Source organism: Diachasma alloeum, unplaced genomic scaffold (assembly GCF_001412515.2).
Source record: "Diachasma alloeum isolate Michigan unplaced genomic scaffold, Dall2.0 Dall_scaffold_00187, whole genome shotgun sequence".
Classification (NCBI taxonomy): domain Eukaryota; kingdom Metazoa; phylum Arthropoda; class Insecta; order Hymenoptera; family Braconidae; genus Diachasma; species Diachasma alloeum.
In genome coordinates, this window is record NW_021680353.1 from 498852 (window position 1) to 570940 (window position 72089).

Consider the following 72089-nt stretch of genomic DNA (forward strand, 5'->3'; position numbering starts at 1 on the left):
ATAATAATTACAAAATACAATTTTTAAAAATCATTAAGAATTCGCAAAAAAAAGAAAGTTATAGTTATAAAAAAATATGATACAAAACGTAATTGAAAAATCGGAGAATATTTTATTTCCATTTTCTTCAAATGTCACATCACCAATAAACTCCTCCTCATCAGTAAATAAATTCTCCTCACTGCCTAACTCTTCATCACTATTAGGAATTATACCATTTTGGCTCATTTTATCTGCTTCGAAAATCACCTTTTCATTTTTCAGTCATTCCATGTATTCACTATTCGGAGGTTAGATTTCCTTCCTTGTTATTCTCTTTTAATAGGTGATGCGCATGCGCGTCATGCGTTATTTCGGGTTTCAGTTGACTATAGTCAACTGGAAAGTAGCGGGTTTCAAGCGCCTACCCACACTCAACTGTTAGAACAGTGGGTTTCAGATGAGTGTGGGTAGGCACTTGAAAGCCGCTACTTTCCAGTTGACTATAGTCAACTGAAACCCATACGAGGGGGCTACGCCCCCTGCTCGCTCCGCTCGCCAACCCCCATATGGCCCATATATGCCCCCCATATGAACCCCATCACCCTTATTCTGAACCTTGTGACTCTTAATCTGACCCTCGAGACCCTAATTTGGACCCATGTGACACAGTTTCTGGCCTTTCATTTTGGAGTCTTAATTTCAAGTACCAAATTTTCATCGCCAGAATTCGATTTGGATTTTTATAACAATAAAAAGAAGGTCATAAGGGTCAAGAGGGTCAAATACCTTATTTGACATTATTATGAAAGTTGATTTAATGTTACAAGGAGGGGTAACGGGGGTAAACCTTTGTAACCCTACTGACTCTTTAGGGTCACAAGGGCCATAAGGGCTTCAGGGTCCCGATAGATTACAAGGGTCAACATCCCTTAATTGTGATTGTTATGGGTCTTTGTTATTTTGACCCCCATGACCTTTATTTGAACCCTTATTCTGAACCGTGTGAGCCTTAATCTGCCCCTCGTGACCCTTATTTTGACCTTTGTGATTCTTAATTTCTATGACCCTTCATTTCTGACCCTTAATTTTGGAGTGTTAATTTCGAGTACCAAATTTTCATCACTAGAATTCGATTCGGATTTTTATTGTAATAAAGTCACAAGGGTCAAGAGGATCAAATCTCTTATTTGACATTGTTACGAAAGTTTATTTGATGGTACAAGGAGGGGTAACGGGGGTAAAACTTTGTGAGTCTGCTGACCTTTTCGGGTCATAAGGGCCATAAGGGCGCCAAGGTTTCTTATGATTATTATGAAAGTCTCTTGGGATTATTATAAAAGTCTTTTTCATTTTGTTCATTTTGAACCCCATGACCCTTATTTGGATCCTTATTCTGAACCGTGTGAACCATAATTTGTCCCTCGTTACCCTTATTTTGACCTTTATAATCCTTAGTTTCTGTGACCCTTTATTTCTGTTCCTTTTTTTAGAGTCTCAATTTTAAGTACTAAATAATCATCACCAGATGTCGATTTGGATTTTTTATAATATGGACAGATGGAGGAACGCGAATGAATAATGTATGTTTCGTACAAAATAATGTATTCTGCAATATTCAAAATTCCATTTTCCACTGATTAATGCATGATGCCCTCACCTTTTGGAATGACTACTCCACCTCATTTGCAGAAATAAATCCAATGATGAATGATTTACTCCACCAAAATGATTCTCATTAAATGTTCTTTGATTCAGAACTAACTTCATTATCGCTTCAAAGTTTTCATAACCCTTGAGATTTCATGCATGAGCCAAATCGTTAAAAGAATCATCAGAATCCGGGCTTGTCGTTCAGTCATAGTGCAAAGATTGCAATCCTTCTTTCGTCTTTAAAGAATGAAATTCATTACGTTGTTCCCATGCTTAGCCAGTAAATATATGTACACATAAGACAATTTTTTTCTCGTCGTTGGAGAGACGGGGAGAACAGGTTCATAAGTTTTTCAACTCAAATCGTAGATCTTATTTTGTTTTTTATTTCTTTGTTTGTACGGTCTTTTCCTTCATACAGATGAAAATATAGGAAATTTATAGAGGTAGCCTTTATCGAGTGAATCAAATTAATTCTGGAGCACTCCATTCCGTGCTGTTCTCCTTGATAATCATCAAACCCTGGGGAAAATTTCATTCAGACGTCCAGCGTAGTATTTTTGTTTTTTTTTTTCAATTACAGTTTTACATAAAAAAATCTCAGAGCTCTTCCTAATGAAGATCGTCTCCCATTCTCTTAATTATATTTTGCTTTCGGTGATTAAGTGACAAATACTTAGTCTGTGTCCTTCAATGTTGACATTGCATTACTCATGTGATATTTCAGTACCTTTTTTTATCTGTTTCTTGGATTTAAGGATATCAAGCACTCCGCCAATTTCTTTTATAAAATCTTTTGCAATATTTGTGGTTGAACACCGTAGCTTGCATCAAAAAGTCAATTTTACACTAGAAAATTTCGCTATTATTACATTGTTTCAACTTTTTTTAAATCTAAACTTGACGTTCAATTGAGTCTTTGCAGGAAACATTTAAAAGTCGGGAGAAAAATTAGGAAGCCTACTTTTTGGGGAAGACTTCTGAAATAATTGAAATGTTGATATGGAAAATTATTATTTTTTGAATAAATTAACTTAGTTCTTTAGACACTCAACGCTGTAACATAATTTTGGCTTAAATTCGGGATACAGTTCGGGAAAATTTTTACCCAGTGATAATTCCATTAGAATTTGAAGGAATCTCGTCACTAGAAATTTACAATTTGATGAAAAAGTTAATGAAAATTGTAAATTTCAAATTATCTATTCCATGAAAATTAACAGAAATCAGAAAAATTCAGGTGAATATATTCTTAAATTTGCAATATTCATCTTTTCAATAGTCATCTTTTGATTGCAAATTCTAGGAAGATACGGAATTCTTGTTTTGATGTGGCTCAACAACTTGAAAATCCATTATATTATCCCCCAAATCGGATGCAATGTCGCTCTAATAACAATTCCTTCTAAACTTGTCATGAAGTTTCAATTTTTTTCCAACAGTGAACTCGAATTCAATCTCCACGTCTTTATGTCCCATTCATTTCTATATCTCTCTTCCCATAATTCCAGAACTGAATATTGACAGAAATCAATTACAAACTAAGAAAATCAGTGTCGGTCGCTCACTCCCGCGATGGGGGTGACCCATTATGGAGATAACCAATAACGTCTCGATTTGTTGATTAGAAAAAAAGAGAAAATTTTGAAAGTTTCATCCAAAGAACTGAACAACCGCTGAGACGATTCCGCTCAACATCCAATAGTTAGAATCGAGTTATGTGAAGCCGCATCGATTATACTAAATTAATTATATCTTGTTCCGTTTGTTCAAGTTTTATGCGAATAACTATACAACCACTGAGGCGATCGTCTTCACAAACTAATCAGTCACTTTGTCAATGTGGAGTTATGTATACTTGGATAATATTGATAACATTCCGCACCTTTTGAGCCCAAATGATCCTCTAGGGTCTAAAATCACATCGCTGGAGAAGATGAAAAGAACAATTCAGAGAACTAATGCAGAAAATGTCATTCAAGTGACGCCGATTATGCCTGAACTACTTCAAAATTTCACTCAACTTGACAATTTGATTAAACGCATTGTAATATGTGGAGATATCCACGCGTTGATTTTGTTTTATTAAAATATTCTTTATGGAAATAATTCTAAAATGCTCAATAAACAGTCTCACGGTGTTACTTGAGTCCAGCTGGGGACATATGGTTGTATTAGTGACGCAAAATCGGGAGAATACTTACGCAGCATTTTAGGCTAGCGCCATTTTTCAGCCTCTGGAATAAGGAAGAGTACGGCAGGAGCCGAAGTTGGACGGATGTCCACTCCTAGCCAAAAATGTTGAGTAAATAGTTCCGCGCGCGATACCGAACCTAATTAGTTATCATTTGATTTTATAGTATCGATTCTATTGAACCAATATACTTCAATTATAATTAAATGGAGTTCGATTATTAAATAAACCCTTCTGGAATCCTATCTCAACATGGTCTAGAATTTGGACGAAGTTCGGGTCAATAAGGTGGCCCTAAACCACCAAGAAAAATAATAACGGACTTCAGTTTTCTTCCACGATATACAAATTGCTATCAATTTGTAGATAGTATCTGGATTACCTCAACCAAAAATACCGAAAAAGAGAAAACAAAAGTCATCAAATTGTCGAAGTATGGGAATATTGATATTCCAACTCTTATTTCTATTCGAACCAATTGAAAAACCCAAAAAAATAATTAAAAACAAAATTTGAGTGTGCCATACACTCCACATGAATAACGCAGGGTTTAAAAGCTCTAGCGGATTCCCCTTGGATTATCGTGACAAGACCCAACTCATTCGCAATGGAAAATGAATATCATCAAAACTTGTTTATATTTCCTCTACCATAAATTGGAAAAACTCAATTTTACTAAAATCCGATGCAGTAGCTTAAATTCAAATTTCTATGAAACACATTGCCATGGTTATCACAACATTGAGGGGATTAATATCATGAAAACTTTCGAAGAGTTTGCAGATCAATATTGCAAAATTTCACAATAACCACCGATACTTCTACCAAATAATGATAATAATAATGTACCATGTGCCATGTGCAAATACTATGATATAATTTTTGTACGATATCTCACGCAATTCAAAGCAAAGAGCTGGAATAATTTCAGACCCCTAATTTTCCGAATGAAAATTATAATCTCTGGTTACACATTAACATAGAAGCATGATCACAGTGCGTTATGACAAATTCACATGGGTTTTGTAGCCATGGTTCACCATCAATTTGTACTGCATAAGAATCGAGTAATTTAATCTGTAAAATAATATAAAATTAATAGTAGTTGATTAAAACAGTAAATCATCATCGGTTTGTCATTTCAATTATTCATGAAATGTTGGTGGTTTGGGGTGAAGAGGGAGAGAGGAAAAACAATTATTACCTTGACCGTTTTGGCTTGACCCAATCGATGAGGCTGCGAGAGACCAACTTGCAACTGGGCAATATGAAATGATGAATAAATCGCGCACACTTCTAGTTTTCCATCATTTATGCTCTGCATATCGAATCCTTCATTGCCTATCAATAAATGAGAAAATGTGACATTTCGGCGGGGAAAATTTTTGGAAGTATTACTTTGTTATTGCACTCACCCTCGAGTCGCAGCTCCCAGAGTTTTACTCCAGCTCCCCACGATGGGATATTCAGGATGACAATGCTCTCGGCCGATGGTAAATTTATTTGCTCACCGTCTAGGTAGACTTCAATTTTCTTGTCGAGGTCTTTGCATTCTCTCTCCACTACTTGTTGTGTACCAAAGCCCAGATACAATAACTGGGAATCAATAAATTGATGAATAATACAATAGTGAAGGAATGATACGAGATAGGAAAATTTTTTGCTGGGAGTTTATCTGCAGAATATTACGAATTGAAGGAAGATGGTGATGCTTCAAGCAATATTCTTTTGCCGTGGAGACAAATAAGAGCTTTAAAAAATTGTCGAAAAAATCAATCGGTTTGTCAGATTGAAAATCGTTTATTCGAAATGGACCTTCAAATTAACTCATTCGGACTTTGTTCGCCAAATTAAGATAAAACGTTCGAGAAAAATTTATGTCAAAACATGGCGTTTGCACTGAACAATTCTTTTGGATTTGTATTGAAAGTTTCATTCGTGTTTACCGTTTCTAATTGAAACATTTCACAGTTTTTCTCGACGTTTTTCAAGGTTTTCGCACTGCGTTTTTATTATTCTTTTATTTTAGAAATCAGGTGAAAAGAGGCATTTTTGTAGGAGCAATCTCAAAAGAAGAAGTTGTATAGAAAAAAAATGTCTTTACAAAATTGCGTTTTCTGATAATCAATATCCTTTTTCCGTGGAGACAAATAAGAGATTTATAAAATTCTCGAAAAAATCATTCTATGTTTACCAGATTCCCGGTCTGGACTATCCATTTTTTTCAGTAAAATTTTCTGGTTATTCATATTGAGAATAATCCCGATTCTCTTCCTACCTCATCCAAATCCCATGCAATTATTTCCTATGACGTCACAAAGATCTGGAACGCTATATAAATTCCTTTCTTTAATGTTTTTTCATCTTTTATTCAAAATGGACCCTCAAATTAACTCATTTCGGTTAAAACGTTCGAAAAAAAATTATTTCAAAACCTGGTGCTTTCGCTCAACAATTCGTTTGGACTTGTATTGAAAGTTTTATTCGTGTTCACCGTTTCTAATTGAAATATTTCACAGCTTTTCCGCACGTTTTCCGAGGATTTTTCACTGCTTTTTTGTCGTTCTTTTATTTTAGAATTCAGGCGAAAAGAGGTATTTTTATAGGAACAATGTCAAGAAAAGAAGTTCTACAGAAAAAAATATTTTGAAAAAAATTGCGTAGAAAAGTTTCGGAATTTTTTGATAGTCAATATCATTTTTCCGTGGTGGAAAATAAGAGCTTTAAAACATTCTTGAACAAAACATTTTATCTTCATCAGGCTGAAAATCTTTTATTTGAAACGAACCCTCAAATTAACTCATCCGGGCTTTCTTCGCGAAATCACTCATCAAGATAAAACGTTCGAGAAAAATTTAGATCAAAACCTGGCGTTTTCGCTGAACAATTCTTTTCAACCTGTATTGAAGATTTTATTGGTGTTTATCGTTCGTAATTGACAAATTTCACAGTTTTTTTATTGTTCTTTTATTTTAGATTTCACGCGAAAAAGGGAATTTTTATGAGAACAACTTCAAAAGAAAAAATGGTATGGGAAAAAATGTTTATTAAAAAAAATTGCGCAGAAAAGTTTCGGAATTTTTAAACAAATAGACGATCCAATAGAAGCTCAATAGATATTCAATAAAATTTTCAACGTATGCATTAGGTTTTTTTATAATAGCTTTTTCATATTAAACTTCAGTGAAGAAGTTCATTTAGCCCGGAAACCAATGATTTTATGGGAAAAATGTTGAGAAATCCTTATTATAACTGTTGGAAAATATAAAAAAAAGTATCTTAATTTTTCTTTTCGACAACACATATTGTCAGTATAATATCAATAGACAAGTCCGCTTATTTAAAAAAAATATGATTTAAGGACTCGAAAAATCTGCGAAGAATTGGAATCATCTATTTGTATTTGTATTTGTAAATAACTCATTATGAATTACCACTCCACAATCTGACGATATCTTCCCACTATTATAAATTGTTCTCCTTTTGTCCCAGACCTGAATTCATTGGAGCCATACCTTATTGAATATCCTGTGGCTGAAGAGATAAAATTTGCTCTCTCTCGTTCGATGGAAATTCAAAGCCACCTGAGCATCGACGCCCACACTCATATAATTATACATAAACATCCTCTGTGGTGTGCCACGAAAGCCGAGACTACGACTGTCGGATTTCATCGTCACCGCCCACCTGTGAGATTCAGTTACACATATATATCCATTCTTTTTCTTAGATTCAATAAATATCAATCATTTGATGAATTCAACGAGACAAAAAAAGGAATTCTGTAGTCGTATACCTGTCAAGTTTGACCGAATGGGCCGTCTGAATGCATTGCAAAATATCTGTCGGATCGAAATTTGAATCGTGCTCCTTTCCCCAGCCCATCACACGAGACAAGTCGTTTCCTGTGCCCAGTGGCAATATTGCTACGGATGGAATTGGCTGAAAGAATAATACGTGAGGAGTTATAATATCACGAAAAAATGATGCACACTTAAACTGATCTTTTCATTGTTTTTCCCCCCCAAAAAAAAAGGATTGAGGAAATTCGATTTTTCGAAATAGAATATTTCTATTCTATTATTACAGGGAAAAACTTTAGGGAAAATTATATGAGAAAATGTAAGTCATGCGAAATGCTCTTTCGGGAATTTTTGCGTAAAAACTCGCAAAAAATCTGAAGCGAAAAATAAATTTCCTCTCTTGAGTTCTGGAAAACTCCATGAAAATTCACGCGAATAACAGTGATTTCTGAGATGCTGCAGCGATACATCATAATTAGATCAAATTACGTCATTTTTACGTGATTTCTACAGTATTTCCAAGCAAAATTAGGAAATGTAAAATTGAAAGAATTCAACGCTTCCATTCGGACGCAAAAGTGATTTTTTGTAGAATATAATTTAAATAACACTGAGTACGATTGACAAGTTTGATGACCATCACTGTACAAAGTACTTTAAGGATATTCAAATACTTGGGCTCTTTTTGCTCCAACGAAATGCTTTTCTACTTTTGTAATCAAACAGAAGAGCTTTCATTTAAGCTCCATTTGAACCTAAGTTTCCAGACATTCTATACAATGATTTTATTATGTAAACTTTGCCAGTCTGAATGTGAATCTCGATATTGAACCGTTAGAAAACATTTGAAAAATCTGAAGAAAAATTAGAAAGTTTACTTTTGGAGAAAGATTGATGAAATAATTTAAAAAATTGCAATTTTTCAAAATTACGAGAATTTTTAAAAATAAGTCATATCAATTTTCCACCATATAAATCATTTGTTCGGAATCGTAAAAAATTTATTCATATTCAGCATTTTACCACAAATCGTTTTCATGCATAAAAAAATTAGGTTTCGGAAAGTTGAACAATTTTAATTATTTAATTATAAACAATAAATGCTTAGTTATAAACAAATAATAATTCTATGCAAAATGTAATTTGAATGACGCCGAATATTTACGTTTTTTTCAAATTTTATTCACGCAATTTAATTGACAAATTTAATGATTGAAAATGGTTTAATCTATAGTGTGGTCTGTATCAAACTGTAAAAGATACTTGGATATCCTTAAGTCGACTTTCCGATTAAAACAAATTGGAATCTTCAATTTTGAGTGCACGGAGACAATTTTGATTGACAAAATCAGATTAGTGAGGAAAAATCACGCGGAAAATACTATTTTTTAATTTATTCCCTCGAAAAACGAAAAAGTTTTTTATGTCATGCGTGCGTGTAAAGTGCAGGTTAACAGGGGCGTTTGGAGGTCGGTAAGTCGAATTTTACACACACCACCAATCGTTCTTCACTTAACAGACGTTCCCAGTTTTACACGCGTCCTATGCTATTTTACTGGTATTTTACACGTTCTCAATAACACCTAGCGACATCTTGCGGTACAAACATAACCCATTATCCCAACCATACACCGATCAGCTGACCATTAGACACTATTTAACGAAACAAATCGCAGTGCAAAAAGCTAAAAAATAAACTACATAATAATAAATAATTAACTCAAAAAGTGAAATATGAATACACAAGAAGATATGTTTAGTGAACACGATGAAATACTAACAGATAATATACTTCGAAACGCTCAGGAAGCAGAGAAATGCTATCAAGAAAAAGCCAACTTTGAAAGAAAAAAGAAAATGAGTATTTTTTCTAAATATTAGAGAATAATTTTTTTTGCGCGATTTTTCTNTTTTCTTCAGGGTGGGGGGGTGGAGAAAAATCACGCAAAACAAATTATTCTCTAATATTTAAAAAAAATACTCATTTTCTTTTTTCTTTCAAAGTTGGCTTTTTCTTGATAGCATTTCTCTGCTTCCTGAGCGTTTCGAAGTATATTATCTGTTAGTATTTCATCGTGTTCACTAAACATATCTTCTTGTGTATTCATATTTCACTTTTTGAGTTAATTATTTATTATTANGCACAACTCGTGAGGTAAGAGAAATGCGGCTCGTGCGGCTTCGCCGCACTCGCGTGTAAAGTCCGACTGGCCTCACTTGTTGTGTAAAATACCATTTCCTGGGGTGAATCTCCCCTTCAAGAAATCCACAAAAAAAAAGATGCAAAATTTCCATAGAAATCCAATAGCATTCCCCCACGAAAGCTCCAGATTATTCAATAAAATTTTCCCGCACGTGAGTGTATTGGATGTCTTCTTTCCCCTCATCTCATGATAATATTTAAATATAAGAATCACCTTCAATTTTAACTTATGGATAGCATTTAGAAGCCAAGCCACAGTTCCATCGCCTCCAGCCACTAGAACATTACATGGATTATCCCCCAGTAGTCGACACCACTCGAGTGCAGCCACCGGATCACGATCCGAGAGATCAACAACTTGTGCAGGATTAAGCAAACGCCGAAATAGAGAAAGTATCTCCGCCCCATCATTATTCCCAGATTTTCTATTGGCTGGAAAATTGGAAATTTACATCAAACGTGATATTATTCACTGTGTCGGCTGGGAAAGGGCAAAATTGAAGTATTGAATTATTCCAATGTCTATGGAGTTACCAACGACGATAAGAGGTTTCCAATTCGGCCAAACTGGTGGAATAATCGAACGTAATTGAAGGCGTTTCCGTACTGCTCTTCGTCTGTTAACAACTTCCAGGCTGTATGGTGGTATTATCATCAGTTTGAACTTTCCAAAATCACATATCTGTGGTGAAAATTGTTTATTACAGTAACAGGGACAGCGATTAACAAATCATTCATTCTTGGTATTATTTATTGTCAACGTACACACGTGTGAAGAATTTCACGCTCCGTTATACTTTCGGAAAGAGTAAGTATAATTCCAGTATTATTATTGTTCTCTCCAACTTTTATTTAATTTTCGTATGACATAGCGCCGTTTTTGACGTGGATACATCTATGGTTTCAATATGAGCGGTCATTTTGGGAAACGGTCTTTATGTGCAACGCCATCTATCGGAATTCTAGAAAATTCTAGAAATTTCGATGAAATTCGAGAAGTTTCTTGAAATTTCGAAAAAATTCAGGGAGTTTCTAGAAAATTCGAGAGAATGCAAGAAGTTTCTAGAAAATTCGAAAAAGAAGGAAAGACCATGGACGTATCCACGTACAATTACAGCCGTATCGAAGATACAGCCGCCCGCAATTTTTTCCAGGAAAAATGTGTTTTCCAGGAAAACTTTAAGACTCGAATTCGTTTTCACACCAAGTTTAATTATTGTATAGCCGGGATTAATTAGAGTTTACTCAGGAATTTGCTGGAGTTTAACCCTAGTATGGTTACCATACGCGCCCCTGCGATTCTGGTCAGCTCTGCGGGGATTCCCCGCCGGCGTGTTATTTAGGCTCTAACGTTGCTGAATTCACTTTACACTGCCCGAGCGCGTTTAGCGAGTTTTCGGCAACGTCGCGTAATGGGCAATTTCATTTAACATGGGAAAAAAAATTCATCTGTTCAAAATAATTTGCTTTCTTTAGGAATTTCGGGAAATATGCTGTTCAAAAAACTACTAGAATTTTTTAGACACTTCAACTGACAAATTCAATTTTTTTGAATTTTTCCTGTTAGCCAGTCAATTGTAATTAAAGAAAAACGACGCGCGGCGGTGTTCCCCTCATATGGTGACCAATCTAAGGTTAACCCAGGTTCTGTGAGAAGTTAGTGGGGACCGTGAATCAATTTGAATAAGTATTTATCGTGATAGACTGGTACCTGAGTTCAATACAGGTAGAAATTTTGATGTAAAAGGCTCATGTAGGTATTGTATAACTTGTTAAGCAATGATGCCGAGGGACTATTCACCGGCGTAATCGTGGTGTCACTCGCTGATGTAATCAATTGTAATCCCAGTGAAATCAATGTAATCATTGTAATCACATGATTACAATATTTGTTATCAAGTTTTTGTCATCATTTGTAATCACTGCAATCATTTGTAATCAGTATAATCTTTCGTAGTTGCTCCTAGTAAGACCGTGAATTTTGTTTTTGAATTTTCGAGCACGTCATTTCTACCAACGATAAATCTCAGAGATCCCTGGACCAATTTTTCTCGGAATCCCAGATGTTTATGGTTCAGAACCTGGCATAGCTAATGCGTTTTGCACAGAGCATTTGTCCGTAGAAAATTGAATTAAAAGAGTTAAAATTTCTTCTTACTCTGGAGAACCAATAACTGAATTATCTCCGAATTATCTGCTGGTAAGTTTCATTCTCCATCAATGGTAAATATTCAGTAAATTTATTTTGCTGATAGCACTTATAAATGCCCAAATTTTTAGATGGAGTGATGGAGACTGCATTCCGCTGTTCTAATCCCCGCCCCTCTTTCCTCATTTCTTTGCAGATTCTAATAATTAATTATTCCAGTAATTCATATTTAATAAGAGGCTATTTTTTAAGATTTCAATGATTACAGATGTTTGGTAATCACAGAATGTAATCGACGAAATCATTTGTAATCATGTAATCACATTCTGTGCTCTTGGTAATTACGGTTATCACATAGGCAATGGTAATCAGTGCGATCAGCCCCGTAATCCTGGGTAGCCGATTACATTTGTAATTGCGGTTTCACCCAATTCGCCTGTGAATAGCGCCTCAAATGATGCGGTTCTCATCATTCGTCAACTTGATTAAAAAGGTATTGAAATATACTTTTCAAGCCCTGATTCAATTGATATTGCTGCTGATTGTTTCAGTAATTATGAAAAAAAATATTTTCTCTTTCAAATCGCATAAACAATATGCTGTAACGAATTGTGCGGCCCCGATCATATTCTGATAGAATCAAGAGAGTAATGTTATAAATTTTTTGAATGATCGTAGAATAATAGATTTTTGTAATAATGTCAATTTTCCCGAATCTGTATAAAAAATTGAATTTTGATTGATGTTAATGAATAGAACTTATTGAAGTCTATATTCATGAAAAAATTCATGAAATTCGGTGGATGCCTTTCAAGAAAATTTCGGAAAAACTATGAAGGAAAAACACATACATACGGACACCATTTTCAATCGCATATTCGGACTTCTTAGACCATATTTAGTAACCCTAACACAAAAAATTGGAAACTTAAATTTGAGCGATTACAAAGCTGACATTCGGAAGCAAAAACTAATTCCAAGTTGAGAGTTACGATCTCAAGTTGAAATTTTTGAATGTCTCAAGTTGAGATTTGAAAATTTCAAGTTAAGATTTTCAGAAGACTAAAATAGAGATTTTCAAGTCGCAAATTAGGACTTTACCGACGTCGGTGGCCGAGTGGGCTAGACGCAAGTCTAGTGTGCGAAAGGTTGTGAGTTCGATTCCCCGTGGAACCGAATTTTTCAACGGAAAGCTCCAGCGAGCGGGAGGTTGCTAATAGAGTAACCGCCTGTACCGGCATGGCTTTCCTGTGGTTTCCCATGCTACTCCTATGTTCTATAGGAGTGCGAATGCGGTATAGTGTAGGATCCACAGCCGCATGCATCGGGTTGGATAGAGTGCCGAAATGGAACCCGAAAAGGAGACTCCAAATGCCGTAAAAAAAATTACGACTTTCGAAAGTCTCGCCTTGAAATTTTCAGATGGATGAAATAGAAATTTTTCAAATCTCAAATTGAGAATTTAAATCTCAAAGAAAGGATCTTTTGAAATCTCAAAATAAGGATTTTTTGCTCAGTGTTGAAATCATCGAGAATCCGAAAAATTACGCATAACCTGAGATTTCGGTCAATTCCGAAATTTTGAGTAACTCGCATTCATCAATTTCTTGAGATGATCGAGTACTTGACTCAAACTTGAGTTGTGAAACCTCGACTTGACTGTCCATCAAACAATTCGATTTTTTAATAATTGAAACTCATTCTATATTTCGATCTTATTCTTGTTGAATAACAATTGTGCGAATAGTGCGTTTGATTTGACACGAAGTATGATCCGACAAAAAGCAAACAATTTTTAAAGTAGCCACTTTTTGCCGAAGGCAATAATCACGAAAAAATCTACGCCTTCTTTTTCCGGAAGAATGCGGATTATTACAGTTAGGAAGTGGTCAAACGATAATTTATACCTTATCCTGCAAATATCTCTGGATGAATAATTCTCAGGAAATTCATGAGGAAAAATTTTTTATGAGAAATTTCAATTCATCTATTTCCACAGAGACTAGTCATGATTTTTTTTCTTTCTTTCTTTCGCATAGCCTTTTGACGATTTGTTCCCGTCCCACCCACCAACCCCCTGTACAGCATTCGTCGAAGGATAAGAGAAAACCTCATCTGAGGGCAAAACCTGCCCAGGTACAGTCGTCTTTTGCGAGCCGCCCGCTCGATAATGCAACCGTGAGACTTAGAATGTCACAAATTTTGACCCCCCAGCCGGAGATCGAACCCGGGTCACCCCCATGTCAATCCTACACTCTAACCACACAGTCACCGCCGTCGATAGATTTCTCCATAATTTATCACAAATTTCTTCATTCCCGAGATACTCACGAAATGAGTTGCACGTCCATTTCCAGCACATGTCAGTCCACGAGATTCTCTTACTTTCAGAAGAAATTCATATACAGTTTACTCTGTAAATATCTCTGAAATGAATGGTCTGAAGAGAATTTATCAAGAGACTTTTCTTACAGAAAATTCCTGTTGCGATGCAAACAGATTTTTCAATTTTCGTATGAAATTCACTCATTAAATATTATTCTTCATTATACCATTCGTCGACAGAATATAAACTTAAAAGCATACCTTATGTCTCATAACTATTTAATTTCATTACGTACAAAATTTTCAGGCAAAATCCGAAATTCAACTCGAAATGATTCAAAATATATTTTCTATCGAACAAGAACTTTATTTAACTCAAACAAAAATGTACCAGTTTACTTCGCTGTAGTCGGGTCCTTCAGACCTCGTGAAATATTATGACAAACACATGTTGGAAAAATGCACGGACTCATGGGTCTTCGCAATCACTGCGAAGTATCCCTTCTCCTACGTTTTTACTCCATCCCTGGCAGACAATGAAGAATGGGCAAGAATTGTCCGAGGAAGGCCCAACGCATGTCCAGTATGGATGAAATTCAGTCAATCTTGACCCATTCCAAACCAGAGATTTTCTCCTTTCCTCCCTCTCTGACATACATTTTTCGATAATAGTGTCTTTTCAACATGTACCAAAAATAAAAAATAAAAACCTGTATTCAGTGATGAAAAATGTTGACTAGAAGAAGTCAGTAACCAAGCAATCGCGAGGTTGAACAGTATACTACGACTTTCGAAACTCTAACAGAATAGTATATTTCGATACGAGTACCTACGCTTTACTGACGCTACCCTCTCACGGGTCAAAGAACACTTCCCACGAGTGTAGGACACTATTTTTTATGACACTGCATATTAAGCGGGATTTTACGTAAGCTAAGCATGTGCAAAATGTCACTTTACACACAGCGCGATGAAGATGTTATTTTTAAGAAAAATAATTAATCCCTAAGTGTATTCTTTGATCAGTGAGTTGATGAACAATTTGGTATTAGCCTGTGCGATCAGCAGCAGACTTGAAGATGGAATGAAATAAAACAACAAGAGTCCAATTATGTTGAGACTAAGCCCGACGTTTCGGTCCCGCTATGCAGGGCCATCCTCAGGGGCATCAGTTATTGAGATATAACTATAATGAGTTATTAGATTTATCACAAACCCAGACGTCAGTGGGCCCATGTTCGTGGGCAGGTTGGAACCTGTCACTACGAACACCGACACTTGACTGTACAAAGTCAAGTCAAAAACATGATATCAAGTGAAAAATAATTAATAAATAATACTAGGGCGCTACGCCCCCTACTCGCTCCGCTCACCAACCCACATATAACCCCCATATGATCCCCATGACATTTTAGTGGACCCTTATTCTGACCCTTAATTTCGGAGTCTTAATTTCGGATACTAAATTTTCATCACCAGAAGCCGATTTGGACTTTTATAATATAGAGAGATATCAATAGAATCAATTAGTGTTTATATCACAAAACTTATCCAATTATTGTTTTTTTGATAAAAAATAATAAATAGATAATGTAATAAAAATAGTGATGAAAATGTACAAATATTCTACATCAAAAATATAAATAAAATAGTCAAGTAAATATAAATCAATGACTCAAATTTCTTAATTATTAAAACTTTCTTTCATATCAAGCTTATTATGATTTGAGAAATTTTAGAATGAACAATTCCCAATGGTGAATAAAGAGTCTGTTAAAAAATTTTCAAGAATCGGTCAATACTCCGGATGTTCTCGAAATAACCTGCACGTGAATTCCCCTTCACAACTTCATTACACACTGTATGAATGAAATTCGTTCGAAACTTCATCAATTCCCCAACCGGAAATCCTCAATTGAAAAAATCATCAAGTAAATGTGAAGCATTCTCTCATAGCATAATTGATGTAATCAAATGCAGAGGAGTCCCGTTATAGTCGCTCTCCTTATAGTCGCGTTTCCGCTCAACTGAATTTTTCGTCACTCGAACACTTTCCCCACTCTATTATACGGACAGAATATAAAATGGAAAATAACTATGTAAACATAGTAATCCAGGACCACACCGGAAAAACTTTAAAATCTAATCTATTTTAACGGAATTTTTGCAATGTGAAATTTCTTTTTTACTATTTTACATAGTAATTTTGAATAAAAGAAACAGTATAAAATGCGCGCACGATAAAATTATATTCAAGAGCGTCTTAAACGCTTTTCTTTAAAGGTATTTTTACTATTGAATCAACGAAAAATTACTCAAATCGTATGAATTTTTACTGTTACATCGTAATTTCTTTTACGTTTTAAAATTTTGATTTATACTTTCGCACCTCTAACATTTCACTCTACGAAACAGCAGAAATTACTATGTTGACTAGTGAAAACTGTAGCGGGTATTTGAATCGTCGATCGTTTGAATTTCTTGGAATTCCCTTCCTTCGTTGATGGGTGGTGAGTGAGCGCCCTACGTAAACGTGACGGAAAAAAATGAAATTCCTCCTGCTTCCATAGGCAATTGTTATGCGGTTTCTAACATCCAGCACCTTTTATCTAAAGTTAATCAACTTTTTATCACTGTGTGGTGCTTGAAAAATAACGCTCTCCCTTCTCCTCTTCCACGAATATTCGTTTTGAAAGAGGAGGAATTTTTTTTTCACGAAAGTAAAAAATCATGTTTATTCTCATAAACTTTACTAGTGAGAAATGAAATTTCACCTTCTGGGCTATCACTTTCTACTATACCAACTCGCAGTTTTTCCTATGTTCCGCAGTAATTTTTTTTATAGACTCCATCATATTCTCATTCGGTCACCAGTATTTTTTCATCCGCCGCGTTTTTTCATCGTAATTTTTCATTTGTCCTCAAAATTACTATGTTAAAGAGTAAATTTTAATGTTTGGCGAATATGATCTTACATCTAATGTCTCATATTCAAAATTACTATGTCCCCACAGTAAAAACTACTTTTATATTCTTTCCGTGTACACCGTGTTTTTTGGTGAAATACTTTCTATGAACTTTCATTCAAAATTGATCGGCAGATTATTTTTACTAATTCCGATACTCAATTGAGGTTTTTCATTACTGGGCTTGGTGGAACCAGGCCATATCATTTATTTAATTCATAAGCCGGATTGCACTAAGCCCAGTTGAGAAAGTCCTCAGTTAAGTATCGGATTAAATCAAAATAATCTGGCGATCAATTTTGATCGAAAGTTCATCGATGGTATTTCACCAAAAAATGTGGTGTATCGATGTGTCATTACTATTTCCCAAGCATACCACTAATTATGAAGTATTTAGTCGACATTCACGGGCTCACGGCTGAATGGAAACATTCCACGATGGATTCATTAAATTGTCTAACTGTGGATTAAGTTTACTTCAGACATCCATTTAGTCTGATGATTTATTTGACTAACAGGACTTGATCCAACCAGCCCATAGTCAAATGAAAATTTAAATTAAATTAGATTTCAAATTTCAGTGACGATAAGTAAACGTTAATTATTTTAAGGTGTAAGTTCTCTCAATATTAATAATATATTGACTGATGCCGACCCCTGACTTATGCTACCACAAATTATGCAATGATCGTGAATAATTTTTCAATATCGCATAATCATTTACATAATTATAAGAATTTTTCTGTGATGGCAAACAATTTTCTTCATCCATCGCGATATGTTACACTGAGAAAAACTACGGATTTTGAAGTACGTTTTTACTGATATCAAGAAACTCGTGGTTTGAAAATTTTTAAGAGCAAAATATTTTACATTAAAAAAACGTACGCCAAGGAATTTTGTACTTGTCCTAAAGGTGAGGACAATTTCTTGATGGCAAGAAAGTAATTCTCATGCCAAGCAAAATTAAATTTATTAATTTAATAGTTTTTAGCCTCAATTCTAAAATATTTTCATGCAAAAGATGCATAAATTGATTTGAGAACTCGTTTTCTTAATATGTACCAATTCTCCTCATCTGTCGGACAAATATGAAATTTCTTGGCGTAGGATTTTTTTTTCTTAGTATGAGATATTGTGCGCTTGGTAATTTTCGAGCTATGAATTCCTTGATACAAGTAAAGACAAACTTCTCAAAAACTCTTGTCTTCTCAGTGTAAAATTTCACTTTCGTACGTCCCCATGTCCTTCACATAAGTGCCAGGAAAAAATACTCTACCGTTACAGGAGATTTTACAGTATAGGAAGGATAATGTTTGCATCCATACATGTGTTTTTTACCGAACGAATTGTAAAATATCCTCCGCAAAAAGCATTTTTTATTTAACTACAATTTCGCTCCTCGATTACCTTTCGTACACAGAGAGAAAAATTCAATAAAAATTATCAGAAAAAAACGTAAAAAATACGTTTCGAAACATAACCGCGAGCGAAGTAAAATTGAATAAAAAGTGTGAGTCGGAACTGACATTGTACAAATCGTCACAAAAATTCTATGATTTGTTCCGTAAAAGTAAACTACCCGTCTAATGATTCACTGCTGGGACAACAAGTCGTTCCGTAATTTTTCCCAACGATTGAGAAATTTTACGGAACGGAACGTAGAAATAACTCACCAGCTTCATAAAAATTATTAAACGTTCAAGAATTTATTATTTTAGAGGCACAAGTCGGGAAGTTTCTGCAAGATTTTACTTCTTCGAAAAATTACGTGACAATTTCGTTCTTTGTTCGGTGATGCACTTGAAAATTCACTGAACGCTTCAGATTTCTTCTCTTCCACTCCTATAAAAATTGCGCGAAAACGATTCCCCATTGCGGATTACATGAATCGTCGCATAATTTTTACTGAATATTTCTCTCTGTGTATGATAAAATTTGCCGCGATTTCCTACATAATTTCTATTTAACGTTTCTCTCCGAGTACTGCGATTGGAACTGGAATCTGTGGAATACAATTACCTCTTCGATTCTTGCTTTGCAATTTTCATGAGCATATCTTTGACACCAACAGCAGGACCAATCAATCAATCCAGGCTCCGCACTGCACTCCTCATGACAAATTTCGCATATCGCAAGAGCCGGAAGATTTCCTTATGAAATTCAAACAATAATTTAATTAATCTCATGAATGATCAAGCACGTTAATCTCATATACACGTGTTTACATACAAAATGAAAAATAGTTGTACCCTTAATCCAGTGGTGTAACATCGGCTGATCGTTAGGTAACGTAATCGCCTTGCACTTTAGCCTCTTATCAGCTAATTTTATGCACCCCCGCTCAGCACAGACTCCGCAAGAGTCGCAGAGAATGCCATCCATATTAATAAGCAGTGATTCGCAGATGCTGCAGTAATATGCCTTTGAATAATATGTCGTGTAAGATATCTTTCAAGGGGAATTTACTGCTGTAAGTATTTTTGTGGAAATTGTATATGAACACATCCACGCTAAATCAGCAGGCTAAAAAAGTCGATGCTGAGGATTTTCGTCTCAATTATTTTCTGAAAAAATGGCTATTAGCCCGTCAACTACGACGTTCATGCCACATCACTAAGAGAAAACAGCAGACTTCTCAAACCAGTCTTACTTGTGTGAAAAAAATCGTTCGTTAACCATTATCAAACAAGGATTATTTGTGCCAAACAAGCAAAGCGTGCGCCGAGATTGAAAATTTTGATTGAAAAAATAGATTTAGTCTCTTCAAAAAAATGTTATTCTCCGTGCAAGCCGTATTCGTATTCGAATTAACGGGAGGCCATCGGCCGATGAGGGGTTAGACACCAATTTTGGAAAAGAAAGTTGAAAAATATTGATAGTTAAGGGAGTTATTATTTTTTATTAATTTCGAGTTCTTTCAGCAATTTTTGTTTGTTCCAAATTGGCCCCAATATCGCTCTTTGACACACTCAAAGAACATGAAAATTGTAAACAAACCAATCGATATAAATTCATAATTAAGAGGAAATAAATAAAGCCCACATGCGCCCGAATCCTCAATAAATAAAATATACTAAGAATAATAACCACAATCAAACGGATAGTACATTTTAGGTTTCGAAATAGTATAATTTGATACGATCGCGGGAAAGTGTTTTTGGGCTCGTGGGAGGTTTATAGCACGAGCCGAAGGCGAGTGATATAATCCCAAGAGTCTAATAGTATATTGTGTGCCTAGCCGAGAAAAGTGCCGTTTTAAGGGACGGCGTGATAACACGTCCCTTGAACGGCACTTTTCTCGGCGTGGCTCACATACTATTTTTCCGGACGTGGGGGGCTTGAATTTTTCCTCAATACAATGTTCAGAAGATAATCTCTCTATATAAATAAAAAAATAAGGCGAAAAATTCAGGGGACACTCAAATTCAGGGGACGCTTAAATTCAGGGGACGCTCAAATTCAGGGGACGCTGGGTGCCTATACGAGGAAGTACGTGTATTTATAAGGGATGTCTATATGAGGGGGTGGTCATAAAGGGGATATCGATATTTATGGAGGATTACTATATTAGGGGGTGCTGATATGGAAGATGTTTATGGGTATGGTCACACTGCTGCGGTCACACGGACGGGGGGGGGAACGAGCGAAGCGAGTGGGGGGGGGGGGCAAAGCCCCCCGGGTTGGCGAGCGGAGCGAGCAGGGGGCGAAGCCCCCTAGTCTCTCTATATAATAAAAAAAATAGTTTCGTAGGACACTGAAAATTTTCAGTGCTGAGCGGTTTCAGTACTCAGAAGGGTCAGAAGGGTCAGAGGCCATATAAATTAAGACCTGAAAATTTTCAAGGTTCACAAGGGTCACGAAGTTCTGAAAGGTCTAGAGGGTCTGAAGGGTCTTGAGACTTATAAGGGCTCTAAGGGTCATAAGGCTCATAGGGATGTTAAGAGTCATAAGGGTCATAGAGGGGCTAAGCGTCATAAGGGTCACGATAGTCATAGAGGTGCCAAAGGTCATAATGGTCACTAGGGTCATAGAGGTGCCAAGGGTCATAGGGGTGTTAAGGGTCATAAAGGTTATGGAGAGGCTAAGGGTCGTAAGGGTCACGAGGGTCTCAAGGGTCTCAAGAGTCAAGGGTCATAGGGGTGCTAGGGGTCATATGGGTCACAGAAGGGCTAAGAGTAATGAGGACCACGAGGGTCATAGATGTAATAAGGGTCTTAAGGGTCACGAAGGTCATATAGGTGCTGAGGGTCATAAGGGTCATAGAGCAGCTAAGGATCATAAGGGTCACGAGGGTCATAGAGGTGCTAAGGAACATAAGGATCACGAGGGTCAGAGAAGTGCTAAGTGTCATAGGGGTGTTAAGGGTCATAAAGGTCATAGAGGGGCTAAGGGTTATAAGGGTCACGAGGGTCTCAAAGTCACGAGGGTCATAGGGGTTCTAAATGTCATAGAGGTGCTAAGGATCACGAGGGTCATAGGAGTGCTAAGGGTCACGAGGGTCATAGGAGCGCTGAGTGTCATAAGGGTCATAGGAGTGCTAAGGGTCACGAGGGTCATAGGGGTTGTAAGGGTCATAAGGGTCATGGTGGTTCTAAGGGGGCTGTCCATATATGGGGGGATGCCCATATATAGAGGGGTGCCCATAGTATAGGGGGGGCCCATATATGTGGGGGTGCCTATATATATGGGGGGTGCCCATATATGAGGGGTGTCTATATATGGGGGGGTGCCTATATATATGGGGTGGTGCCCATATGTAGGGGGTGCCCATATATGGGGGGGGGTTCATATATAGCGGGGTGCCCATATATGGGGGGGTACCCATATATGGGGGGGTACCTATATATAGGCATATGTATAGCCATATGCCTATAAAAAAAAACTCTAAGAGAATTAGAATTTAGAGAGAAAAAATTTCCGTTTCACCCAGCCGGGAATCGAACCCGGGTCTCCCAGATACGCGCCGGGCACTCTTACCGACTAAGCTACCGGGAACCACAGAAATTCACTCTCAAATTNCGTTTTTTGGCAATTTTTGTTTGTTCAGTCATCGTAGTTATTATTTTCCTCTATGATTGTAAATATTCACTGTCCCATAATTATTAATCGTAATACCTTGAATGTCTTTGGTAGTTATTTCTTGCGTATTCTGCTCACTGATCGTTGTATTATAATTATCATTGTTGTTGTTAGTCACATCGTCATTGAACTCGCCTCTGATTGTCTCGCTTCTCGAGTTGGATGTTCTCAACGGGAAATTGTTGTTAATTTCCTCTCTAATTCTTGATGTGTAATTCTGAGGAATATGGACTGCTGGTGTATTCTCATTATAATTCACAAATGAAGTGTTGAGATTAGGCAATTCATTTTCTTTATTTTGAGTCATTTCGTTAATGGACTCTCTCGTGATTGTCTCGTTCCTGAAGTTTTGTGTTTTGCATGGGAGGTTATTGTGGAATTGATGCTGCTGAATTTGTAATCCTGGGTCGATCTGCGGCTGCAAAAATGCCGAGGCATTCTGGAAATTGATAGACTCTCTTATCTCTCTCTTTGACTGATTATTCTCTTGGTTCTCTTGGATTTCTGTATATATCCTCGAGCAACTGCAGGTGACTGCCACCCTCCTGCAAGTTGAATTGAAGTCATACTTGCACCTGCATCAGCCAGCATTGAGGCCGAAGAACGGCGGAAGCAATGTCCTGTGTAATCAGAGGGTGTATCCAACTCTAGATATTTGGCGATTTCTCGAGGCATGTGAGCAAATGTGTGTTCACCAACGTTCTGATTTGAACATTTCCCTTTGTGATACTGAAAGAAAAAGTTGGGCGTTGTGATGTTTGATCCTCGTAATGTCATATATTTCTTTACCAGTGGGTAATACTCAGCATCCACAAGAAAATCCTTGGGTTGACCATTTTTAGTTGTCTCCAAGGAAAATAACAATTCACGTTTTTGTGGATCGTCCTGAACATCTTTAGCATTCAAATTCCAGAGATCTTGCTTCCTGAGGGTGCCTAACAGTCCGATAACCACAATAGAAAAAATGAAGATCGTCATGATTATTTATTTCAAATTCAACACGACAGCTTAATCGCATTGGTTCCCCTATATGCATTTCTGTAGCGAAGTGGTCAAGGAGGTTATGTTGATTTTGATTTTCGGTTATTTGTCGATCAATATCTCGGAAACTAAGTGAAATAGCGAAATTTTTGTTAGAACCTTTTTTGTAGATCCTGATTTTGTGAGCAAAAAGGTGTCTATAACGATTTTATTATTCCCCTCAGTTTTGGAGATATTGATCGACAAATAATCGAGAATTGAAATCAACTCAACCTCATTGACTACTTCGCTACAGATTTGTTGAGGATAATTACCTTTGTGAGGAGATGATCATAATCAGGTACTGTTGACAAGAATTCGGCCACATGTTCTGGCATCAGAATTTTTGCCTTCTTGGGTACATATACTTTATCTCTCTTCTTTAGTCATGCAACAAGCTGTTTATACTTGTCAATGTTCACATTCTGTCTCGCTACCAATACGTTTTTAAGCATTGAATAGATGGACCACAGAGTTGTGGGACAATTTGTCTGTGACAAGTGACCGAAATAAACCATTAGAGTTGGCTCATCAAAGGAATTATATGCCTTCTGTTGTTGCCATTTCATGAAATCATCATAACGTTTTATATATTTCTCTTTAGATTTTTCAGGTAGAGTATCATCAAAATAAATTTGTGCTTCTTCGAGAATTTCACGAGGTATATCACTGTCATCACTCGCCATAAATTGGGTTATATATTCGTCACTCATTTTTATCGTCCTTCATTAACCTCTAATTCGTAATTAATGACATCACATATTTTACGCAATGAATTTGGTAGAGACTAGGAGAATACTACACATTACACAGTAAAATTTGTGGACAAGTGGAGTTTATTAAGATGGCGGAGTCACCGTGAGAATAAAATTTTTTTATTTCAAGGCGTATATTTAAGTCACGACGAACATTGAGAATATGGTTTGTGGCTGGAAACAGCCAGCACGGACCATGAAGAGAGTCCTTTCTAGGCGAGGAGTTATTTCTTATGGCGGGGGAGCAGAACATCGTTATCTTCCCTCTATACTGGCGAGAAAATGAAGCTTTTTCCGCCCCGAGTTCGGAAAAAACACTTTTCTCGCGAATATCGAACCCTATTTTTCATCACAATGTGTGGGAAGTGAGGTTTTGCGCACGCGGAGCGTGCGTAAAACATCACATTACACACTGCGTGATGAAAATACAAATACTGATTTGACCCGTCTGTCAAGATCAAAAAGTAAACCGACAAGTTTATTAGACCAGAGTCCGATTCAATAAAACTTGAATTCGAGATGAGTTCAGTTTGAGGGAAGACTCGTATGAGTTTCAAAAATCATGGGTCATTCAAATGAGCATCTTTATATCGACACCTCAATAACAAACAAGCGTAAGTTCTATGAGTTCTCTAAGTAGATACGCTTGTCTATTATTAAGGTGTCGATGTTTCCCATGCATGCCATGTGAGCAAAAACTAGTAATTAGTATGAAACAACTTGTTGTTCATTCTCCGTTAGCCATGCAAAAACTTAAGAGAATATAATCGGAAACAAGTGGGAAATTGCTCTTGTCTTTATATGGTATAGTTATTTTTCCTTATAAATTAGCAATATGCTTCCAAATGGTCATTTTGCACATAATTTTCTTCTATGGTATATCATTCATTGATCATTTTATGTTATTAAATTGAATAAGATTTATTTTTAAATAATTGTGTCAGATTTTTGACTTGGATGAATATTGTTATTATGATTATTCTTATCCCTTTCTTTCGTACAACCAATTCTCTTTTTCGCGGTCCTTCAGGAGCTCCATTTCCAATTCACGTTTTGGTATTTTTAGTTTCATTCAACGGTTTGCGAGTTATTGAAATTGGTTTTTTTTATCGGTTCTGCATTCCACATGTTTGTCGTCTAGATAATCCACGTTTAGGAACGTATTGTTGATTATTACTAATAAATGATAGAAAATTCAGAATTTGCAAAAAATCAGCATAAAAATACAATCAACAGATATAACTATTGTAATTATCGTTCAACTTCTTGTTCAAGTGTGGCATTGAAACTACCATTTTAAGGAGTCTCTACACTAGGGCAAAACAAAGATGGGCGTGGGTGTGAGTGGAACGTAAAATGGTTAATTTAATGAGGTCATTTTCGAAAGAGACGAAACATCAAACATGGCGTTGAATAGTGACAGACATCAGGCCAATTATTTTTATGGTTAATTTATTCAACAAATTAACGGCAAAACTCGATCAGACTTCATTCCATTATTTTTGAGAATTTAATATAGATAAATATAGTAGCTTCATTTGTTCGCTAGAACATTGTCAACAGCCCGAGTGAAAATTGCTTCAGAACTTGATTAGGTTTTTGAAGAAGTGCCAAAATGGATCGATAATTTCCTCGCCTCGCAAGATGAAACTTTCTTTGCGGAAGGCATCCGTGAATTACCTAAGGTTTGACTGATCCGGTGATTCCTGATGAGAACCTGACCAAGTTCTGATCGAGCAGATCGGATCCGAAAAACTACAGGCGGGTTCAGATCAAGTTCTGATCAAGTAGACATGATCAGATGAGACGTGATGAGAATCCGATCAAGCTCTGATCCAGCAGATCGGATCCGGAAAACTACAGGCGGGTTCAGATCAAGTTCTGATCAGGTAGACATGATCAGATGATGCATGATGAGAACCTGACCAAGTTCTTATCCAGCAAATCGGATCCGAAAAACTACAGGCGGTTTCAGATCAAGTTCTGATCAGGTAGACATGATCAGATGATGCATGATGAGAACCTGACCAAGTTCTTATCCAGCAAATCGGATCCGAAAAACTACAGGCGGTTTCAGATCAAGTTCTGATCAGGTAGACATGATCAGATGATGCATGATGAGAACCTGACCAAGTTCTTATCCAGCAAATCGGATCCGAAAAACTACAGGCGGTTTCAGATCAAGTTCTGATCAGGTAGACATGATCAGATGATGCATGATGAGAACCTGACCAAGTTCTTATCCAGCAAATCGGATCCGAAAAACTACAGGCGGTTTCAGATCAAGTTCTGATCAGGTAGACATGATCAGATGATGCCTGATGAGAACCTGACCAAGTTCTGATCCAGCAGATCGGATCCAAAAAACTACAGGCGGGTTCAGATCAAGTTCCGATCAAGTAGACAAGATCAGATGATGCCTGATGAGAACCTGACCAAGTTTTGATCCAGTAGATCGGATCCGAAAAACTACAGGATGATTCAGATCAAGTTCTGATCAGGTAGGCACGATCTCACCCTGAGGAATTCCGATTTGATGTCTTTGATCGGCATTTGAACGGGATCAATTGAAGAGAAAATGATCAGATTCAGATCCGGTCCACCTGACATTAATTTTAATGTTTTTCGAATAATTTAATTAACTATTATTATACTATTCAAATTAAGTTTTATGAACCATTATCAATAATTATTTTCAATCTTTAAAAAGGATCATTATACTATAATTAAAATAAATTGATTTAATTTAATGAATTCAATTTAATTAATCAATTTAATTATCAACCAGCCCTTCTCAAATGTACAGAAGGGAGGGATGATGATACCGTAAATACGTATTAGAGGAGTACCAAACTTACACGCAAATGATCTTGAGAAAAAAAATTACCAAATGTCTATTTATTTATTAATATTATTGTTATTATCATTATTATGATTCATTAATGAAATAAATAAAAATTTAATTGAGCATATTTTATCTCTGAGAATACACACGCACATCTACGAGATCAGGAATAATCGTGAATTCAACGAATACCCCGATAAAAATCATATAGGCAATGTAAAGTTTACTCAATAGTAAACTTACATCGGAAGATACTACGCTATCGCGTAGTAATAACGCGATAGCGTAGTGGTTAGGGCATAGGATTAGCAATCATAGAGTCCCTGGTTCGATCCCCAGCATCGGTAAAAAAAAATAATAAGCTTTTTGACAGGTAATAACAGTAGAGATTCATTAAGAGAGGCGGCCTACGGTGAAAGAATTGAATTATCTTTTGTTTTGGATTAATTATCATTGATAATTTTTATTGATACTGACAGACAGGTTATCCAGTTTTCATACAGTTGACTTGATCAAGTTCGGATCCATTCGTCCTGATCAAATCCGGATTGGTCAGAGGCGTAACATGTCTTATCAAGACCGGATCCATCAACTTGATCAATACCTGATCAGTGGTCAGGTCTAACCTGATCCAACCTTGATCAAGACCTGACCGGAATTTCCACTCGGGAAGCTGACGGGTAAGGGGCAAAATAGCATTCATAAAGCCCATGCATAAGCAGAAATTTGAATGATTAATTAAAAACGAACAAAATGATAAAACTACTCAGAGTTTTTTTACAATTTTCCTTTTACTATTTTTTATTATTATATTATATAGTCAGTTCGCTAGCACATTGTCGTTTTGTGGCGAAAATTACTGAGGAGACCCTTTAAGCTATACTTGAATTCATTTTAGTAGTGGTAAACGGAGATAAGTCGACTTATCCCCCAGTTGAGTTTTTGAGGAATATTTCCAAATGTAAGGGAGGTAGTGAAATTTTCGTAATTACATTTATTGTAGCACTCAATCGACTCCACGAAAAAGGTTTGTTTAAAACAGCAATAGTTACCTATCTAATGGCACCGGGCTCAACGAAAATTCTCAAACTATCTCGGGACCATTCGGGTTCACGGTCAGATCACGAAGTAAATCACTTATCGAGTTCAGTATCGTATCGTCAATCTCAATCTCTGTAGTCAGTATTGTCGCAATCGCTATATCGAGTACATCACCGTGAGATACTGAGTTAACGCTCCTAGTAGCGTCTCTATTCGAGTCAATCATCTATTAATTTTGAGTCAATTATCAATCATTTTGAGACGCGTCTCATGTGAGATCCCGAGATCTCCTGCTCATGCGGGAAAGTGGATATTGGAGAAACCGGGAGGAAGATCAGTACACGGATCAAGGAACACCAGCGGTGCTCCAAATACGGTCACTTAGAACAGTCTGCCCTGGCTGAACACTGGATGGACACTGGACATACTATCCAGTACGACCAAGCCAGAATGTTGGCCAAATCTCAAGGGTATTTCGAAAGAAAATACCGAGAGGGTTTGGAGATCCATAAAAACCCTAACAACCTCAACAGGGACATAAAAACATGATTGGCTGACCACCCCCCCCCCTTCCCCTTCGCCCACCACCACAAAGGAAGGCATATAAGGACTACCCCAAGACATCGGAGCTCAGAATCGGAGCTCATAGCCCTGAAGATGCAGACTGCAATGTTTGCGAAATGTCGGCGCAACGTTGAATCCAAACGCGACATCCATCCGGAAGCCAAAGATGTCATTGACACTTACAGTTCCTTAATTAAATTAGGGAAATTGGAGAGACTGTTCAGTGATTGCGTTGAGTCTGTTCTCTCTGCTGGGCTCTGCAGAGGGGTCGTCAGAGTCTAATGGACCGTTGATCGACAGTTCATTGACCCAACTAGGCTGGAGGGCCGTGAAAATGATCTTCATCGCTGAATCGATGAAATAGTGGGTCCTATGGAAGTAAGGTCATAAGAAATGTGCACGGAGAGAAATTTTCTAGAAAAATTCTAGTACGAGTACTGGAAAAAATTACAATCCGCCGGCTGTGAAAAATTCTAGTGCTGTTAAAGTAAAATTTCTTGGTATTTCTGGTAAAATTTCTGAGGATTTCTGTGACATTTTTACAGAAATACGGGGAAAAATTCACGTTTGCCCCAATAAAATTTCTAATGCCGGCACTGGAATTTTTTCCTTGTCCGTCACTTTGCGCCTCTTTTCCCGTGCTAGCACTAGAATTTTTCTAAAAAATTTCTCTCCGTGTAGAGAAAACAATAAACTACACTAGATTATTGTCAATTCTCGACGGTTCTCGTATAATTTAAGCTTCCTCAGGCTTCTTGACAATTGAGTACATAGTCATATGATTCTCTGAAATATTGCATGTTGGTAACTCTAAACACATTATTACGTTTATAAAACATTAAAAAATATCAACAGACTGGCATATGTCATTTTCTCCACTCGTGAACTATAGTTCATGACTGGAGGAAATGACATATGTTAGTCTTGATAGTGTTGCGTGCCAGATTTTTTTATGTTTTATAACTGTAATAATTTGTTTTGAGTTCCAACAGAGAACTCAAAGAGAGAGCTCCCCTCTGACTTCTGGCGTCGAACTTCGAACTGGGGGCCCATTCTCGAGTTTGAGGTGAACGGATTTGTGAACGGAAATGGCTCCGTTCACATATCGTGTTGGAGAACGAAAGTTTTCGTAAACGAATCCTAAATCCACATGTGAATCAATTTCGTTAACCGATGTCGTTTTCGATTCACACGTGAGGATACCCGTATTAGAATACAGTTAACCTCTTCTGGGAAACGAAACATTAAACATTAATTGTTTAAATTTATTTATTGTAGTTCAATTCTTTGTTTTACAATAAGTTTAAAAATGGATAATTTGCGGAGATTCTATTACGATGAACTCCCAATACAGAGTATCACGACGGTGTGAAGTTCACGACTTGCGAATCAGTGTGCGAATTGGAAATAACTTCTGTGAACGAAATTAATTCACATGCGAATCTAGTATTCGTTCACAGAAACTTTCGTTCCCCAACGAAATGCGTGAACGGAGCCACTTCCATTCACAAATCCGTTCACCTCAAACTCGAGAATAGGCCCCCTGCTGATGATTTGCGCATTCATACTCCGTTTTTAGTATAGAATGTTTTTATTTTTAGAATTGTTTTTATGCATGTTAAAACGAGTCACCTAGTGTCGATGATCCTTGAATCCTCCCTCTTCGTTCCTAATGTCTCCTGTGTGTCCCACTAAAACCCTCTTAATTATTGAATTTTTTAAAGGCAATTCTGGGGTTGATCACGATCTAAGTAAGACTTGCTTGAGAACTCTGCTGTTTCTCTCAGGGCATTTTCAGATAATAGTAGTCGATCTCATCATCAAGAGGCATTCACATCCTCATTGTCGGTATTCTTCGTACTTAATTAGAACGGGAGAGGGGGGGGGGGGGGAAAAAAANTTAATTAGAACGGGAGAGGGGGGGGGGTAAAAAAAGAGTCCCTTCCACATGCTTTTTAATTGTTCCTCATAGATTACTCGTGAGGGCATCCTCAACCGCGAGATTCAATAATAGAATTATCCTATGAACCAATTAGTATACGTACAGGGTACGCGTACTAGTGGTACTAGAGCAACATGGAAAAGATACTAAACTTATCAATGTCCCATTCAACCGCATATATAAATATCAACACTAGATTTTCTTCCATTGTTATTAATTTTATGCAGTTCTTCAAATTTTACACGCGGTTTTCAAATGGATAAAACAATGTGTTGAAAAATTTTTAAAAGAGAATAACAAGGAAGGAAATCTAATCTCCGAATAGTGTCGTTAACAAAATTTGTACATATCTCCAGACATACTGGCAGAATCCACTATTCAAACATCGGACGGTTGAAATTGAACGGTGATCAAAAATTGATGTGTCCTAAAACTCGGTCGGTTCCGCAGCGGGGGGCTGCGGGAGGGGGTTTCGATCGGTAAAATACGTATTAGGATAAATCAAGTTTCATAAACTTAAATGTTTGCACGAAGCAACCTTCGTTTTCTTGTTCATTCGTTTCTAGCAGAATGTAATTTGAAATACTAGAGGTTCCTATAACTGCCGTATATTGACACGGTCGGGAGTGAGTGAATGATAGAATGTATGTTAACTATGAACAAAATGGTTATATTAGCTTTTGTACCCATTAATAACTTGTAAGATATGTAATCCTCCTCTGAAATACAAAGTATCAGTCAATATGGGTGAGATACTTGAGTTTAGAACGAAATCTTGGGATACGTGGTTTTGGAAATGTTTTCTGAGTTACGTAGTTGCCTTTAGCAGCCATCGAAATGATTTCACATACAAAAAAATTTCATAGAAGAACCTAGCGAATTTGCTAGATGATTCTACTGGATTTCTATTCAGCTTTTTATTAATTTTTGATCGATTCTATCGAAAAATTCCGCAGCTTCTCAGTACATTTGTTTTCAATAGAAATTGTAAGGAATTCTGGGAATTCCTTAGACGATCCATAGACCATCGAGAACTTCGGATTAAGCGTGAGTCAGACAAAGACCTAGAGCCTTGTATTTTAATAAATTTTGGACAGGAAAAATTATCGCGTTAGTGACCGTCCGGTGATCGTTCATATTGAGGAAAAATTATTGTTATTCCGGATAGTATTTACGTGCTATGTGTTAGGAGTTTTCATAAAGTTAACTATCGGGGACCCAGAAATTTTGATTGTTTGGGCCAAAAATATTATCAAGCTACGCGATTATTGATAGGAATCTCCCCTTGCATTTAATCTTCGGGAAATGTGGAGGCCCAGCTGAAATGCTGGCGCTCATTGTATGGATTTATCGGGATGAGACAGTTTCGGTTTTAAGTTTCGGTGGAAGGTCACACGGCCAATCGCGACCGTTGCAACCGTGTGAATTGCCAAGGTCGCTATACGTTTTAGGGAATCAAGTTTTGTCTTATGGTGCATTATATGTTCTGTTGAGTTATAGCTTCGATGTATCTTGCGTCTCTACCCCGGTAATCTTTGAGAATGCAGCCCTGAAGAGGTAATGATAGTTAGTGGATCTTATCTGGGCTAATTACCGCCCTTTTACTCCTTTTCATTTTCTTTTGTTGTTTTGGTCTGTTGTCGGTTCAAGTTGAATTGAATTACGCGTTTATGGCTAGGTTGACGTGTTCCTTTAGCCGCTTCGTCGTACCTAGCGTTGAACATTTGCCTAGGTCACAGCGGCTGACCCCACTACGTGGATATAACGCTCTCGTTCTATCTTTTGGCGTTAGATACTCGTTCTCTTTTCACTTTTGGGGTATAAATTGAACGATTTTTGCGTATTCGAGCAATTGAGAAGAGTGAGAGTAGTAGTTGTTGGGTATTATTGACGCGGTTGACTCTGGATTTTCATAGAGGACCTTTTCCTGGGGTCGTAAATCCCAGGTATGCTGGAACTGCAGCACGCCAATAATTATCCAACGACTGATACGGGAACGTAAACCGACTCAGTGTAATGTGGATAAAAATAGAGTTCAGGATGTTTTTGAATGATAACACAGGTTCCCTAAACACCTTAAATTTAATTAGACGAAAATTATTGTTCAAAGATACTCAAATTGAATACACGATATTTAAAACTACGCGAAATTAATTGAAGAAAGGTCCAGATATATAGAGAGGTTCAGTGAGAGTCGAGTCTTCACTGAGCGATGTCGCGATGGTTACTGATCAAATTTGAGGGAAAATTCCAAGTTCTGAATTCGAAAATGGGAGGGATGGATGTTTCTTATTGGCTAATTTTATTTTCTCGCTTTAAAACTATTGGTCAGAAGAAAGTGGGGAGGCGTGTATAAAACTACAGTTGAGAGAGTTTTGGGGATTTTCCGAAATTATGGGATACCTTTTTTTTATATAGAGAATAATTTTTGGTGTGCTTGGACGGATGGTCATCTGTTTGGCAGGTGTGGGGAAAACATTTTGCTTCTTTCTGACTCTCTCAAAATTCCTAAGATTTATGGTGAGACCGTAATAAAAAGGATAAACTCAACCCTTGAACAGCAAAAAAGGGACAGATTGTCAGACTCCAGATTTTGGGTCTCCATAAACTGTGATTTTAACATTTTTCCCCAATTACCAATAATTTGAGGAAATTCTCCCATTCAAATCTAAAAAAATCGGTTGTGCATCGAACAGTAGTCGAGAGTAGTAGTTGAGAAGAGTAGTCGAGTATTCGAGGAGTCAGTAACTAGCCCTCATCGAGTCCATGGCCTTCGGGCGGAGTGCCTTTGGGCGATGGCCCTCTGGGAAGAATTTGGCACCTAACCAGAAGTTTAGATGAGATTTTGGGTTTCGACTCGCGTTGCCACATGGTTTTTGAGGATTATTGTGGAGTTCGATTGTTCCATTTTTTTTATTATTCGGGTTTTGCGCTGAACGGCGAGAATGTTGCTGGTTAACGCGAGTTGATTAGAGTCGTGATTTTCTCTTTGCGTTAGACGTGGATGCGTGTTAGATTTCATGGGATTTGTTTCACATTTAATTCTATTTCATGGCGTTGACGAGAATTCGAGTCGTAGGATTGAAGTTCGCGTTAGACATTTCTCCTCTGGCTCTTTGTCTGCTCAATAATTATTGAGTATTGAAGAATATGTTTTTTTGTGAGATTATTCTGTTTTTTTCCAGTCTCCTTTGATTGTGCTCTTACTCTCAGTCTTTTTGAGATTAGTTGGTTTAAGTTAATTTAGTGTTTCTTTTTCTTTTACTAAATTATTTGAATATAAATTTTTTGAGACAATTGTGTATAGTTTTCCTATTTTTTTTACATGAATATAACCTCGATACATTACGCAACATTAACTCCGGTGTTTCGAGTTACGTTAATTGTTTTTTTTAGCAATATCTATTGGCCCATTTTCCATCCGAATCTACCCCTCTCTTCACAACCAACCCCCTGAGCAGCGCGGACAACCTATCACGTTCCCCTGGACTCCTTAGTTTTAAGTTTGTGTTAGATTAATGGTTATTTTCTGATTCCTTCGTTTTGTTTTTCGTTTAATGTTGGTTTATTCGGTTTGTCATCTCCGAGGTCGAAGGACGGCTGGCCCCCATCGATAAGTTTTTTTTTGAGGTTTCTCAGTCTAGGGGAAATGGGCGAGTTAACATGGCTTTCCAGTCCCAGATGGAGAATTTCGTTACAAAATGTTCAATGGAAAATATTCTATAGAAGAAATCAATAGAATTCAACTTTTCTATGCAACTTATTCTATATTCTAACTATAGGGCTTTCTTTCTATTTTAAACTTTCAACATTTATTTGTTCAACTTTGTTTTATGAAATGAGAAGAAGAATAGAGTGAAAGAAACTTAGAAAATTCATGCCGAGGAATTACTGTAGAAAATGTCTCCATAGAAAAAGTTATCTAGAAAGATGACATTCCAGTAATTTTTGCTTCCAAATGAAAGTATTGTAATCGTTCAAATTTAAGTTTTGCATTTTTTGCGTTATATCGATCCGTTATGATCGAAAAAGTGCGAAAATGCAATTTTTAGACCGTGTCCGTATGTATGCGTGTATGTATGCATGTGTGCAGTAAAGTTTTCCTCCAATTGTTCGCTAATGAATAGATAGAGTTGAATCTTCTTTTTTCAAATGTAGGTATTGTTGAGCCCTATCGATCGCCAGTAATAAAAATTTAATTCATTGATTTTTTTTTTTATTTTAGAATTTTTCCGAAAATCGGTCGTCCCACGTTAACTAAAAAAATTGTTCTAAATTGATTGAATGATGACTTAAAAATTTGCTTGCACCTCCCTTTGACCGCGTGTAAAGATGAAGGCGATAGCAATAATCGTTAATTTAATTTATTCGAAAATTTTTAAAAAATAATTGTTTTTTGAAAATCATAATTCCGGAGATATCTATGAATATCATGCTTCAAATGAATTCAATCATAGCATAACATGTTTTTTAGAATGCCATTATGTATGTCGAAGTTGGAAAATGATTACGATTAGCTATATTGGTTGATTTGATTTTTATGATGATTGTTGAAAATTTTTTATTTTCCATGGTTTTCCCTCTGAAAGTGAGCATACTGATGGTTTCTTTAAATGTGATGTTTCAAATTCATTCAAGTATGTGTAAATAAAATTTGTCTATTAACATTATATCGAAGGGCTGAGGGAAGAGATAGAACCGTAAAAAAAACAATCGGCTGTAAAGAAAAGAGATATTGAGAATAGTGATGCTGATAACATTCAACTAAGTTGAAAATCTGACAAAATTAGTTAAAACGAAATATTATTATATTTAATAAAATGAAATAAACAATTTATTATACAGGATCAAAGGAAATGATGCGCAAAATAACTATTTGGAAGCATATTACTAATTTATTAACCAAAATAACTGCTATATACAATACAAGAGCAATTTCCCACTTGTTTATATAAAAATTTCTATTCGACATTTTCGTCAGAAAAAAACGCGCAGTAATAAAGCTGCGGAAATCTTTCATATAATTGGCCAAAAAACTAATACAATTTTCAATAGAAAATGAATAGAATAATTCATACACAAAAGAATTCATAGTTTTTACTATGAATTTTGTTGTGTGTGTCACTTCTCTAAATGAATATTTATTTGGATAAAATAATTTTTATTCTCAATGTATATCTTGGAAATTACCTTGTTACTTGCTCTATCGATGTTCGTCCAATTATGATTTTTGGAAACATCTCTAATTGGAATGTGTGAATCTTTCATCAGATACCTCACGAGATTCAGTGTTATCACATAAATTATCATTGTGGAAACTGTTGGAATGAGTACTGTACCTAACCCATTTTCCCACATTTTGAGAGTGGATCCCTGTCGCTTCACTGGAAAAGATAAAATTTATTTTCGAAACTGGATTACGTACACAAAAATAGAGTAACATGAAATTCCAATTGAAGTAATGCTGATTATACCTGGTCTAAATAAATTTAATTGCACTTCTTTAACTCGCTCACAATTCCAGTTGAGAAATCCTCAATTATTCCTCGAGTAATGGATTTATAATTTTACATTCTTCGAATTCAGCTCTTAACTGTCCAGCACTGTAATTTCATTAAATTCATCGATTCCCCTTTCCATCTATAATTCATATCTGCAAATGTAGCTTTTTATAGCTTCTAATCCACTTTATAATTCAATTAGCCATTTACTGCAGCACAGTTGAGTTGATATTCACTTAAATGGAGAAAATTAGGGTGAATCAATATCGGTGATGTTGTTGCATTTGAATGTGTCTCGGTTCCAAGTGGTTTTCCGTAGTTAGATATTTAGACATACGGTACACCGCGAGTCGATCGACTCTTCACACTCACACGTACTTGTGGTAATTGCGCATTTCCCTTGCGCAGTTGTGATATATACACAAGTGTTATCAAACAAACTAATAAATAATTCAAAATGAAGACAATACATTACACTCGTTAAATTTTTTTATTCATTTTACATTTCACATATTTTCCCTCATATATGTGAACAATTAATCCTGTACAAATGCTCTGCACAAGAATTTTTGTGTCATTAATTATCAGTTTTTTATTTTTTACTCCAATTTCAAGTACAAAAAATCTCCAGAGATCAATGTTCATAGTTGCTTTCGTCTTTATAATATTTAAAACTTAATTTACGATTGAATCGATATTGCTTACAGCTGTCATGTCACGCTCACACATAAATAATAATGAGAAAGATTTTTGTTTTTATAAAAATCTTAAAATTAAAATGTTTGTAAAAAAAGCTATGTTGTTTATTCGATCGGAGAGCGAATAAAAAATTTATAAGTAAAAAACGATTCATTGAGTATGTTGAAGAATATAAATAGTACGACGTAAGGCGTAACACATCTCCACTCATTTCCGTTTCCGTGCGAAGTGGTGAGACAGGATGAGTCGACTATTGGGAGTTTTTTTTTTGAGATAAATATCTGGACCTAAAAGAGATTCTAGAGCTTTCATAACAGTTCATCGCATCCACTTTATCCCGGGCATTTCATCCCGGAATGACTGACTCTCACCCTCTTGGAAATTGATGTCGATTTTTTCTACGATTGGGGGCTAGAAAAACTATCTCTCAATTTTTTTTCAGATTTTTTCGACACCCCATTTCGGAGATGATTTTTTCTTTGTTTTTTCGTTTTGTTTTTCAATAACTCCAGTTCTATTCACCCAATTTTTATTTCTGACACGCCAAAATTTTCGATTTTCTACCATCTATAAGAATATTTTGAGTAATTTTTTTTAACCCCTAGGTGCTCATAATACCGAATTTTCAAAATAAAAAGTTGAAAAGCTAGGATTTTCAAAATTATGTCACGTTTTATTTTTCTCGTCCTTTTTCAGTAACCCATGTAATCAAAACAAGTATTTTGAGCCTCATACAAGTTGAGTTTTGTCCTAGATCTATTTTATTTTCAATTTTTTATTCTCGAAATTTCACGAATTTGGTCAAAATACCCCAAAATGGAATTGATTGAATTTGATTATAAGCAGTACGAGGTTCATTTAAATGTATACTTACATGTTACCTATCTTTTCAATACATAATCGACGAAGTTTTGGGGTGCTTTGACCAATTCGCTAAATTTCGAGAAGGAAAAATTAAAAATAAAACAGATCCAGGAAGAAACTCAACTTGTATGACAGCTCAAAATATTTGTTTCAATTATAAGAGTTATTGAAAACAAGATGACAAAAATAAAAGGTGACATAATTTTGAAAATTTAAGTTTTTCATTTTTTTTCGATTGGATATTATTTCCACGTAGAGATTAAAAAAAATTACCCAAAATCTTGTAGAAGGGGTAATGCCATACAAAAGGAAATAAATCATTCATTACCCAAAATGTTCTTATAGATGGTAGAAAATGGAAGATTTTGAAGCATCATAAACTGACATCGGCTGAATCGAACCCGAATTATTGAAAAAAAAAAACGTAAAAACTAAGAAAAAATCATATCTCCGAAATGGGCTGTCGAAAAAATCGGAAAAAATTAAGAGATAATTTTTCTAGCCCCCCAATCGTAGAAAAAATTTCCCACAGGGTGAGGGTCAGTCGTTGACTCATTTGGCATGGAATACCTCATATACGCTTACATATTTCTATCGTTTTTTTCATCAATCATCCGTTTATTTATTCATTTTGCATTAAATCAAATTCTTCATGTGTTTTGATAACTGCAATATGCTTGAATAATTTATAGAACTCCATTCAATGCAAATGAAATAAATTGTGTTACTGAATTAGAAGGTGATTGATGAGAAAAAAAATGAGTTGATTTGTAAATGATGATGAAAAAGTTCGGCGATGAACTATCCTGCTACCGTTCTAGAGCTATATTTTTCCAAAAGGAATTTCCTACTAATTATTTTAAATATAGTATTTCGGAAAATTATCAATATTATACATTTAAAAAAAGACAAAGTTGAGCAAATAATTCTTCAGAAAATCCGCATCATGCTTTCAATGTTTAAAGCAGAGGCATTTCATTATTTTTTGTGCAAATTTATTGATTTATTGAAAAAGAGCAAAGAAAAATGAGGTGAGCAAGAATGTTAGAAATAAAAATCAAATTTTCGCGGCAGTTTAGTAGTCATTTTCAGGACAATGTCGTTATTGAATTTCATTCGAAAGAAAAAACATGGAATTTCAAATTTCACTGAAAATGCAATGGAATCCTGTTTTTGAGCAGTAAAAAGTCAACAACTCTCCAAATTACTTGAATGTTCAATCAATACATGAATATCCATCATTAAATTACACAAATTTTTCAATGAATTCAAAGCTCAAAGATTTATTTATCTGAATTTTCATGTTGATCATTGACTTCCATGGAATAATTCAGTAGCGAAGTGGTAAAACGGTTTAAGTCGACTTATCTCCCAGATGAATTTTTGAGGAACATTTCCGAATCTAAGGGAGATAGCGAAATTTTCGTGATTACATTTGTTGTAGCTCTCAATCGGCTCTACACAAAAGATTATAACAAAAATTTCTCCATCTCCCTTAGATTCTGAGATATTCATTGAAAACTGGTCAATAGCCAAAATTTACTTGTACCGTTTTACTACTTCGCTACTGAATTAAACTGAAGTTTACACCTTCAATCCAATTTTCCATCAAAGTATAAATTCTCAATGACAACATTGTTTAAAATTCCAGTGAACTTAACAGTGCAGTAATAACTATTGCAAGGAGGAGTTATTGTCACCGAATATGATCGATTCAAGTTAGAAGATTACCTTGAGAACATTGCAAATCTGTCAATTTAAAACTAACAATTTTTCGATTTCTCCAAACTAATCATTGAATAAAATGACTTTGAAGTAAGCACTTTCTTAGAGTACTTTAACATTGCATGTTCATCTCAATGTTTGTCATTATTTCTTGTAACAAATTTTCGTAAAAAATTTAAAAAAACGAAATTTTGTAACAACGAACTGTTGGAAGAGAAATTTTACTCTAGCAATTCTGAGGGCGAGATTTTAGTGAGGAAATTTAAGGTATATCCCAAGATAATACCACCCAAAAGTTAGTCCCTATTTGTTTTTCTCAGTGTAAAAGCCGTCCTCTCATAAGGTGGAAAAATCCGATTCGGTGGCCCAAATCTCCGTGCTGCCTGTGTCTACCAGACGCCCGCATTTCATTATTTATCATCTCCTAAACTGTGCAGTACAGCTAGTTAGAATTTTTTTCAATATCTGGGGAATACTACTCCCCCAAATATCGTACGCGATCGGGCTTCAAAATTTTCGACAATTTTTTTTTGTTGTTCTTGATACTTATGTATAGAAACGAAGATTTATTGGTTAGCAGGGATCCCGCGGCTTAGAGGCGCTCCGCGTGATTAAACATTTTAGACTCGAAATTCTGCACTCTTATTTAACGTGTTGAAAAATGTTTGGAAAAAAAATTAAAAGCATAGTTTTTGATCGGAAGTTTTCAGAATTTTTCAAAACTGGTGGTGAGTTTTTTTTCCTCCACTTCAACTTCATGGTGAAAATCGAAAAATAAAACTTCAATCGTGTGATTTCAGCCTATTCCCCGCTTTCTTCTCTAAATTTGATACTTTTTTTTGGAAAATTCAGAAAATTTCCAATTGAAATCATCCTTGAAAAATGTGCGCTCATATGCCGCAGAGCCGAAGGAGAAATGAACAACAAAAAATAAATCTTTCGAAAATTGATTTCTCATGGTCTTTGCATATTATGATGTTAATAAGGAATAAGCAAGTACATTTATACGTCATACGTCAATAAAAAACACTATGTAATAATTTAAAACGCGGGAAATCCTCTTTTCTATATATAAGTATTGAGAAGAACCAAGAAAAAAAATTATCAAAAATTTTGAGGCCAGATCTCGTACGATATTTGGCGAAATGGTTAATATACATTATGTATGGAAAACATGGAGGCAATCGTAAGAAAAACCTGTTTTCTAGGGATATACCTTAATGTGGATTTCCCAAGCAAATGAACTCATCCCATTTCACCACTTCGCAAGTGCACTCAATGCCCAAGTGTCACATACAGGCGAAGCCCTGTCACTGCACTCTAACGGAAGATAATAAACGCTTGGACTGTTATATATCCATTAACAGATTTTCCGTCTCATCGCATAGAATACTTCAATCTCATTCCTTTAAAATTATATACAAGAATGTCTGAACAGTACGTAAAGCCTTGATATGTAAATCTAAAATAGTTGAGAAATTTTTTAAACTCTAGAACTGTATATTTTAGGCAGTTGAATTCTCTCTTCATGCTAAAATAATGTGTGAATCTCCACAAATATCATCAGTTTGCTCAAATACTTTGGCAGTCACTTACACCAAGCGCCCATTTGTGCTCCCACGGGTATTCCGTGGATAATTACTATATATAGTTTCTCGTAATTATTATTTCAGTTTTGTAGTCTTCCACTTGGAATGTAAATGCATATCTGCAAAACACTATTTCCTTAGAGTTAATATAAATATTCAGCTGTTAATGATAATCATTTAAACATACTGCGGCTTATACGAAAAATATTTTCTTCACGTACTAGTCTGTGCATTTTAATCTCAATTTTCATTCCCTTAGCAAAAATTACAGCTACATAATATGTATTCAATTGTACATATATCAAAGGCAGAGTACGGCATCGATAGTTGGCTCTCTATCATACAACACCGCACACTGAGAGGAGAAAGAATTTTCTCCAACAAGTCGTGTTTGAATTTAAAAATCGCAAGTTGAAAATTACCAAGAATAAAAAATCTCTTTCTCAAAATTTGAGGATTGTCCTGAGATGAAAAATGTTTGCTGCAGAAATAGATTTAGTTGTTCCAAGCAATTGGTATTGTCGGGGCAAATAAGAAATCTCACTCCTAACCTACCTATTCATTATTCAATACACATATGAACAAAATTAATAGAAAAACCTAGCAAATTCGCCAGACAAATCTATTGAATTTCCATTGAAGTTTCTATTAGCTCAGGCCAATTCTATTGAAATGATCAATAAAAAATCATCTATAGAAAAGGGCAATAGACTTCGATTTTTCGATACAACTTCTATTGAGATATTTTCTATAGAATTTTCTCTAGATATTTTATTTTATTTAGATATTTCAATAGAATTTCTTCCAAAATGTTTTTGTTTGATTTTCTTGATGAAAAGAAAAGGAAATTCTAATAAAATAAAATGAACTAAAATAAATAAAATAAAAGGTAATCGTAATAGAAATCCACTAGAATTGTCTCGCGAATTCACTAGGTTATTCTATTAAATTTTTTTGTGGGTGTATCAATATTCGATTCATGGGAAACAAGAAACTTTTTTGTTTCGGCTCAAAGTATTTTTATCCTGAAAACGACTGCTCCTAATAACACAAAGGTATTTCAAAGTTCATGCGAAAGTTCGTGTAAAATCTCACGTTTCCATTCTTCTGACAGCTGTACGAATAGTATGAATGTATCGACGGGTGCACATTGAAAGAAAAAATGAAAGATTTTCGAGGTATATGAGACATAAATAGATGTGAACCACGAACATTCACGTGATTTTCGACATACTCGTCTTACTGAGAATTTAAAAACGTCCATGTTTTAAATCTGACACTCTTAAGTCTGATACTTCATTATTGAAAGAATGAAACAATTTCTATCTTGGTATTTTTCGATGTCAAATTTTTTCGTTTCAAGCAAAAATTGTTTGAGAACACATGTGTCTCTCTCTCAGTGCAGTTACAGATATTTAATGCTAAATGATGCAATAATTATTGTTTTTTCCATTTATAAAACCTTCATACCTATCTACAAAGCCTATCAAGGCTCGATTATCGGTCATAATCTCTCCAGCAATTATTAAAAACCCCCCCGAAATAACTGACCCGAGCCAGCAAAATTGCCCAGTCCTTCCCATTACTGCAATTATAAAACAGTATAATTGATAATTGCACACCTCAGACTGACGTTTCCGAATTTAATCTCAGAAGGAATTTATTGGATTTTGGATGTGCAAGTTGTTCAGTCAAACTGAAATGTGGCAATCTGTACGCAGTGCACAGTAATGCGACTTCTCCCTGACGCAATTGAAATTCACAGCCCTGAGACAACGATCTCGATGGTAATTCACCCTCGCAAACGAGTGCCCAATGATGTGACTTTCTCTGGCGTTCTTTCTCATTGGATAGGACAGGGCTGGCAGTGAAGAAAGGTTCGAGGAATGCCTTGGGTGCAGCATCCTGTGCCAAACATCTTGCAAGACGTCCCAGTATCGATTCAACCGAATGCCTTGGCTGCTGTCTAGTTACTCTGAGATATTTCTGTAGGGCACGTGCCATTGATGGAAATACAGCTTGTGCAGCCTCCATGGGATCCATTGGGCCGGGATTTGGTGCCAATTCAGCCTCTGAATGCAGTCTCTTAATGTGAGCAAATGCCTCCTCAGCTGCTGTTATCAGTCTTGCTCTTCTCTTTCTAACTCTCCTTTCATAATCGTGCTCCTCGTAGAATCTCTCATTGTGAGACGAGTCTCTTCTTCGTGCCTGGGCTGCCAATACAGCTCTGTCTCCACCCCCTCGTTGGGGTGTTGGTGGAACATTTGCATTGACCCCACCATCGACATCGTAAAACTTGAAACTCGATTGCTTACGGCCAGATTTAGACACTGGGAGACGATCCAGGTAAGGATTGTACACTGGAAATTCAGTGTAGTATTTCTCCAATACCCAGACTGCTGCACGCTGGATTGACAAGTCACCTATTGCATACGATCGTGACTCTCCATCCGGCGATCTCACCACTTTAATGTAGAATGTTGGCTGGAGATGACGAATTTCAATTAGGAGGACTGCGACGTAATGGATGAAGAGGAGAGTATCCACAAATGTCCCAGCGTAATTGACTAAACTTTTGTACTCGGTTATCTCACCATTGGCCGCGGTTTTTGCACTCTCCGTCACCTAGAATTTTAAAAGGGTGGTTATTCGGGGAAATAATATTGTGAGGGTATTTTTGTTAATGGTAGGGACGAGGTTTCTTATGTTTTAACGTTTCAGAGTACTCAGATGGTGACGTTTTGGGGGGCATTGATGAAAAGGTTCCGGGTATAAAAAAATTATTAATTTCCTGTTGCATTATTTATGACGAAGAAGAATTGAGCGAATACTAATTTTCGTCGGACTATTCAGTACAGATTGGGATCCAGAAATGGAAAGATTATGTCAGTTATTTTGTAATGACCGTTTGTGAGAAGTAAAATAAAATTCATTGGAATGGGAGATTTATAGATTCAGATATCTTCATCAAAAACCCTAATCTTATATCAAGAAATTTTTTTTTTTTTTTTTATTCGTACAAAACATTCTTTATTTTTCCTACAGAGGGGGTCAATTAATAACGAAACGAAGTAAATGTAATTCAGTAGCGAAGTGGTAAAACGGTTCAAGTCGACTTATCTCCCAGTTGAGTTTTTGGGGAATATTTCCGAATCTAAGGGAGATACCGAAACTTTCGTAATTACATTTGTTGTAGCTTTCAATCAGCTCTACCAAAAAGGTTGTAACAAAAAATTTAATATCTCCCTTAGATTCCGAGATATTCATTGAAAACTGGTCAATAGTCAAAACTGACTTATACAGTTTTACCACTTCGGTACTGAATTGAATAAAAAAACCTCGGATTTGAAGATCGAGAGCAATGAGTTGGAATGATTCAATGATAATATAATGTAATAGTATATATAATATAATAATACAGTGATTAAAAAATCCCCATTGGCAGGCATATTCTCTTTGATTAAATTTTTCATACGTGTCCTCAGGGGATGCAATTGTCATCTCAGGACTTGGGGGAAAGTGGGGCAAAATGAAACAGTCGAAAAACGACAGTTTAACGCAATTAAAGTAGAAAAAAATTTATTAATTTTTTTTTATTAGCTTTTCTTTCTTAACTTTTTTATTATTGGGAGTATTGATAAAAATAATAATTTTCCATGCAGGAGATGTTTTGACGGAAGATTTTGTCAATGGATAATTGAAAAGAAAATGAAACGGCAAAATCCAAAGTCCAGAGGAAGGTCCAGGGGGCTACCCAGAGGAGGAAAAAGGAAAATGTGATTTCAATCGAATGAAAAAAGAAAAGTATAATCGCCCTGATTTAATCAATAGAATTATAGATGAAATATTTCGTATTACTTGAAATGAGAACTGTGGACAACATTAGTGAAAATTATTAATGTTGTCGTCCCGATATAAGAAATATATGAAAAACCTTCGGAAGTTTCGAATAAGTAGAGAACATAGACTCAACGATGACGAGGTTTTAGTTTGGCGGCTGAAGAGTCAGAGGACAAGCTGACTAGTGGACGTTGAGATCGAGATCTAACAGGGGAGGGGGATTTATCTATGGAGGTAGTCGATTTTTTCGCACCGCATGATTTTTTCTACCGAACAGAAAATTATTACTCTCATCAGGATTCCCAATAACAAACAAAAGTTAATTAAAAAAATTTGTTTTGCTTAAATTTCGTCAAATACACGCATGAAAAAATTTAATAGAAAAACGTAGGGAATTCGTTAGAAAATTCTATTGGATTTTTATCTATCTATCATAATTTAATAATTACCTGTACAACGTAGAATAGCCAATAAGAGCAGATGCAGAGTAACGTCAGCACAAGTACTCCAGCCCTGAATAAAAATACCCTGGGCATTGTTGCATTCCTAGGCCTGAGGAAAATAGCCCAGCTTCCAATCGCCAGTAACACTAACTTAAACGCCAAGCCGAGTAATTGTCCCTTGCACTCGGCATTGCACGATAAAAGCTGCAGTCTCTGTTGCATTGTTAATACCGTTGATGAATCAGGGAAGAAGCCCAATTTTGGCAGTACAACCATCGCAAGTGGACTCAAAAAGGCACCGACACCAAGTGCTGCAGCAACAACAGGTGCTAAGTATCTATTACATGTGAAATTAAATGCCCCGTCTGTTTCAATCGGCCAGTGACTGACATCCTCAGTTGATTCTGAACGGTCTGATGTATTTCCAGTCACGGCAGTTGTATTCTCCCCCCAATTTTCATCTTGGGGGAGAATTTGTACTTCGATAACTTCTTGCCCCACATTTTCTACACTATTCACACGAACATTTACGGTTGTTTGGAATGGCGCCATTTCACAGGAGTCGAAGGTCGGCCTTTCCTTGCGCTGACTTCTGTTGTTCCTGCTTTGGAAAGAGATTTATGGGCATTAATATCTTCCATTAAATATGGACCGCATTCAAAAGTTAACAATGATTTAATGGGAATTTTTCGTGACGTACTGAAACTGGAGAAATTAACCCATTTTGAAGATGAGTCGTGATCAATACATTTAGAGAGGAAAGAATATGTTCACAAACAAGTCTTGTTTTGAATGAAAAGAAAAACGCAAGTTGAAAATTACCAAGAGCATCTAAAGCGTATTCTGGATGAGAAATTTTTGTCGTAAAAATAAACGTATAAAAAAATTTCATAGAAAAATTTGTCGTTTTCTCGAAGAAATTCCATCGAATTTCTATTGGAACTCTATAAGAATTATTTTAGAGTTCTGTTAAAATGCTATGAAATTGATAAGAATTTCTGGGAAAAATTTTTTCAATTAAATTTTTTCACACGTGTGGATTCAGTGGTTTCAAAAAATAGTCATTTTTTGGACAAAAAAGAAACTTGATTTCTAGTGCTACCTATTCCACGAAATATATGAAACTTAACTTGAGCCAAATCGGGACCGTTTTCTGTAGATGCCACTTTACTCCATAAAAACTTCTACCGCAGACTAATCAAAAGCCTCATCTCCGAGGGAAGTAGTTTTATACAATTTGATGACTTAAGCACCGACTTGCATCATGAGTAACTTTGAAGTACTTTGGAGAAATTTATCAAGAGACCTTTTTCATAAGAAATTTTATGCTCAAAAAAAGGTCGTTTGTAATTTGACCTCAAACCTGATAGTTTCAGCGACATTTCAAAAATTATGTGTATACAATTTTTGAACTTATTCATTTCTTACTACACGATTGTTTCCATACTAAATCAATATTTGTTCCAGTTAATAAATATATAAAATTTAATTTAACCCAAACGAAGGATCTGCTCCATAAAAACTTCGTTGCAAAACTAATGAAAAACCAATCTTCAAAGGAAGTAGATTCACACTGCTTAACGATTTAATTACTGATTTGTATCGCTAATAACTTAAAAAATAAATGCATTGGAGGAATTTGTCAGAAGACTTTTTTTATAGGAGAATTCATGCTCTATAAAAAATTTTTTTTGTGGTTCGACTCTAAATCTGATAGCTTCAGAAATATTTGAAAAATTATGTAATATGTGATGTGTATTTTTTTAACTCAATCCATTATCGCTACAGAATTGCTTCAAAACTAAATCAATATTGATCTGAATTATGAAATATCTTAAATTTAATTTGATCCATATTACTGACAGGTGAGAGGAGAAGAAAGGCCAGTGTGGATGTAAAACAAAGAATACTTTTGTAACATCCAAGAGAATAAATTAAATTCAATAATTTGATCAATACGAAACTTTGTTGTAGGTCTCACTGCTCCACAAAAACTCATCTACAAGATTAATCAAAAACTAGTCTTCAAATGAAATCGATTCATATTCTTCATAACAATTCAGTCACTGACTTCTGCCATAAACTAGATAGTTTCAGAGATTTTTCCATAATTATGAAGCTGGAATTCTCAAATGAAAATTGTCCATTTTCATTTTGCTGCAGAGTTATTGGGTCCAATTTAAAAAATGTATGATTTCCTTTGACCCGAACAAATCTTCAAATAAAATCACATTCTCCATTCATAACTAAACATACACGTATGAAAAAATTTAATAGAAAAACATCGCGAATTCACTAGAAAATTCTATTGGAATTTTCTGGAAATTCTATTGGAATTCTACTCAAATTCTAGGGAATTCTCGTTAAAATTTTATTTGTTTTTTTTGTGCTGGTTCTATGATATTTGATAGGAAAAAGTCAACACATTTCGATTTTTCATTGTGAATATTCTCTTGGAAGTTTTTCTATAAGAATACTTGGGCATGAATTTTCCAAGTTTTTTTCACTCGAATCCTGTAATACAAAACAAAATATAACGGAAAAAACCTAGAAAATCTGCGCCCAATAATTTTAATAGAAAAAATCTCAAGAGAAAAATTCCAACAGCACAATCAATATTGATCTATTGACTGTTTCCTGTCAAATATCTAATAGAATCGGCGCACAAACAAAATAGAATTTTAATGATAATTTCCTACAATTTTAATAGAATTCCCATAGAATTTGTAGAGAATTTCAATATAAATTTCTAGCGAATTGGCTAAGGTTTTCTATTGAATTTTTTCATACGTGTGAAGCTGAAACCATCTGAATATTTATCAGCGAAAAACCTCATTTAGGGGTTTATAAATGTGTAAGGATCACACAATAATGTGTGCAAATGTTTTTCAAGTGCGAACGACTTTATACACGACTTAAAAATATTTCACCACCCGTAGATAGATTCGCCTGAATCAAATCACGCACAAAAAAAATTAATAGAAAAACCTAGCGAATTCTTTAGAAAAGTCTATTGGATTTCTATTGAACTTTCTATTAGTTTTTGGCCGATTTTATTGAAATGTTCAATAGAAAACATTCAATAGAAAAAGTCAATGGTATTCGATTTTTCTACATAACTTATGCGTTTCCAGTATTTTCCATAGAACTTTTTCGGCTCAAATTTTCAAACTTTTTTTCATTCTATGTTTCTCCTTTTCTCATCAAGAAAATAGAACAAAAAAATTGGAATATTTGAGCCGCGAAAATTCTATAGAAAAAATCTCAATACAATAAGTTGTAGGGGAGGTTGGGGTAAAATGGACACTTGATTTTTAAAAAAATATTAGTGTCGGGTTGAAATGTTGATGAAATTTGATGTTTTTTTTTCAATACAAAGAACAATTCTTTCCCTTTGTGATGAGCCTAAACTGAGCTCTATTAATACATTTGTTTCTGAGTTATGAATAATTTTAAAAATGTCTAAAGTATCCATTTTACCCTACCCTCCCCTATAGAGAAATCGGAATTTATCTAAATATGGTATCTAAAAATCGGAATCTTGACTCTTTCTATTGAATATTTTCGATTAAATATTTCAACAGAATCGGCCACAAACTAATAGAAAGTTCAGTAGAAATCCAAAAGAATTTTCTAACGAATTCACTAGGTTTGTCTATTAAATTTCTTCACCTGTGATCTTCTACTGGCGAATCTTGCACTAGTTCCAGTTTCATCAATTGAACAGATATCAAATTCTCGTGTATCACAATTACCTGGAATTTCGATGAGAATGTTGCCTATGATGCTGTGTCTTATTACTGTGTGACCGATAATGTTTCGATGAACTCCTACTGTGGTGGCTGTGGCTATGCTCGCTAGCCCCTGACTTTATGCTCTCTGTCTCCATACCACAGCATTAGATACCACAATATTACCCCAAAACATTCCCCCTAGACAGAACACAAACCCCGCGCTCATGCACTGACATAACAAATCTAAAAGTTGATATCGTCCTTCATATCGCCTCCCGAAACCAGTAGAAAATCCTTGTCAGCTGGTATTCCTCCAGATGAAGCGCCTTCCTGGCATAGTGTATGCTGAACTGTCGGCCTTTCCGGTCTCAATTTCTCCCCGTGCAGCTTTCAACACTAAAACCAAACTACTCTTCACTGTAAACCATCATAAAACAAATTCACCGCACTAAAATCTCAGAAATAATCCCACCACCAACCCCAGTAACAGCAAAGAACGATTCATTTTTGTTTTATAATTACAATTTAAAAAAAAAACAGACGCCGACACGCCTCACATTTACGACCGTCAGTCACCCCCTTTGGGATTCCTCTCATAATTTTCATTGAAGGGGACGACCGGTAGAGCAACAGAGAAGGGAGAGAAAAAACGTGAGATCTAGGGGATTCTCGGGACTTTCAGACGAATCCTCATGCATCAGCCCCCGAAAATTACGAGTTTATCGTCCATTAGAAATCAATCCACAGGAGAATTCACAGTCTTGCGAAGGGGGGTGACAGTGTCTTGCAGTCCGTTCCGCTAATGTCGCTCACCGTAGCGTGGCGCTACTTGTCTTGTTCGCCGGATTTAAAGGCTCACTTATTCTAGTGCTTAGAAGAAATTCCAAGGGGATGTTTAGCGCATTCATTAGAAAATTCTTTTTAATTTTTGTTAAACATTTATTGAAAATTCTATTAGTTTTCGTAAATTCTATAGAGAAATCCAGCAGCGATTCTATGCGTTCTTTCCAGAAGAAATGTTCAATAGAAAATATTCTATAGTAATAATAAATAGATTTCATTTTTTCTAAGTTTTTGCTTCCGAATGGAAGCTTTGCAATCCTTGAATTTTTCGATTTTCTAATTTTGCCTAGAAATGATGTAGAATGGTCTGAAATGTAAAAATACGAAGTTTGGCGACAATGTCTGTGTCCCCCCCCCGCAACTTTTTGGAAATTAGGTTTTAGAAAATACAACACTAAGAGGGCTAAAAAAATTCAAAAAAATTTGAAATTTTGGCAGATTATAGGTCCTTACTAGGACTAACTCTGGGCACAGGATCAGCTCGATCGGTCCAGTAGTTCCTGAGAAAAAGCCATTTCTTTTTTAATCTTTTTTTGCAAATATCTCAAAAACTAATCGGCCGATTTCATTTTTTTTTTCAAAATGTTCGTCTCAACTCCCTCTATCTGGATCAATCGAAACCTATATAGCCGTTCCCGCAAAGTTTTTGAGATATTTCCACTTTTCTGTTTTTTTCCAAAAATCGTTGTACGCTCTCTAGCCTTCGCAAAAATGGAGATAGCAACTTCAAATTTGGACAGGATCTCCGTCTTATGACAAGGACGGTTGGGATTGACACTGGGCTGAATCGGCCCAGCAGTTCCGGAGATATTCTATTTTTTACGAAAATCGATTATGTGTAATATCTCGAAAACTAGTGGACCGATTTCACTTTTTTTTCAAAATATTCGCCTTGTTTGTCTTTTCATAAAAAAACTTGTTCGCACGATAACTTGAAAAAAATTGAAATAGCGAGTTAAAATTTGGTATGGTATTAGCTCTTATAATATTAAAGGTTGGTATTCTGGATGGGCGCAATCGGCCGAGCGGTTCTTGAGATGTTTAACCTTTTGTGTAATTATGTTTTATCAAATATCTCACAAACTACTGGACGGATTTCAATTTTTTTTCAAAATACTCATCTCCACGGCCACTATCTAGATCAATCAAAATATATACATGTGTCCATACAAAGTTTTCGAGTAATCGTCGTTTTTCTTTTTTTTTTTTTTTCATTTTCGTACGCACGATACCGCGAAAAAAAATGATGATTGCAAGTTGAAATGTGGTAAGACCACGGCTCTCATAGTATTAAACGTTCGTCTTTTGAATGGGCGCAATCCATCGAGCGGTTTCGGAAATATTCAAATTTTTATGAAAAACTATTTCTTCAAAAAGTTGAAGAATCATATATATATATATGCCTGTCGCAGGGACAGAAAATCGCCACGAATACATTCGGAAGCTTACTACCAATGGAATTGGTAGAAGAAAAAATAATGATGATAATAATAGCGTAAAAAGTAACGGTCAAATGTCTTCTGTCAAATAAGCTCGAACTCCTGCTTGCTTTCACTCTTTTTTCTTCGCGCCTCCTTATGGAAAATCAAACACAAAGTCATTTGAGAGATTTAGGCCAAGAAATTTCTATAGAGAATATGTCAAAAATATCAATTGCATATGGGATATTCCATGTGAACTTACCCAGGTCAAAACCCTCACCATCGCCAATCATATTGCCGATTTTTCCTGTGGTTGTATATGAAAAAATATGACTTCTCAAGTTTTTTCAGATTTTTTGAGGCATCCTGTGGGCATCCATGTTTTTTTGCAAGTTTTATCTTCAAATGCCTGTAACTTCCGTAAAAATCAACCGATTTGGGTTTTTTTTTACAAAATGTGCGTCTTCGAACACACTTTCCATATAAAAATATGTCAATTTTTTTCAATTCGTTCTTCCATCGATTTCCTCAGAAAAACCTCAAAAAACTTCAAAAAACGAGTCGTTTTCAAAGTTGGACCCTTTTTATATTTTTCAAAAAATTTCAGTGAACGTATTGGACCAAAATAGAATTTTTCACCAAAGGCCAAAGCGGGATCTCTATTAGAATACACCACTCGGAAAGATTTATTGTTAACGAATTTTAAAAAAATCATCAAATTGGTCCAGATTTGAATATATAATACAGTGATTCTTCAGGCGGTAAATTCAAATAATGCTTCTGCGTTCAAATGCGAAAAGAATTTTGAAATTTTTCATCCCGGATACATATATTCAAATTGGAAATGACGGTCACGAAATGGGAAGCCCACTTTGGCCTTTGGTGAAAAATTTTGTTTTGGTCCAATATATTCACTGAAATTTTTTGAAAAATATAAAAAGGGTCCAACTTTGAAAACGACTCGTTTTTTGAAGTTATTTGAGGTTTTTTTGAGGAAATCGATGGAAGAACGAATTGAAAAAAATTGGCATATTTTTATATGGAAAGTGTGTTTGAAGACGCACATTTTGTAAAAAAAAACTCAAATCGGTTGATTTTTACGGAAGTTACAGGAATTTGAAGATAAAACTTGCAAAAAAACATGGCTGTCAACAGGAAGCCTCAAAAAATCTGGAAAAATTTGAGATGTCATATTTTCCATATACAACCACAGGAAAAATCGGCAATATGATTGGCGATGGTGAGGGTTTTGACCTGGATGAGTTCACATGGAATACCCCATATAGAGATTGAATTTCATCAATTTCTTCCATAGAATATTTTCTGTTGAACATTTCTGTTGGAAAGGAGGTACAGAAAAGTGGCGGAATTTTTCAACAGAATCAACGGAAAAGGAATAGAATTTTGGATAAAAGTTTTATAGACATTTGTAAAGAAATTTTCTGTTTTTCTATTGAATTTTTTTGGGCTTAGGGCCCCAGATATCCGTTGATAGGAACTATTTGTAAAATAGAAAATGACAGGCATTATTTTAATTATTAATATATTTATTTGTCAATTACAAAAGTAACAATATAGCTGAACATCAGGTCGAATTGAATTTTGTTGATTTTCGATTCAACTGTGAAATCCTTCCCTCTTCTGCATTCATGCGAGAGCAATATTATTGCATACGCTGGGTGAAAATTGTGACGGGATGGCACCTGGTTTCAACCGGGGCCAGGAGTACTGTCCCTGAACGGGCCAAAACAATTGATCGATAAATAGAAATTGCAGAGGAGGAATTACAGAAACAGTTTGCTGGTGTATAATACTACTTATTACACCAACTACTGCTCCATCCGGTCCCCGGAAAAATTTCTTAGTATTTATCTCTTATGGCAAAAAATGTTCATCACATACAAATTGTGTGGAGGCCGTAGAGGCCAAAACCGCCCTACGGGTGGCATCTCACCACTGTTTTAGACTGAGAGAAAAAAAAACACGTTCTCAAACAAGTCTTGTTTGGGCCAACAAAATCACTACTTGAAAATTGCCAAAAAAAATTTGTTTGGTTCCAATTTGAATGTCTCTAACATGAATAATTACTCTGTTTTCAACAGCAACGAAATATTTGGCTCAAGAGGCGGATAATTCACACCATACGGTGCCTTTTCAGGATGAAAATATCTCATGTAGAGGAAAATTTATCAACAAATCAGTAGCGAAGTGGTCAAACGGTTTAAGTCGATTTTGGCTATTGGCCAGTTTTCAATGAATATATCGAAATCTAAGGAAGATAACAAAGTTTTTCTCATAACCTTTTTAGTAGCACTCAATTCGCTCTACAAAAAAGGTTTATTTGGTGAATGACTAGATTTAGGGTGGATGTGGGATGAAAATGTGGAGGGAACTGTTGGGAAAATTACTGATGAGCTGGATTTAAAAAATCACACTTTATTTTGTGGGATCGAACCACTTTGTCAAAAGTATTTACATTCTTTGGTAATTTAATTGTTGAATGTCTAATTATACTGATAATTGTCTTTCACTGTTAATTCATTGAGTCACTGAATGTAAACTGAATTTAATCAACAGAGGTGATGTACTGAACAAAACGGTGATCTTACAAAGACCGGTGATGTACTTGATTACTAGTGAGCTAGGTGAGGTTCAAGAAGCTACTGTACTCGGTGAGGTGCGATATAAAACTTGTACAGGTGATTTGCCCGAGATAGACTTGTATGGTGAGAGGCTAAGCCTAAACCTGATTCGCGCGTGTTTCGGTGACTTATGACTGATGACCCAAAGGGTCCCGGAGATTTTCGAAGTAGGCCGATGGTCGACCAGAATGTTCTGGAATTTTAGTTTCGTTTCAAACAAGGTTATTATGGAAATTTCGCAATCTCCCTTAAATTCGAAAATATTTCTGGAAAACTCAACCACTAAACCACTCAACCACAAAGACTAAATTGACCTAAACCATTTGACCACTTCGCTACTGAAATATTTTGTCCCTAAATTGCAAGATTGCTATCATATTATTATTGTTTAATTTAAGGGTTAATTTCTTGTCTGCGATTACTAGATAGCCGAAACGAAAAACTACTATCCCTTGTTTCGGATAAAACAAACATTTTTCGAGACAAAAATACGTATGGGACTGTCGGATAACGAAGGAGTAGTGTTAGAAATAACATTTCTTACGTGGACAGAGAATGCAATTTCTTTTAACTACTAAATCTATTTTTACGACAAAAATTTTTCATCTCGGCGCACTCTCTGCAGCTTGGCACAAAAAAATCCTTTTTTTTTATAATTTTGAAAAAACTAGTTTCTTAGCGCAAGTAAAACTTGTTTGAGAACTTTGTCGTTTTTTTCTCAGTGTAGCGATGTCGGGTCTTGTGAAGCATTAAAAAAATATTCTTTTTCGGGATTCATTTCAGATCCACGTGCACTCTTTCACAGCACAGATGGACATTTTATCTAGGTCAACCCTTCACCATGAAAACAGGAAAAAACTGCTGTTTTCATACATTTCCCAAATTGAACTTCTTGCTAAACAAGATCTATGCGCGCGCTCTCGCGCGCGCTGCTCTATTCATTTGTTGAAATGAAGAAATGGAATTCATTGAATTTCATTTTCTCATGAATACCTTATAAATAGTGATAATGACTCAAAGAGAATTCGACTAATGATTGAAGTGAATAGCGAAGTAGAGTAAAAGAATCTATAAAGAATTTTTCATTTTCAATTAATTATCTTCAATTCTTTAAAATAATCGGTCTTCATAAAAGGACAGAAATTATTAATTTCACCGATGATATATATGTATGCATGTGAAATATATATATTATATATATGACGTGAAAAAAAAATTCACCACTGAAGAATTTGAAATTATGTCACTAAAGAATTTGAAAATGCCGCGTGTTTTTTTTTTTTGTGAATACTTCGGGTGACCAATCAGAATTAAGGATTAGCGGTCAGGCAGTTTCGAGATATTTCGATATAAAACAACTTCACGTTTCTTTCATCTTTAGTGAAATAGGATTTTTCAATTCTTTTCAGCAACGAGCTCACATATTAATGTAAACAATGGGAATCAAGGTGCGAAGGTTATGTAGTACGTTAATTACGCTAGTTACGCTGACATCAGCACGCAAACATGACAGGTAGTGCCACGAAATCGGCGTCACACGGGACGGGATAATCTAAAGGCAAAATGCTATAGTGTCACCCCCCTGCTCTGGGGGGGCAGCACCGCCTGGAAACCGCCAACGTGACCCTCATTCACACAAACCAAACAAACCCTCTTCACCCATTGGTCGACGCGTCGATGGACCCGTCATTCCCACCCTTCCCACCCAAACCTGCATATGAATGATCATGCGTGAGATTGTGGTACAGTAGTAACTCGAAGCGTCTCGTGAAAATTCTCATGGCTACCAGTGCCCGAGCTGCCCGAGGGAAACGAAGAGAGGGGGAAGTGAAAACGTAAATGGCGTTGGTACTACCCAGAATTTCGTCGTTGCCTCTGTTTGTGCTTTGTGGTAGTGCTTACCTTGGATCGCCGCTGCCAATACTCCAAATTTTCAGAGGCTAAAATACTTCAAGTCAGTGCTGACAACTTTTTTGTTATTTAATGTTTGCGTTCTGCTTAATTTCTCCACTTTCATTGAATTGTTTCGAATAATACATTATCATTAGAGATGAATAACATTGGATTGTTGAATTGTTAAACACGCGACATTTGCGGGGATTTGGAAGAATTTTCGAGGGAACGGAGTGCCATGATGGGATCATTGAGACGAGATAGAATCCTCATGTGATATTTAATATTCACCGTGAAATAATGAGTTGGGTGGACTGTTTCGGGGTCGAGAATTGGATTTTTTTGGGATATTTGAATTCATCTTGGGTATTGGAATTTTTTATTCTTCATGCTATTGTGGAATTTCTGCATGCTTTCAGCGAATGCCGAATGAATGATTGAGTCCATCCCTTATCTTCGGATATTCTTTTTTTTCAATTGACTAGAATCCAGGAAGATGACGAAAGATGCTGAGAAAGACTCCAATCACTGCCTGATATGTAATGAGAAAATCGCTACAACGTCTGAGAATTGTGTGCGAATATTCAATAGTGATGATAAAGGGAGAGGAAAACCACTTGCTGAAACCATATGCTGTTTGCTGGACATTGACATTACAGCTGATAATGTCCATTCCACTGTTTTGTGTAAAAAGTGTCAGGAGTCTTGTCAGGAGGTAGGTTCTTGGTTTTACCGGCGCTTTCTTCTTCATTTTCCTTCACAGGGAAAATAAGTTTTAGTTTTTAAGGATTCATCAGTTGTTTTCATTAATTGATCCTTAATTTTTGGAAATCTATCTCTAAATTTTCCGAATTTTTATCTTTAATTCTTGGGAACTCTTTTCTAAAATTTCATAGAAATACCTAGCAAATTTTATATAAAATTCTATTGAATTTCTATTGGACTTCTGTTGAAAATTATGTTTATTTTTGGCTGATTCTACTGTTCCTTGAATCAAATAAAAATCTATATTTGAAATTTTTACTTGTTTCAAGAATGCTTTTGTTAGAAAGGAATAAACTTGTTTATTTGTTTCAAAAGAAAGGATTTGATTATTTCAAATGAGTTTTCTTCATCTATTTTGTAAAGAAAATTCGAAATTATGTTTCAACCATATTCGCGGGATATATATATAGAAAAGGACCATTTCACTTCGCCTCATTTTCCCCTAAAAATTATTGCATTTTTCTCTTTCAATTCTTTTGAGTCAATTTCAATTCCGAAGCGATAATAACTTATTAGTATCAAATAAATTTCTATTAAGTTCGAAGAAAAAAAGTATTCATTTCAAATCAAGAAATTTTCTTAATATAAGAAAAATATTTATTATCAACAAAGAATTCATTTAAATTTAACATAAACAGAACGTCAAACAAAGAAAAATTTCTAATTTCAATATAAATTTTATCTGATTTAAATAAATCATTTCTCTCGGTGTACCCTGCGTTTTTTATAGAAAATGTCTCGATGAAATTCTACTGATTTTTTCAGTGAAATAGCTTCTATTGGACATTTTCTAAATAAATATCCCTCGACATAAATTTTCCAAGTTGGTTCCACTCTATTTTGCTTCACTTTTCATTACAAAAATGAAACAAAAAACTTGGAAAATTTTAATCGAGGAGTTTCTGTAGAAAATATTTCAATAGAATAAGTTGTATTGAAAAATTGAATTGTATTAATTGTTTCTGTAGAATATTCTCCATTGAACATTTCTATTGAAGAAAAACAGGTAAATTGCGGAACTTTCCAATAGAATCAGTCATAAACTAATAGAAATTCCAATAGATTTTTCTAGCAAATTCGCTAAGTTTTTCTATGAAACTTTTTCGTACGTACAATCACTAAAATTTAGCGATAAAGTCCCTAAGATTCATGATTCTATCGCTGAAAATTAGTGATAAAGTCATTTGATTTGGTCAATTCTCATTCGTTCAATTTGAAAATGCTTCAGATGCCTAAAAAATAAAAAAATAATGTCCATCAGACACGACAAAATGCAATAGAAAAACCTGGCGAGTTCGATTTTTCTTTACAACTTATTCCATTGAGCTATTTTCTATAGAGTTTCCTTGACTCAAATTTTCTAAGTTTTGCGTCCGAAGGGAAGCATTGTAATCGCTCAAATTTAGGTTTTAGATTTTTGGTGTCAAAACCCGCGTGTTTACCGCCCTCAGCTTCGCCTCGGGCAGTAATCCACACGCGGGTTGGAATGTCCTGTTTCCCTTCTCAGGTGCACATTAGTATATTTCTAACCTAGGGAGGGAAAATAAAGGATCCTCAGCCGCCAGTGCAATTACCAGCCGAGCCGAAGACGAGGTTGGTAAGCACGCAGCTGAGGGTCCTTTATTTTACTTCCCGTGGTTAGAACGCGATTTTCCGTCTCGGCGTAGGCGCAAAGTCAGAGTTCCCTCCCGCGAAGCGGGAGGGAAATGTAACTTTGCGCCCGCCGAGACGGAATATACTATTTCGTCATAACTGCGCCATATAGTTCGATTTTCCTCCCCAAATGACGGGAGGAAAGTGGGTTAGGCCATTTCGAGGATCGTCCAAAACAACAGAAATCTGAGGAACGAAATAAGCCATTTTGCTCCCGTCATTTGCGGAGGAAAATCGAACTTTCCGTGCAGATACAACGAAAATGCAATTTTTAGACCGTGTCCGTACGTATGTAAACAAATTTTTCTTCGATTGTTCGCTAATGAATCGATGGAATTGAATATTTTTTTTCTCAAATGTAGATATTGTTGAGCCCTGTCAATCGTCATTAATTGAAATTTAATTTATTTATTAATTTTTAAAATTTTTTACATTCTTGAGAAATTGGTTTTTTCACGATAACTAAAAAAAAATACCTTGACAATCAGAATTCCCAGGATATCTTTGGATATCAAGCTTCAAATGAACTCAATCATAGCTTGAAATGTTTGTTTGAATGTCATTAAGTCGAATTTGAAATATACTTACGATAGCTATATTTGTTGGTTTGGTTTTTATGATGATTGTTGAAAATTTTGAACTTTTCATGAATTTCCCTGAAAGTGAGCTTTCTGATGGTTTCTTCAAATGTGATGTTTCAAATTCATTCAAGTATGTGTAAACAAAATTGTTCTATTAACATTTTATCGAAGGGCTGAGGGGACAGATAGAACTATAAAAAAGGCAATCGGTTGTATAGAAGAAAAGGGATAATAAGAATTCAATTAAGTTGAAAATCTGACAAAATTAAGTAAAAGGAAATCTTATTCTATTTAATGAAATGAAATAAACAATGAATTATACATGATAGAAGCAAATGATGTGCAAAATACCCATTCGGAAGCATATTGCTAAGGTATTCGCAAAAATCACTGTACTATATTCAAAACAAGAGCAATTTTCCACTTGTTGCTTTTTCATACGTGATCACTTGGCCGAAAAAAACTTTTCTAGCTCATATGAGTCCAGCCCTCGTCTTTGGCTCATGCTGGGAACTCATATTCGCCATAAAGGTTCCTTTTGGCCTAGCGATGAAAAATACTATTTTATCTGTGTTGAGGAAGTTTATAATTTGAATGTTTCGGTTTAGTTCGAGGAGATGGAGAAGAAGATGATGGAGATCAAGCAGGAAGTTTCGAACCATTATCAGATGACTGTCAAGGAAATTTCGAAGTTGAATCCTCCTGGGGATGAATGTAATGATCATGATTATTTAGATGGAGTTGAACATCATATTGTTGAAGAGGAAGAACACGATGAGAAGGAAATTAAGGAGGATCCCAAGACGGAACAGCCAGATACTAAGGATGCCCTTGATACTACTATGGAGGAGCATTTGGATGAGGTAGAAATGAAAAATGAAGTGATAATCATTACAGGGATCCATTTAGCGTTTGGCAACAACAAAATTCATTCAATACCGGGTGTTAATGGAGTTGAAAATCTCAAAATGCGGTGGAAGAGAGTCCAAAGTTATCGCATTATATTTCCAGTTAATAAATTTCCGATACACTTGAAAATTTTTATTAAGTGACAGTTCCATTGAAACCTAAGAGGAATTTCATCCGTGAAAATGCACAATTTAATGAAAAAATCTATAAAAATTGGATCAAAAAAACATATCTTCAAAATGGGTTATTAAAAAAATCTGAAAACAATTGAGAAATAGTTTTTTTAGTTCCTCAATCGTAGATTAAAAATAGAGATCAATTTCCAAGTAGGTGAGGGCCAGCCGTTGACTCATTTGACATGGAATACCTCATATATAAAACTAGTAGAGGTTCAGGAAAAAAAAAGGTTAAGAAATCTATTTTTGAAAAACAACAAGGATCTTTCGACATTTTTGTCTGAGTCTCCTCGATTCAGAGAGAATTGTAGATCGATATAGTAGTAGGGAATTAATTAGAAATTTTCCCACTGATGGTTCTCGTCTGATAATTTTGTTCACAGCAATTTTTGCAAGAAGATACGGATCATGCGGAACAGACTAAAATGACGGAGGTATACCTTGACGAGTCAATCAGCATCAAGTTTGAAGATGAATGCGATGCACTGAAATTGACTAAAGCTGAAGAGAGGAAGAGGAGAGACGGGAGGAAATCAAAAGGGAATTCAAGGGACGACGCTCGAGAACCGGTAAAATTCTAAACAATGCAGTAGGAAAGCGGTACAACAATTCAAGTCGACTTAGCTCTTAGCTCAGTTTTCGAGGCATATCTCCGAATCTAAGGAAGATAGCGAAATTTCCATGAAAAGATTTTTCGTAGCTCTCAATTTGTTCTACAGAAAAAGTTATGAGAAAAATTTTGCTATCCGCCTTGCTGTTAGTGTGATCTCTGAGGAAGAACTATTCGGTCGTTAATATTGACGTTTTTTCTGTTGTTTGTGTCCAATTTAATGCTATTTCTTCATACATAACTGGTTTAGATATAAACGAGACTAAGTATTAATCGAGTCTTGAGCCTACTGAAGCTAAAATAATTCACGAAACGTCGTAAACTGACAATTAGATAAATGTCGTTTTCATTTATCTCCAACATCTTTTGATATTTTTGGATAATCCACCTTAGATTCCGAGATATTGCAAACTGACCAATAGTCAATATCGATTTGAACCGTTTTACCGCTTTGCTACTGAATTATCAATGCACAAAAAAACTATATCAAGGCGAGTCATGACATGTGTAATATGCAATTTAACAGTGAAATGGTAGAGTATATCAATGAATCTTGAAGAATAGTAATGAGAAAATATCAGTCTAGGAAAAACCGATTCAGTGGAATAAACAGTCTCGAAAAAAAAAAACCAAACCGCCTTTTTTCGCGCTCGTTTTAGCATGTAATCGGTGCGCGATCTTTTCTTTCCACTGATTTTTCTTTTGCCTATCAGGAAATATATCATGATGCAGAAGCAGAAAAATTTTTGTAGAGTAAACTGAGATCTGCAGACGAGGTCTTTACAAAAATTTCCTTATCTCTCAAAGATTCCGAGATATTTTCAAAATTCAATTGGAGTTCAATTAACTCATCTTATTGTCTCCACTGAGTAATTTTAAATTTTTTTTCGACTGAGAAATTTTTTGCACTGAGAGAAAGAAAGCATGTTCTCGAACAAGTCTTGTTTGAAATGAAAAAAAAGAGAACCCATTTGGAAGCAAATTGCTAATTTATTAGCAACAATTACTATACTCATTTATGAATCAAGTGGGAAATTGCTCTTGTATTGTATATAGTATAGTTATTTTTGCTAATAAATTAGCAATATGTTTCCAAATGGTTATTTTACACAGCATCTCCTTCGATTATGTAGAATTCAGTAGCGAAGTGGTAAAACGGTTCAAGTCGACTTATCTCCCAGTTGAATTTTCGAGGAATATTTCGGAATGCAAGGGAGATAGCGAAATTTTCGTAATCACATTTGCTGCAGCTCTCAATCGGCTCTACAAAAAAAGTTATAACAAAAATTTTGTCATCTCCCTTAGATTGCGAGATATTCATTGAGAATGGGTCAATAGTCAAAACGGACTTGTACCGTTTTACCACTTCGCTACTGAATTCATTGTTTATTTAATTTCATTGAATTGAATAAGATTTCCTTTTACCTAATTTTGTCAGATTTTCAACTTAGTTGAATGTTATCAGCATCATTATTCTTATTATCCCTTTTCTTCTACACAACCGATTGTCTTTTTACAGTTTTATCACTCCCCTCAGCCCTTCGATAAAATGTTAATAGAAATATTTTATGACATTTGAAGAAACCGTCAGAAAGCTCACTGTCAGGGAAATTCATGAAAAATTCAAAATTTTCAGCAATCATCATAAAAATTAAATCAAGCAATATAGCTATCGTAATTATCTTTTAACTTCGACTTAATGGCATACAAACAAACATTTTAAGCTATGATTGAATTTATTTGAAACTTGATGTTCAAAGAGATCCGCCGAATTCTGATTTTCAAAAAATACAAAATTTTCGAAAATTTTCGAATAAATCAAAATAACGATTATTGCTATCGCCTTCATCTTTGAACTCGGTCAAAGGGATATCTAAACAAATTTTTGAAGCCATCATTCAATCAATTCAATACATTTTTTTAGTTATCGTGGGACAACCGATTTTGGAAAAAATTAAAAAAGTAGTCGATGAATTAAATTTTAATTAATGGCGATCGATAGGGCTCAATAATAGCTACATTTGAAAAAAAAGTTTCAAAATCATCTATTCATTAGCGAGCAATTGATTAAAAACTTCACTACACACATACGTACGGACACAGTTTAAAATTGCATTTTCGGACTTATTGAATCATAATGTGTCAATATACCACAAAAAATCTAAAACTTAAATTTGAACGATTACAATGCTTCCATTCGGAAGGAAAAATGCCATTGTCCACTTGTTTTATTTCAAAGAAGACTTGTTCAACATGTTTTTCTTCTCTCATTGCAGCTAAAAAAAATTTCTTGGCATTTCTTGCTTAATTGACTGCTTTTCTATATAAATTCAGAATTGACAAATGTCGCACTCTTGATTAAAACTAGTTGACCAGCTTATTATTACAATATACATAAGTGAAGGCAATCATTTGAATAATTTCGTCAATAACTTGCAGATTGTATTGAAAGTTGACAACACCTACACGTGCCTGATCTGCCCCACGGATGATGGGGTAGCGTTAACAGGTGATGCTAAAGAAATCGTCACCCACATGAAGACAGCTCACGAGGCCCGACTATACATCTGTGACATTTGTGGCCTTGACTTTAGAAAAAGAAATGAATTATCGATTCATCTTGACGATCACGTTGCAAAAGAGGAGGGTGACTTCCAGTGCGAAGTCTGCAACAGGATATTCAGCAATTTGAGACTATTCAGGATCCATCGGAGAATACACTATCCTCAAGTGAAATCGTGGCCTTGTGAGACATGTGGCAAACGTTACAGCTCTAGAAATTTGCTTGATGAACATGTTAATACTCATATTGGGGTGAGACCGTACATTTGCGAGACCTGTGGCAAGGATTTTGCATCCAAGTATACGTTCAAGGCACATGTCAAGACCCACGAGATCCGCCCGAGGCCTTTCGAATGTACCCAATGTAACAAAACCTTCCTGAGTCAGCAGAATCTCAATCAGCACGAGAAAACGCATCTGGGAGTTAAGGAGTATATCTGTCATCAATGTGGTGAGTGCATGCATACACTTAGGGTGTAAAGTGAGGTTTCAAAGAGGGGAAACACTTGAAATAGTAGTTCATTACTTCAGCGACTTACACTAAGAGAAAAAAAACGGTTTTCAAATATACAGTCACGAAAAAATTTTATAGAAAAATCTAGCGAATTCGATAGAAAATTCTATTGAATCTCTGTTGGAAATTCCGTCAATTTTGGCCGATTCTATTGAAGGATTCCGCAGCTTTACTGCCTGTTTTTTTCCAGAAAATGTGTTCGAATAGACCGCAGTGAAATTTGGAAGTCTCTGGATATTATAGAGACGTTTGTAAAAATTGGGAGAGCACCCGATGCATAATTGGAAGGTCCCGGGTTCAAATCCCGGTCTGAACTATCCATTTTTTCAGTAAAAATTTTCTGGTTATTCATATTGAGAATAATTCCGGTTCCCCTCCTACCTCATCCAAATCCCATCCAATCAAAGCTGTGGAACGCTATATAAATTCCCTTCATTAATGTAATAAAATCTTTTTCTTTAATAATATGTGTTATACATGAAAACAAAGTGAGAAAAAAGCAAACTCCAAGATTTTCGGAATGTTCTAAAGGGTAAAAATGGATCAAAATCAACAAAACCGTCCAAGTGCCTCAATTTTTGATCGATTGAACTGCAATTTGAGTTACACAATAGAATATTGATTTTTTATATGTATTCATATTTTGTTTTATATTTTTTTCTCCCCAGTGGTATTCGTTATAATATGGCCAAAATTAGGGTCCATACTATCTTGAGAGACCGCGGTGAAATTTGATTTTGTAATTCATTAAGATAGTATGTACTTGGATTTTGTCCATATTACAACAAATTAGGGCATACCAGCGGGGAGAAAAAAATATAAATACATATAAAAAATTAATATTTTAAAAATCCATCTTTAATTTTTTTTATGCAACTGTTTCAACATTGTTTCAACTGTGTGTAACCCGAATTTAAGCTCAAACGATTTTGTAGGAAAAATCTGTAGAATTTCATCTTTCTATACAACTTTTTCTCTTGACACATTCTCGAGAGGAATCTTCAACAATGAATTTTTCCACTCTTTTTCCAGCCAATTTTTCTTCTATTTTCATTTTAAAGAATGAAATTCGAACCGAGGAATTTCTATGAAAACTGCTTCAGTAGAATTACTTGCATAGAAAAATCAAATTCCATAGATTTTTTCTATAGACATCCAATAGAATTCTGTAGCAAATTCGCTAGATTTTTCTATGACATTTTTTCATTTGTATTCACTTGAACTTCCCAAAGCAAATTTTATCCCTTTATCTGATAACTGAAATATGATCTACAGTTTTCATGAATTGCGTCATCAAATTGTGATTTTTTAATGACGAGATATTCTGAATTTTTAATCGAACTGCCACTTGTTCAAAATTTTTTAGATTCGTACTGGAAATTTCAGACGACAATTTTCAAAGTAGCTCTTCCCTTACGGTAAATTCAAAGATTATTGAAAACTGCAAAAAAATTGCAGAAAACTCGATTAGTTTCGGAATTCTAATTTTCTTCTCAATTTAATTATTGTATTGGCTTTTCAAAGAAGAAATGTTTAAAAATCAGGATTTAACCCAGTGTCTTATGTGAAAATCAACATTTCCATTGTAATCAAAGATTAAAATCGGAATTTTTTTTCATTAGATGTGAAAAAATCAAGAATTTTTTTGACACCTCATAAAAAATAATCCACCGTTTTGCAAACAAGTTTTATCATTTATTTATAAGAGGGAAATGTTTGAAAAAATATCAATATTTTGCGAAATTTAATTTAGATACTACTGACTGGGTATGAATTTTTTCAAATTTTTTCCATGCAATTTAGTTTAAATTAAAAAACTGAAAATATCCAAAAGTACAGCGCAGCCCGGCCGAAGGGTAGAACTAATTTAATAGTGATGTGCATCAATAGAAAACAAATTTAATAATAATACACAATTAACTAATGATATAAAAAATATGATGTGTCTAGGGAAAGCATTTGGTTCGCCGCATAATCTCGAGGTCCACAATATCGTGCATACTGGCTACAAACCTTACATTTGTAAAATGTGTGGCAAGGCATTTGCCCGGAAAGCAGAAATTCGAGATCATGAAAGAACGCACACCGGTGAAAAACCGTACCAGTGCGAATTTTGTGGAGCTACTTTCAGGTAAATGAATTTTTTTACTCAAACGAGGTGTTATTGCAAGAGTGGTTGAATTCAGTAGCGAAGCGGTAAAACGGCTCAAATCGATTTTAGAATATCGTGGAATCTAAGATTCCAAGATGTTCTAAAGATTGTTTAACAAAACAATTGAAGAAAGAATTTTTTTTTTTGAATCATTTTTTTAGCTTTTTTAATTTATTTTCCTCGTTACACTCAACGACTCAACTGGAGTTTATTCATACTATTTTAAAATATTCTCTATAACCCCTCATTATCAAAGTGATTCAATATTTTTCGAACAGAATCTGCAAAATTGAGTGATTTGTCTGTAATAGAAAATTTCAAGAGGAATTATTGTAAGATTATATCATCTTTCATAGCATATTCTTCCAGCTCCAAAAACTGTCCTATGACATTCTCTTTTTCCACAATCACTTATTCCTGAGATAATTTTATAATGAATAATGACTTTCACGAAAAAATGCTTTACACTATTTGACCTCATTAATTATAGAAATGTCCATTTTCCTATTTCACAGTCAACGATCGAATTTACAATCTCACAAACGAGCAACGCATTACAATGACAAAAGGTACAAGTGTGACGACTGTGGTAAGGGCTTCAAAAGACGTAGACTTCTGGATTATCACATCAAAGCTGCTCACACTGGAGAACGACCATACAAATGTGAAACATGTTCAGCGACCTTTGTTTATCCAGAACATTTTAAGAAACACATGAGAATTCATACTGGAGAAAAACCGTATTTATGCGAGGTAAATTTCATGATCTACCACATCAATAATTAATCAATCAAGCCTAAAAATCGATAGGATTGAATTAAGGGGGGAATACTATGAGTTTTAAAAGTCACGGGTTATTGGAATTAGATATCTCATACGTTAAAGGTCGGTCATCTGTATTATAAAAATCCAAATCGGCTTCTGGTGATGGAAATTTGGTACTCGAAATTGAGAGTCCAAAATTAAGGGGAAAATAAGGGTCATGAGGGTCAGAATAAGAGTGACAAGGGTCAGAATAAACGTCACAAGGATTATAATGAGAGTCAGATTAAGGATCCAAATAAGAGTCAGATTAGAGATCACAAAGGTCAGATTAAGGAACCGAATAAGGGTCATGAGGGTCAAAATAAGGGTCTCTATATCGCTCTATATTATAAAAATCCAAATCAACTTCTGGTGATGAAAATGGGAGTCTCAAAATTAAGACTCCAAAATTAAGGGTCACGAGAGTCAAAATAAAGGTCACAAGAGTGAGAATAAGTCAGATTAAGAGTCACGAGGGTCAGAAACTAAGGATCACCAGGGTCATAATAAGGGTCACGAGGGTGATAATGAGAGTCAGATTAAGGTTCCAAATAAGGGTCCCAAGGGTCAGATTTGGGATCACAAAGGTCAGATTAAGGGTTCAAATAAGGGTCATGGGGGTCAGAAACGATGGGTTACATGGGTCAAAATAAGGTTCTCTATATCCCTCTATATTATAAAAATCCAAATCGACTTCTGGTGATGAGAATTTGGTACTCGAAATTGAGACTCCAAAATAAGGGTCACGAGGGGTATAATGGGGGTCAAAATGAGGGTCATGAAGGTCAGATTAAGGGTCAAAAGGATCAGAATAAGTATTATGGGGGTCATATGAGGATCATATGGGGTATATGTATGGGTTAAATGGGGGTTGGCGAGCGGATCGAGCAGGGGGCGTAACCCCCTAGTATATGTCAATAAAAATAAAGAATTAGTGCAAAAAAATGGTTTATTGCTATCTTGACCTGCAAACGCTCAGAATGTTTGTAATAGTCCAGTCTCCTGAATTTTTGAGCTACAGAGGTTTTTTCAGAAAATTTCGAAAAATGTGCAGAATAACCATTACGAATTACTTTGTTTAGTTTCGATCTCCAAGTAGCTAATGTCGTTTTGATTTAAATAATTATGGGGGGTCTTTATTCCTTAATTTTTTTCGCTCCCGGAAAAACAAAAAATATAATAAATATTTTGAGAATAAAGTTACTGGCTATTTTGCATGAATCGTGAAATTTTTATTCGAACACGCACGAAAAAATTCAACAGAAAAACCTAGCGAATGACCTGAAAAACATCATTTCTTCACGTTTTATAACGTTCTAGACCATTTGCAATCGAAATTGGAAAATCGAATAATCAAAAATACATTACGAATTTTTTTTTAAATGTATTTTATTGATGTGTGATGGCCTTCAATTTGCATTATGCTACAATATTATTGTCTTTACCAATTCAGACCAAAAAAATTGAAAACTTGGAAATTTCAAAAAAGCTCTATTTTTTTTTTCGTCACTACATTTTGTATGTGGTAATCAAAATTTAAGTCAATCCATCAAAAATCCTGGTACGGCGACTATTTTGAAAATTTGACGCCTGTACAGGTACACGTCGTCAATGAAAGAAATTAAAACTCGATTTTTTCTGATTTTTTGAGTATACAAAATGAGTACTAAAATCATTAACATGCTAGGGACCTGCAATGTTCTAATTTCACTGCGGACTCCCCTTAACAAATAGATAGGATTCAATTAACCAAAAATGCTAATAAATTCGATGAATTTACAAAGGTCTGTGGAAAGGCATTCAACAGTCGAGACAATCGAAACGCTCACAGATTCATACACAGTGACAAGAAGCCATACGAGTGCCTTGTCTGTGGCATGGGATTCATGAGAAAACCTCTCCTCTACGCTCATATGCAGTCTCAAGGCCACTTGAACGACACCATCGTCGTCAATCAGCCGAGACTGACGACCGAGGAGGATCAGGTCATTCTCCCCGAGGGAGACGTCGAATTAATGCTGGAGGAAGATGCAGATGAATTGGGTGAAACTGAACTGTACGTTACTGATCTGAAGGACCATGTGATAATCCACGAAAATCAGAATATCTATCAAGAAGAAAGTGTTTTGGATATAACTGAAGAAGAGGGCATTGGGGAGGGAGGAGTCCAGCACATGGTTGTTAATAATCAGGTAAGATTCATTTTGAAAAGTAAATTCCAAGGATTTCATAGTTGATATCAAGTGTTTATAACCGTGAGTGAACGGTGAAAGAGCCCTGAATACAGTGATAACAATATAATAAGGAATATCAAGTGAAAATGGAATAAAAATTAAAATAAAATAAAATGAAGTAAAGGGGCGAAATACCATACATGATTCAAAAATAGCAGATTAGCTGGTAAATGTCTTTAAAAACGAACTAACGAATAGTAAGACAAATGGGAAATTGTTTTCATATTAATATAGTATAATTTTTTGCTAATAAATGCTTTCGAATGGTCACTTTGCGCATCTGTTTTTGTAGAATATTAATCGTATCATATCATTTTATTAAATTCAATGAAATTTCTTCTTCAATCAATTATATTATATTTGTAATTTCGTTAAATATTTGATAAAATTGAAAATCGCCACATATTAGGCATGAATTTTCTAGAATCATCTTAATTGTTAGCTCGGGACTATCCCCTCGTCGATCATTGGTAATTGTCTCAGCTACAGAAAAAGTCTCTTGTCATTTTTCCCCGGAATATATAAATTGAATATAAAATTTGAAATATTGTAGTAAATATTATGGAAAATTCAATTTTTTTATTTTCAGATGACATTTACTGAAGGTGAAGTAATCCAATGTAAAACAAATGACGAGGGAGAACAAGTGTACAGTTATAACGGGGGCGAAGACGGACAAACGATAGTTGTATCTGCAGGAGCTGAATACAAAGAGTTGATGAGTGATAGCAAAAACCCTGTGAGATTGGTGCAAATAAGAATTCCATCCTCAGCTGGTGTCGAGGAAAAGAGTTGGCTGAGTTTAGTTCAGCAGAATACGTAACTCTAATTCGATTGTACGTTTCCTTAGTTAATTTGTCAGCGATTGAAGGAGATAATGAATTCACATTGTATAGCAAAAAATTGATAGAAAAATCTGGCGCTTTCTTCAAGAAATTCTATTGAATTTCTATTAGAACTCTACAAAAATTATATTGGTGTTCTATGAGAATTCTATTGAAAACTTCTATTTATTTTTTGCGCCAATTTTATTAAAAATTATACAAGATGCCCCGCCGTTTTAAACAGTTATTTTTAAAAAATTGTAATTAAACAGCTATTTGTTTATAGAAAAATGTCTATAGATATTGATTTTTCTATATAACTTATTCTGTGGAGATTTTTGCTATAAAAATTCTTGAACATGATTTTTCCAATTCTTGTTCTTGGATTTTATGATGAGAACAAAAATAAAAATACAGTGGAAAGCCTTGGAAAATTGACGCCCAAAATTTTTTAACGAAAAATAAAAATTACTGACTTTTTTTAACAAATATCTCTTACGAAAATGGCACGATAAAGTTGCATAATGTCCTGTGGAAATAGCGTTCCAAAATAAATTGAATTTTTTAATAAAATTCTAATACAACATCGAGAGAATTCTTGTAGAGCTCCAATAAAAATTCAGCGGAATTCCTCAGAGGAAGCCCCAGCTTTTACTAATAATCATCTTGTGTTTGTAATGTTTCCTTTGCTGTTTAATTTTCAACTATTCTTAATTATGTGTAAGAACCATCTGTAACTGTAATATTGAATAAAAGATTCATCGATTTTTTATGATATTCATTGATTTTATTTTTCATGTTTTTTATTGCTCTATCTGTTTCCTCTTAGAAATTGATAGCGATTTTTTCTACAATTGGGGGGGTTGAAAAACCATCTCTCAAATTTTTTCAGATTTTTTTGGCAGCCCAGTTTAGAGATATGATTTTTTTCTCGTTTTTCCGACTTTTTTCAATAACTCGAGTTCTATCCATCCGATCTTGATTTATTAAGCGTCTAAATTTTTATTTTTTTACTGCCTATAAGAATATTTTCAGTAAAAAATTTTTTTCAATCTTTAGATGCTCATAACGAATTTTCGAAAAAAAGTTGAAAAAGTTGAATTTTGCAAATTATGTCACTTTTTATTTGTTTCATTTTTTTCAGTAATTCTTATAATCAAAACAAGTTTTTTGAGCCGTCATACAAGTTTGAGGATCCTTTTGGAGCTATTTTATTTTCAATTTTTTCTTTTCGAAATTCCGCAAATTTGGTCAAAACATCCCAAAACGCCTTTGATTATGTATTGACAAAATATATAATATATAGCTATATAGCCAAATTCACTTCATAATGTGTATAATCAAAGTCAAAGAACGCCATTTTCGGGTGTTTTGACCAAATTTGCGAAATTTCGAAAAGAAAAAATATTCAGGACGATCCCCAACTTGTATGAGGGCTCAAAATACTTGTTTTGATTATAAGAATTACTGAAAAAAATGAAACAAATCAAAAGTAACATAATTTGCAAAATTCAACTTTTTCAACTTCTTTTTTTCAAAAATTCTTCATTATGAGCATCTGAAGATCGAAAAAAAAATTTGTACTAAAAATATTCTTATAGACAGTAAAAAATGAAAAATTTTGACGCTTAATAAATAAAAATCGGATGGATAGAACTCGAGTTATCGAAAAAAAATGGAAAAACATATACCATAAAAGAGCAATTTCGCACTTGTTTCAAATCAAATTATTGGGGATTTTTGATCAAATTGTTGGGGATTTTTGGGTTGGGTAGGGTCATCCCAAAGTAAAATTTCAGGTTATTATGACGGCTAAGACACTCAAAATTCCCTATGGCCCAATAGACGGATATACCACAAGCGGGTATAACGTCAGTTCCGGAAGTTCGAATGTAATAATCAAGCCAGTCACTGGTTGATAATTCAACGGGATGTAACAATAATATATATTATTGATTGGTAATGGAATGAAAGATCATGAAGACTACTTTTCAATAAACTGATTCTGAATGATGACTACTATTCCTGACTGTCCAAAATCATATAGAATTTTTTGATGGATAATGAGAGAACTAGAGCTTAATCATGCAGATTAATCGATTAATATGGGCTATGATATGAAAATTGTATGAAAAATTTTTGAAATGAAAGTGAAGAGAATAAAAATTCTGTTTAATAGCTTAGTCAAATCCAGATACAGCGGGAATATGGAAATGAATAACAATTAGGTATCATGATGTGATTATCATGTGTTGTGACCCTGGGATGCAAGCAGCCACTTAAGTTAGGTGGCTGTTAGGTGGCTACTTGTTTTGGTGTAAAAAAGGGTAAGTGATACCTGAAACGATTATGGATGTAAATCTATGAATTATTAAGGAATTTTAGTAGCACTTTAATGACATTAATCTCCAATAATTAAAGAAAATAACAGTTTGTGTATTGAAAGGGAAAATAAATCAGTAGGGGGAACGCCGCCGGATGCCGGCAGTGTCGACTTCTCGCCCAGGCCGATAAAGTCGGCAGCAGTGGCAGGAGAAAATTGATTATCCAATAGGTTCATATTGGCATTTTTTTTAATTAGTTTAATTCT

At 35.2% G+C, this 72089-nt stretch overlaps 3 protein-coding genes across 9 annotated transcripts; 1 reads left to right on the forward strand and 2 right to left on the reverse strand.

Annotated features, from left to right (window-relative positions):
* Nucleotides 1-3445: 3445 nt before the first annotated feature.
* On the reverse strand, nucleotides 3446-36381 carry LOC107048358 (diacylglycerol kinase epsilon). Of its 6 annotated transcripts, none has more exons than XM_015271507.1 (12): nucleotides 36259-36381; nucleotides 35996-36161; nucleotides 35712-35905; nucleotides 19525-19696; nucleotides 19295-19425; nucleotides 10367-10514; nucleotides 10047-10264; nucleotides 7623-7768; nucleotides 7342-7513; nucleotides 5242-5422; nucleotides 5031-5167; nucleotides 3446-4903 (listed from the first exon to the last, which is right to left on the reverse strand). In XM_015271507.1, the coding sequence occupies exons 3-12, from the start codon at nucleotides 35877-35879 to the stop codon at nucleotides 4781-4783; spliced, it is 1596 nt and encodes a 531-aa protein (XP_015126993.1). In that variant the 5' UTR covers nucleotides 35880-35905; nucleotides 35996-36161; nucleotides 36259-36381; the 3' UTR covers nucleotides 3446-4780. The 6 variants fall into 6 exon arrangements, with proteins under 6 accessions (XP_015126993.1, XP_015126992.1, XP_015126990.1 ...); XM_015271506.1 differs by having other exon boundaries at nucleotides 35996-36174; XM_015271504.1 differs by having other exon boundaries at nucleotides 36233-36381.
* A 6141-nt stretch (nucleotides 36382-42522) lies between these two features.
* LOC107048350 (vang-like protein 2) lies at nucleotides 42523-49072 on the reverse strand. Its single transcript, XM_015271493.1, has 3 exons — nucleotides 48938-49072; nucleotides 45189-45783; nucleotides 42523-43524 (listed from the first exon to the last, which is right to left on the reverse strand). Exons 1-3 carry the CDS (start codon nucleotides 49069-49071, stop codon nucleotides 42523-42525), a joined length of 1731 nt encoding a protein of 576 aa, XP_015126979.1. The 5' UTR covers nucleotide 49072.
* A 6504-nt stretch (nucleotides 49073-55576) lies between these two features.
* Nucleotides 55577-69648, forward strand: LOC107048343 (zinc finger protein 37). Of its 2 annotated transcripts, none has more exons than XM_015271484.1 (9): nucleotides 55577-55776; nucleotides 56201-56430; nucleotides 59323-59577; nucleotides 60183-60368; nucleotides 62849-63422; nucleotides 65436-65616; nucleotides 66153-66390; nucleotides 68226-68633; nucleotides 69265-69648. In XM_015271484.1, the coding sequence occupies exons 2-9, from the start codon at nucleotides 56212-56214 to the stop codon at nucleotides 69496-69498; spliced, it is 2295 nt and encodes a 764-aa protein (XP_015126970.1). In that variant the 5' UTR covers nucleotides 55577-55776; nucleotides 56201-56211; the 3' UTR covers nucleotides 69499-69648. The 2 variants fall into 2 exon arrangements, with proteins under 2 accessions (XP_015126970.1, XP_015126971.1); XM_015271485.1 differs by lacking the exon at nucleotides 55577-55776 and adding an exon at nucleotides 55794-56081.
* Nucleotides 69649-72089: the final 2441 nt, after the last annotated feature.

Coding starts and splice junctions, on each gene's coding strand:
- LOC107048358 (XM_015271507.1), bottom strand. CDS start 35,879: ATGTGGGAAAATGGGTTAGGTACAGTACTCATTCCAACAGTTTCCACA. Junction 19,697..35,711: donor TCGATAGAGCAAGTAACAAG/GTAATTTCCAAG, acceptor TATTATTCAAAG/GCATATTACTGCAGCATCTG. Junction 7,769..10,046: donor TCCATAAGTTAAAATTGAAG/GTGATTCTTATA, acceptor TTATTCTTTCAG/CCAATTCCATCCGTAGCAAT.
- LOC107048350 (XM_015271493.1), bottom strand. CDS start 49,071: ATGGAGACAGAGAGCATAAAGTCAGGGGCTAGCGAGCATAGCCACAGC. Junction 45,784..48,937: donor CATTCTCATCGAAATTCCAG/GTAATTGTGATA, acceptor TTTCCAAAGCAG/GAACAACAGAAGTCAGCGCA. Junction 43,525..45,188: donor GGCTATTCTACGTTGTACAG/GTAATTATTAAA, acceptor TTAAAATTCTAG/GTGACGGAGAGTGCAAAAAC.
- LOC107048343 (XM_015271484.1), top strand. CDS start 56,212: ATGACGAAAGATGCTGAGAAAGACTCCAATCACTGCCTGATATGTAAT. Junction 59,578..60,182: donor TGGAGGAGCATTTGGATGAG/GTAGAAATGAAA, acceptor TTTTGTTCACAG/CAATTTTTGCAAGAAGATAC. Junction 63,423..65,435: donor GTATATCTGTCATCAATGTG/GTGAGTGCATGC, acceptor TGATGTGTCTAG/GGAAAGCATTTGGTTCGCCG.